We start from the raw sequence: 72089 nt of genomic DNA, 5'->3' as shown, positions 1-72089 counted from the left end.
AGATGAAAAATTACCGCCATCTCCTTAAAATCAAAACGGAAAATTACTTCCCTTTTGAACTCTATCTTACGATCGTTTTCATCAAATTCTATTTTTATTTTCTTTAATAATTTTCTACTTTATCGATTTTTGTAATTTTTTACATCTTAAAAATGCAAGGAATACGTAGAAAAACATTGTTTCCATGTGAAAAATCTTACGATTTCCGAAATTTCGTCCCAATAGTGTAGAAGGCCTAAATAAATATAACAAATGTTACCAACGGCAAGATAAGTTACTCTTCTACCTACCTGGGTAAATTTTTGGTGTCTTAACTTATTTTAAAACGTTTAAGTTAAAACACATGTAACGTCAAGTTAGAACAAGAAAAAAATGTCCTAGACTGTCATCTGGAGTTTCAATAATCGCTCAAAGATCGAAAATTATACAAAATATTGGTATCCACCCAATAAATGTCACCAATCGTGCGAAAATGTAATACTCTACCAGTATTCTGTTTACTTTTCGATTTTTGAGCGATTATCGCGACTAAAATGACTGTCTAATGTCGGCCTTTTTTTTTGTTTTGTTTTGTTTTTTGTTCTGATTTACTGGAATAATTTTGGTATTAGTGTAGATGGACTGCCTCAGTTACTCCCCCACCCCCAAAAAAGATTCTACTTTTTTTCCGGTTACATATGAACACTTGGAGCAAAAACTTTTGCATATAAATTTGAAATTATTAAATTATTAAAAAAAATTATTAATTTTCAGACCATTTATTATTAATTTTCAGACCAATGAAGGCCTTAATATCATACCATAAGAACTACTTGTCTGCGACAATTTTAAATGTGATATTCGTTCAAAACAGACCCGAATACCCCTAAAAATAAACTTTAACTGTAAGACTCAATTTTGTCTGCCATGGCAGTATGGTCCGTAAACTACACAAGTACTCAAATTTATCACTATAAGTCAGAGTGGCAAAATCATAAAACTACACGTAAAAGTAGATCCCCCCCACACACAATAAATAAACACAGAATTTATTTGATAGCAAAAAAAAAAGGTATTTTTTTAGATTAGGTCCATAATTTTCTTTTAAATGATACCTTTTAAAGGTTTTCGACTATGCTGAATACGAAAATCACATTGAAATTTTGCAGAAATAATTAGTTATCGAGATATAAAAAGTTGTATTATGCATTGTATTCTTTGGCGGCCATCTTTTTTACGCGCGTGCAGTCACTGCAGTGTCAGTGATAGATGAGTAGATTTGTTTATGGCGCACACGCGCGTAAAAAGATGGCCGCCAAAGAATACAATGCCTAATACAACATTTTATATCTCGATAACTACTTATTTCTGCAAAATTTCAATGCGATTCTCGTATTCAGCATAGTCGAAAAAAGTCATTTAAAAGAAAATTGTGGAGGTGGACCTAATCTGAAAATTTATTTACAAAAAAAAAAAAAAAAAAGCTTTAACTACCTAAAATGATCCAGAGATGGTGGTGGGGGATCATTTTACGTTAAATATATATGTAAAAATGTCACCATCCCCTCCCCTCACTGCCAAGTTGCTCAGGGTATTCATATTTGCACAAAAAAAAAAATGAAGATTAGGGTAATTGCAGGTACTCCATCTCTTTAATGAGATTCTACTGGTTTAGGCGATTACGTGTAAACACTGAAAAATTGAGGTGGGGGTGGGGGAGAAAAGCAAAATAGTTATTCGTTCTGTTCTATGCCTAAGAATTGAGTGAACAATGTAGAATATTATAGTTATTTTAAGGAGTGTTTCGCATACAAATTCAGTTTCCGAACATTTAAGTAGAAAATTATGAACTCGCGTTGTATCCTCTTGATGAAGATGGTGATTATATTTTTGTCGCTCTAGTTTTCATTTTAGGGTTTCGTGTGTTACTGGTACTTCTATAAAATTTGAACCGAACTGTTTTAATGGTCTGTTTGGTTCTTATACTGTAGAACATGATGAACTCGTGATGTGTACGTTATATAACATCACATAGTTTTTGCCCATCACATATAGGACAATCTTTTTTTATTTATTTATTTTTTTTTTCAAGGTTGCGATCATTTTGGAAATACAGAAAAATAGTTATTCGTTCTGTTCTATGCCTAAGAATTGAGTGAACAATGTAGAATATTATAGTAATCGAGAAAAAGGTGCGATGTAAATCGGTTATTTATTAGAATCCCTCCAGGCGCCAATTGAACAGGGATTGGCACCCAGACTTAGCTTCAATCGGGGTTTTTCAATGCCAAAAAGCCAAAATCGTTTCGAGAAAGCACTAAACTCCATTAAACGAAAATAAATAATCTATATATCTATAAAAGTGAACGTGTGTGTATAAATTTCCCTACGCAATAACTTTGTCAATTTTAAGTCTACAGACTCGAAATTTGATACACAGGGTACTGAGCTTTGGGAAAATCTTTATAATCCATTTTCGGCCAGAAATTTGGCTGTTAAGGGGTCAAAATTCAACGATTTGACCTTTGAGAACTCTACCAAACTCCTCCGCCAATTTTAGGTATAATCACTTGAAATTTTAGATATAGGTTCCTTGCACATGGATCTACCTTAATAACTTGATTTGAGCCCAAAACAATAAATGTTAAGGGGTCATAATAAGGGTCAAAGTTTAAAAAATTGAGCGCTTTTTTTTTTTTTTTTTTTTTTGCTCAACATGCACGGTGGAAATGCTAGTTAAATAAATAAAAATAAGAAAAACGGGACTGATTCTATAACAATAACATTGTCTATACATCTGAGTGTTTTTGTTTTTTTTTTGGGGGGGGGGGTTGTAGGAACCAGACTTTAATTTTGTGCTTTTCTTTTCGCCTGTTGTCGTAATTTGTTATCGGATTTTACCAATAACCATGAGGGCCGATTTATACAAGTACCTAAAATTGTTACATTTCTTAACATCGTAAAATTGTTGACATTATTATCGTCTTTATTCTTTAAACTTCTGCAGTTTAATGACCGTGCTATGTTTTAGATACGATTTCAAGATAAATTTAATTTCTACACTTTGTTTATCTAGGTGGCGAAGTAAGTACAGAATATTTAACAAGCCTCTTCTCCCCCATGTTAAGAATTGTTTTCTAAATAATAACATCATTATTTCAGCAAGGTCAGTAAACTGCAGGAGCATCGTTTTCTTTTTTTCCATAAAATAAACATACAAAACCGATAAATTAAATTAATATACTCACTTTTGTTTTTTCCTCTTTGTAAAGAAACTCAGAGTAAAAACGAAAAAGAGTGGAAATCCCTTGCGACTTCTCAACAGTTGCGTATTTAAAAACAGTCAGTTTTCATTATTTAAGACAATGAAAACATACTTTTTGAATCCACCGAAAGATTTGATTTCGAGATGTAACGACTGTGACTGGCGTACAAAATAAAAAGCTGGGAATTTTACCGATTTTAACAGCAAAATGAACAAAACAACTGCCCAGCAACAAAAAACGGTTCTTCTATTTGCGCATGTGCGACATCCGGTTACGACAGACCGGAAATGATGTTAAAATTGGACTGTCCGGTTTTAACGTCAGTTCCGCTCCATTAACAACAAAACATTCTTCGACTTCTAAAAACTACTGAAAAATCTTTATGATGTATGTAATCGTCACGGAACGGAAATGACATATTCCAAAAATTACGTCAACTGATCAAGTAATTTTATTTTTTATAAAATTATAAAACGATGTTAAGCGATTAATGTGACCTCGGTAGCATTTATAAGGCTTATCTCGTAAGTTTAATTACCGTGGACTTATCTGTTCTTATTTTTATCATGATGGCGACGCGAAGCAGTCCCTTTTTGCGTACTCATAAAATTTGATTTTCTTAGTTTAAAATAAAATTACTTGATCAATTTACATGATTTTTTGAATATGACATCTTTATTTCGTGATAGGTACGTACATAAATATTTTTCTGTAGTTTTTTGTTTTGTTTTTTTTTTTGTTTTTTTTTAATTAGACTGAATTCTAAATAAGAACCAAATCTTTTTTTTTGTCATAAACAAACGAGATAAACAAAATAGAACTAAAAACCGTGCCTAGGAAAATATAACTTGAATTCCTTTACGCTCACAAATAATATACAAATAATTAACACATGTCACAAACTTTGACAAATTTTACAATGATCTAAGAGTACTGTCGAAGATGTACAACTTCTGTGCTCGATGCAGTGACTCACTTCTGCAGGACCAGATTGTAGAAGGTGTCCATGGCCAGTTAACCAAGCAAGATCTTCTAAAAATACAGAACCTCGCTCTACAGAAGAGTGTAGATATATGCAGAGCTGCTGAAATTACTGCAACCCATAGTCAAGGAATGGTATTAGATACAACCTAGGTGATGAGGGTACATGAAGCCAATTGAGTGAAGGAACCAGTCTCCAAAAGAGAATATCTATTTTGTGGCTACACACACGCACCAAAATGCAGCAGATGCCTTGCCCATGACAAATTGTGCCATGCATGCAACAAGAAGGGACACTTTGAGTCCAAGTGTCTCAACAAAGACAGAAAAACAGATGCACAACACATAAATGAATGGAAACAAGATGCGTGTTGCACCTCCACCATGAGTACATCAACTAGACACATCATCAGAGGAGGAAGATGAAGAATACACCCACTGGATGAATGGGATAAAACCTCTAAAGACTAACCGGGCAAAAGAGGCCAAATGCCTTATGCTTCTGGATAAAAAAGAAGTTGTTTTTCAGATTGACACAGGAGCATCTATTAATACCCTCCCTAGAAATTTTGCCAAAAGGATGAACACTTATAAAGCGACCTTATCAATGTGGAATGAATCTCTGATGAATCCGAAGAAAAATTTAAAATAATAACCCAAAAACACAACAAACCTACTCAGTGGAATTTGTAATATTCAAAGATGATGTTGACTGTCAACCAATGCTTAACCCGGGGCGGGCATACAAATGGACCTTGTGGAGATAAAAAAGAAGAATTTCCACCACATCACAGCAGTCAACTGAGAGAAAAACTATAAGGAGGTGTTTGATGACCAACTCTGCAAACTGCCGGGTTTTGCCATTCTCCAGCTCAAACCAGATGCAATACCAGTTGTTATTCCGAATCGGAGAATACCTATAGCCATATGTTCTGAACTGAAAAAAGGAGTTTTGTCGACTGACCAAATTAGGAGTAATTAAACTAGTAGAAAAACCCACTCTTTGAGTTAGCCAACTTGTCATCACAAGAAAGAAAAATCGGAAAATGAGAATATGCCTGGATCCTCACAAGCTCAATAAAGCACTCATGCAAGAGCACTACACCATACCAATTCTCGAGGATGTCCTCCATCGCATAAGAGATGCAAAAATATTCACAAAAGTAAACCTATCATCAGGATATTGGCATGTTGAGCTCGATGTACCATCCAGTGACTTGAAAACCTTTCAGACATGCTTTGATCGATACTGTTGGCGTCAGTTACCATTTGGCCTGAACTTTGTAGCAGAGATCTTCCAAAGAAAGCTGAATGAACAATTTCAAGACATTCGGGAGTTGTCATTATTGTAGATGATCTTATAATTTATGGGCAAGACCAAGAAGAACATTACAGGCGTCTCCACAAACTACTCCAGAAATGACAAACAGTAGGAGTAAAACTTAACCCAATCACTTTCATGGGGCATCACATCACCAAAGATGGCATTGGAGTCGACTCAGAAAAAGTGAGGGCTATCACTGATATGCCAGCACCAGGAAACATTGGAGCTCTCCACAGATTCCTTGGCATGACAAACTATAAATTTACCAAATCTTGCAACAATGACAAAAACCCTCCAGAACCTGACTAAGAAAGATATTCCGTGGACATGGTCAGATTCCCAACAAGTGGCTTTCAACACTGTAAAAGAAGCAATCACAAAGTCACTCATCCTTATATACTACAATTCCCACAAGGAACTGACTCTCAAGAATGATGCATGTGAGTATGGGTTAGAAGCAGCGCTAACACATTTGATGCTGAAAAAAAAGATATGCATAAATTGAGAAGGAGATGCTGGCAGTTGTATATGGCCTAGAAAAATTTCACCACTATAACCATGGAAAAGAAGTGGTAGTTTTGACTGGCCACCAGCCCCTCGTCTTAATCAGCAAAAAGCCCCTATACAAAGGCACCAAAACTGCTACAGAACCTCCTGCTACAGGCCCAGCAATACAACTACACACTCCAATATAAGTCAGGGGAAGATATCCCATTGGCAGATACACTGTCACAAGCACCAACAAACAAGCCAGCATTGGAAGAAGTAATGTCAGTAAATAATCTGACAATGCAACCGATACAAGACTACAGGCTTGCAGAGATTCACCAAAAGACAGTTGAAGACTCCAACATGAGCGCACTGGCAGAAGTAATCGCTAAAGGGTGGCTTGATAATAAGGCCGCCCAATTCAATCAAACTATTCTTCGATTACAGAGATGAACTCACTGTACAAGATGGACTAATATTGTGAGGACAGAGAGTGGTCATACCACATTCTATGCGAACCAAGATGAAACAAAAGACACATGCTGACCACCTACGCATAAATACATGTCTGCGAAAAGTGAGGGACCTTATATTTTGGCCAGGAATGTTTAAAGTAATTAGACGATACATTGAAACCTGTGGCACCTGTGAAACCTATGCAGACAGCCAATCAGCAGAAGCGCAAATCATAGCACTAGTTAGGAAAAGACCTTGACAACAAGTAGCAGCTATCATGGGGAGGGAACAGCTATCTGATCACAATGAACAGACATAGCAATTTCTTTGAAATTGACAAACTGGATACACCCACATCAGAAGTTATGATTGAATGCATGAAAGCGCATTCCATACATCATTGGTCCTCAATTCTCATCATACATGTTGTTACGACCCGGAATGTCTAGGGGTAAAAGTTGTAACACAAAATATAAAAAAAATTATTTAAAAGAAATTAGTTTTCCCGGGTTTTTAGATACGGGAGGGATATATCCATTTTCTCGAAAGACATTTATAAACACAAGACAGGATAAACACAGCCAAGTAACAATACCGAGGCTAATGGAAAAATTAACACAATTTTATTTACATATATAAAAATATATTGTAACGAAAGTAAAAGAGAATGTGTAACTGGATGAACAAACAAACTTGAAATAGATTCGAAAGAGAATTTCCGCACAAAAGAAATAAACAGTTCACATCCTGTCGTCTGCTTTTAACTCCAAAATGGAAGGACGTCCTGTTTGTGTTTTTGTTTTTGTTATTGTTTTCATATATGAGAGAGAGATATAGAGAGAGAAAAGTAAACAATCGACTCACTCAGCGTCGGGTTTTAAATATTTCTATCGCATTCCTTTCTTTTGAGACAATTTCATTCCTTCGTCCATTGGATACATTATCCTTCCTAATTATCGCCTTTTTTTGTTTTCTCTGTCGTCAAAATATATCGTTCATTTCTTCGCCGTCGTTAGCAATACAAACGTCGTCACCATCGCCAACACTGTCGCTTCCCTAACCTTCCTCCTCGGCTGCTATGTCGTCACTGTCTCGCCACCCTGCGCCGCTCCTTTCCCTCTCTCTAATGGTATACCTTTCTCTCTCTCTTTGGCGTCCCCTCTCTCACTGTATGTACCTGCATCTCTCTCGCGTCACTCGCTCAATAATACGCGAGGCGGATGCCTGCGGCTTTCCCTCTCTCTAGTTTCATATCTTCTCTCTCCCCCTCTCTCTTTCTTTACAGTTTATAGGTGTCCCCTCGCTGTATTTTCGTATGTTCTCTCTCTCTCTCTTTTTCTTTTTCCGGATGTTTACAAATTCACTGAGAGCAGACGACAATATAAAACGCGATAAAACAGAATTTTCTCTCTCGACCTTTTTTTTTTTTTTATAATATTAAAAGTGATTATTGTCTCAAATTATATATTTTTTCCACATATTTGTAACAATGTTCAGAAAATTTGCAAGGAAATGGCTATTCAAACAATAAACAATATCACCAGGCAACAGCCAAACAAATGGTGCTGCCAAAGCAGCAGTAAAAATCACCAAATGCCTCTTTCACATATGTAAAGTGTTGGGAGATCTATTGTTAGAGCTGTAAAACCTACGCAACATACTAACTGAAGGACTAAGCACCAGCTGAACACAAAGACTCTTTGGTAGAGGGAAAAGGTCAACAGTGCCAGCTGTTGAATTAAAACTTAAGCCCCTCTATCCAGACTCAACTGATGAAGCATAGAGAAAACAGGAAAGGATGCTTAGACACCATGAGACAGGGAAAGAGCTGAAAAGCCTCAACGTCAGTGACAATGTCTGAGTGCATTCATTCAATCCCTACACAAGAGAGTGGAGGGAAGCAACAGTTTGAAAACCATATGAAGTAGAAGCAAGAGATGAACAACTGTACCATCGAAACAGGCGATTCCTGCGCAAAACGTCCAAGTTAAAACACTCCTTCCCAGGACACCATCAGGCTACATGTGCAGTTGATGCTCACTCCCAGCTCTAAATACAGCCTGACAAACCCATACCACAAAGAAAAAGGATTGTACAGGAAAACGAGTGAGCTGAAGAAATCATTTATGAAAGGCATTAAAGCCAACAGCTGACTACGCAACAAATGAGCAATCCACCTGTACCCACGTTGCCATTCAAAACTTTGTTCTTACTTCTTCCACCTAAGAAAAAAACAAAAGGAACAAACGCCATTCCTGATTGGGGGAGATGTTGCATGTAACCAAACCCTCACTATTGCCCTCCCTGGTCCTCTCCCCTTCCTAGATAAGTCTCCTCAAAAAGAGGAAGATTACTTAATGTAAGATAACCGCTTAATAAAGTTGCTGTTTCATTTAACTCTGTCATTTTCATTCCGATATTTTCCCATGAGTGTAACACATGCGTAGAGATATGGAAACGCAGACTTGCCAATATGTGTAAGAAGCAAGTCAAAAACATAATTGTTATTGGAAGTGTAGCAACTGACCGCATGGATCAAAGGCATTTCAACATAACTATTCTAGTAATAGTGTGGGGATGACCACTTGACTAGAATCCAGTCTGGATAAAACAGAAACAATTAGTAAATGTAGAACAGTTCAGATATCATGGTCAGTTGACAGGAGAAGGCTAAGAAAGACATGTGAGAAAGGGGGGGGATAAGTAAAGACAGGTTAGGGTGCTTGTATAGATTAGTGATGTTTTAAAATAATGCATTACAGGTGAAAACATTATTAGCAAAACACATAGCTTCTCTGTATCTCATTTCCTATCACAGACATTTACGTGTCTGACACGTTTCCCAGATCAGCAAGATCAACATGCCTCAGATCTATTTCTGACCACAGTTCCCGATGATTGTGTAACAAATGTCCACAGACCAATCAGGAATGCTGATCATGCTGTGATAATGGTAGAAATTGCCCTAAATTCTAGACCCAAAACTGAAGAGCCATTCCTCAAAACAACAAGGTATTATAAAAAGGCTGACTGGGAAGCCATCAGGGATCTCATTAGAGATTTCCCATGGGGAAATATCTTTTCTCTTCAAACTGAACAGTGTGCAAATGAGACCACTGAATGGTTCAAAACGGCAATCGAAGCACATTTTCCCATGCAGAAATTCTGTAGCAAACCCTACTCTCGCCAATGGTTTACTTCTACTTGTGCAGCTGCCATTGCTCAAAGGCAGCATGCATATCACAGATTTAACCAACATAAAATTGTCACTATAGAAAAGACATGATTCCATTTTTATTTGATGAAAACTGTTTTTTTGTTTTTTTTAGCTGCAGACCATCTGCTAGTTGGCCAGTTGTGTACAAATCCCCGAAGAGATAGGAACCTTTTATCATGTCTGAAAGTGACACAATGTTCAATGAATGAGATCGGAGATGCGCAGCTGTACAACTTATGCTCTCTACTGATCCAAGCTATGACAACAGGACCATTGCCAACGACCTCAAAATGCATCACTGGATTGCTATGAATAACAGGGATGTGCCCAGGGTGATGAAAACAAAGTTTCCGGCCACAGTTATGATCTTTGGTGTGGTTTAAAGTGAGGGTCACGTCACGCTGCCTCATATCTTGGAAGTCAGCTTAGAAAGTGAACACCTAGATGTGCTGAAAAGTGTTGTGATCCCTCGGTGCAATCAGCGTGGCCCACAAGTTTAAAGGCCTGGCTTCAGAAGGAGTGCTACAACTTGGTACCCTTTTCTCACTAGCCACTCCTCCCCTGACTGGATTCTTTTGTTTGGTCATATACGTCAAGAACATCACCAACATGATGTATTTAAATGAAGTATAAATTATCAGGAATAATTGATCTAACAAAAGAATAAAAGTAAAAAGATGAATTATAAAAAATAATATATGAAAATATAAATGTATAAGATAGAGGGAAAACAAATGATTGAATAAAGGGATAAAAATACAAAGGAATATGGGATAAAATAGTATAAAATTATTTTTAAAAAATAATAAATAATTACAAAATTATTAAATAAAAACGAATAAAAAATAAGTATAAAAAAATAAATATAAATAAGTATAAAAAAATAAGTATAAAAAAGCCAAATTAAATAAATTGAAATAAAATAAAACAAAATACGAGAATAAGGAAAAAAATTACAATGAGAGAAAGTTCTTAAGTAGCAAAAGAGTAAAAAAAACTTACCCCCGCCCCCCAATTATGTTGGAAAATAAAAAAGACCTGAAAGTACATCTTCCGTATCCAATGAAAATAATTACCTGTCAACAAATACTAAAGTGTGCTTATTTTCGAATAAGATTCATACTACATTGACACTAGAGGCTCATTCATACAGCATAATTATGTTGTTCTTGCTAGATCACCAAAATTATTCTATGATGAATCTGGTCAGTACCAGATGGATGACCATTTGAAAATACTAGACACTGTGATGGGTGGTGGGGTAGCACTACTCCGCTAGATTGTAAGAGACCCTTGAGCAAGGTGTAGTACTTACCAACAAAACAAACGCCCACGTGTTTGTGTCTTGTGTAGGCATGCGCGACAACAAAACTTGGGTTTTTATAAACGGAAGTCTTCAGGTTGTCAGGAATCTCCGGGCGCATGCGCAAGAGGAGGGATTGAGAGAGTGGTATAAAAGGCAGGTCGAGTGAGAAGGTTGTCGTTGTTGTCATTGGACGTTACAGTGACGCGTGCGTTAGCAGTTGATTAAGAAGTTGCTTTTTTTTTGTGTCAAGTCGTGCACCTCGGTGAAGGTGAAGGTCATATAAGCCGTGCACCTCGGTGAAGGTGAAGGTCATACAAGGTTGAGAACCCACTTCAACCCTCGATCAGGGTAATGTGAGGTCATGGAAAACAGGTGACTGATGCAATACGGAAGCAATCATAAATAATTCTGTTCATGGTTTCATATCTTGTGCGGAATCTTCACTTTTTGGGTACAATGGTCAGAACAATTGCCCAGTATGAGCCCTGCTCAGACAGAAAGAAACTACAACCTACTGTCTATACAACTGCAAAGAAAGCCATGCCAATGCATCAAAAAAATTTTGAGAAAGAGCATGAATGGGATTCTGAAGGATGACCAACAATTAAGTCATGAATGCCTCGATGGAGAAAGATAGATGGAGAGTTATAGCTGTCAACGCCTGTATCTGGCAGGGCACCACTTGAATGAATAAAGTAGGTGCTTATTATTAAAACCTGTAGAATAGAAAAACTAAGTTTCATTCTAACATTTAAAAACAACTTTACTGAGTAATATTCATTAACGTGTTAATAAAAAAAGAGGAGTGGATGATACTAAGTCCATGTGTATACGGCTATACTAGTATGTTGAGTCCATGGTGCTTTTTTGTCGAACCCCAGGATTAAATGGTCCGGGGAACTTTGATTGCACCCGAAGAGACTGTGGTTGGAAGAAGTACCATGAAAGGGCTCAGCTCACTTTGATTTCATGGCCCAAAGAAAAAGAGTAAACCGTGTGTGAACCTTTTTTATTAACTTTTATTATATACTTCGTTTGCCAGAAAGATGGTCTCTGATTGGGCAGGCCAGAAAGGAAGTTGAATGCATGTACCAATCAGTGGAGAGCTTATAAACCAAATACAAATTCAAAATCGTAAACTGCAAACTGTTGCTGCTGATGTCGTGATCATCTGTAATCGTAACTGCTGCTACAAACCCTATTTTTTAGGTGAAACAAAGATTTTTCATTGCTGAACCAGTCATATGAAAGCAGGAAATAACATACTTATTATGATTGGGTAGCAAATAGAAATGATTCGTTTTAAGTAAAACGATCCAATAAAAAAAATCTGCCTCAGAACGATCCGTTTGTTCAGTTGGACAAATAGACAGAGAAAGAGAGAAAGAAAGGAGTAAAGTTGGCAGCTAATCAAAGACAGAAATTCAAAAGAGTTTTCTAAATTCAACTAATTCCTCTAAGAAACAAAAAACACATGAGCAAATTTCAAAGTACACTTGTTCAAAGCAGCAGTAGCAGTGAATGTTGTATTTATGTATCAACTCTGGATAAAATCTCCAACCAGAAATTTCTTTCAGCCAATCAGAAGCAAGAATATTCAGTGCTGAAAATAGTATAAAAACTTGCACACAGTAAATTTCTGTTTATTTTCATGTTCTCTTTCAACAGAGAACAGATGTGTCTGCACCACAATCCAGCCAGATCGACTTAGGGAGCTGAACGACTCTCAGCAATATCTATGTTTTGTTCCAGTATTTTCATCCTTATATGATGCATTGCACGTGAGTACATCCTTAAAAATGAATTCCAGTCTTTGACATGGGCCTTGACAGACGAACAAGAGGTTTTCATAGACTTCTAAACATAACACCCAGCACACACACACACACACACACACACACACACACACACACACACACACACACGTATATTACAGTTTATAGACACATGTACTGCCTTACAAACAAAACAAATGTTTACAAGTAAGTTTTTACAGTAACGTGTTAACTTAAATTATTTTCAACTAATGAAAATCGTTTTAAAATCCAAAACTAACAAGTCTAAGTGAAAATGGTAAGGCAGAGCAAAATTAAAAACTCCCATACATTCTTACATACTCGCAATAGTCACACAAATAGAAACAAACTTCTATTCACAGCCATATACACACACTAACAAAAAAAGGTAAACTAACACATACACAATTTCATTGTGTGTACAGTCTCTACACTGATATCAAACTGTGCACTTATTGTCTCTATAGACACACAACGGTCCTTATGCATGAAATTCTTTATTTGGCCAATGAACTCTGGTGTTCTGACTTCCTTACTTTTTCCACACCTCTCACCATCCCTCACAGATTCGCTGTCTTCCTTGAATTTCTTATCCCACTTAAAAACTAATGCTCGATTCATGCAATATGGTCCAAAAACAGTCTGAAGCATTCCATACTGTTCGATGGCATTTTTTCTAAATTTAAAACAGAATTTTATTGCATATTGTTCTCCTAAAATATCTTCATTGAATTTTTGAAATTCACCATCTGTGAAAATCAGGCTTTAATAGGATGTATTCCGATTCCTGCTATAGCTGTTCATTTGAACCTGAAATCATAAAAATTGGTCAGTCATCTCATAAGATGTATAGCAATAACATAGTGAATTTTCAAGAGTTTACGACAATTATAAGTGCCTGTACAAAAAAGTATGGAAACTTATTGAAGGCACCTCGTACCTCCTTCTCACTACAAAAAGATGTGACACAAGGTCAGAAGGTGGGCAGAATCAAGCCAGCGCCCTTAAACTAGAAGCATTTTGGCTCTATAAAAAATGCCTTCATAGCCCGTCAGCATTCTCCAGTCAGGGCGTCTCAGGCAGTAAGTAATATACTTACTCCACCTGAAGATGAGATGCAAAGCCTGCGTCTTCTAGGGCTACTCAGAATGAGTGTCTCAGCTTGACAGATAAATGGCTTAGTTTTTGCCAAACTGATTATAGACATTGGAACATCAACTAGCATGTGATTGCGATTGCACTTACCGTCAAATGAATGGTGCAAGCTAGTAAAATTAGTGCGATAGTTTTTTATATGCTCCCCAATACAGCATGATGTGAGGTAAGGTTAGTAGGTGGGAAATGTCAAGTTAGTGTCTCAAAAGAAGAAGCACTATGATCTAGCAAATAATTGCTTGGAAACCCCATTCCCCAGTAGGAGCGCCTCAGGCAGTAAGTAATGAACTTACTCCACCTGAAATGTAGGTGGCAAGGTCTGGAAGGATGGACCACCTTGGTGATATACCTCAGTCTGACAGGTACTCGGTATATGTTGTTTTTTGATCATAATACTAGTTAAAATATCTATTTATTACAGTAATTTTTTATCATAATACTAGTTAATATACTTGTTTCTTACAATTATTTTTTATCATAATACTAATTGATATATTTATTTTTTACAATTATTTTTATCATAATACTAAGTTAAAATATTTATTTCTTACAATTATTTTTATGATAATACTAGTTAAAATATCTATTTATTATAGTAATTTTTTATCATAATACTAATTGATATATTTATTTCTTACAATTATTTTTATAATACTACTAGTTAAAATATTTTTCAGTCTAACTTCTGCTTACTTGTGTCAGCATGTTTGAAGCTAAACTTAGTTCAGATCACTGAATAAAATATAGAAAACAAATCTCAATTTATTTATGAAATTGATATCTGTAGCTTTTAAGATCAATTAGACATTAAAGTTTGCAATTATCATATTTCTAAAAATAACCATATGACATAATAGAGTGGAAGTGAGAGGAGGGGGTTTCCCAAAATTCCTTGAAAAATAAGTATTTACTTACAGGCATTTTTAACACAATTATGATTTTATTTTTCAGAGGCTGCAGTAAACAAGTGTGTATTTAATTTCTCCATATGCACAAACACCTTACTTTCCCTCTGGAATGTTTCATGGGCTCTTTAAACTTAAAACTAAGTCTATACTAAATCTTTATTCTTAGTCTTAACATATGGAATAAAATGAATTGAATTTGTAGGGATTAGTTAAAATATTAGTTAAAATATTTTTCAGTCTAACTTCTGCTTACTTGTGTCAGCATGTTTGAAGCTAAACTTAGTTCAGATCACTGATTAAAATATAGAAAACAAATCTCAATTTATTTATGAAATTGATACCTGTAGCTTTTAAGATCAATTAGACATTAAAGTTTTCAATTATCATATTTCTAAAAATAACCATATGACATAATAGAGTGGAAGTGATTCGTCATTCTTTCTTTTTGTAATGTCCTATCTTCTTCAACACTAGCAGAATTATAAATGGTATGCAGAAGAGTAGACTGAAAGAGGACGGTGGCTTTAAGCATCCAAATTATAAGCTATTCAATCAGAAAGAGAAATAAAATAATGATTTTGAGAATTTATCGGTGATAAATTAATCTTTCGAGTTTGATGCTTATATATATGTTGCGGTTTCAAATCACCGCCTCCACTTTTTTTCTTTCTTTCTTCGCCCCCCCCTCCTTCCCTTACCAGCTAAACACGAGTGAAACGTTCGGCTAAACATGAGTGAAACGCATGAACATATCCGGACTTTGTGAATTCGTTCACCTACCCTTTCCCTTTTTCATCATCAACGTCGCTACGCACATGGGAATTTAAATATATCAACAAAACACCAATAAAACAGGCGATTGACTTTTTACCCTTCAGATGAAATTAATTTAAATGGAATCAACAAACTCACAATCTACCTTTGATTGCATAAATTTCGTTCTAGAATTAGAGTCGTTTGTTTATTTCATTGGGAGCGACCTCACTAACATCACGCTGGCCAAATGAATACAGCTCGTTTTGGCCAAGTCCTGAAACAACCAGAATAACTGAGGCAGTGGCACCAGCAGCCCCTGAAAAGCCATCTGTAGGGGACCCAGAAGAAAGCCAGGGTTGGAGCAAAGTAATATCCAGAAGATCAACAAAAACCCCCGCTAAACTAAAAGAACAGCCCCCACAAGAACAACGTAAGCAGGCTCCCTCAGGGTCGTCACGTGGTTCCTCCACCAAGAGCACAGAGCAGCAATCTCCAAACATGAAAAAGAATCTGCAGTCGTCATCCTTGAAAAGGAAGAATCCGGTCTCCTTATCAGATTCTGAAGGGGAGCAAGTAGTCAGCAACAGCCAGGCAGTTGTTGTGGAATGCCGAAAACAAGACCTGAAAAAAAGCCAAGGATGCTGGATCCCGTTCCCCATCCCCCATGCATCTAGAGAAGACTATCTCTACGGTTCAGCCCTCGAAATCCCAGACTCCCTCTACTGAACCGAAATCCCCACCCCTATTTGATACACCCCCAGCTGGCGCCTGTTCTTTGTTGAGGGAGAGGCCAGCAGCACCAACTAGCCGCAGAGCGGCATCGGTCTCTCCTGTAAGGAGAGAAAAGACCAGGCAGCTCCCCTTCCTCCCCCGAGACTGGATCTGTGAGGTTGATCCTCACCATGTAGCCGATAAGATAACCCCCAGGCAGATGAGACTCCTGAAGCCACTCCAGGAGCTGGAGACAGTGGACGGCCTATCAACTGCGGATCCTACTCGTTTCAAAAACGCTCCTCTACTCATGACCTTTGTGTGTCACACAAGGGTGGGACGCACCAAGGCCATGTGGAACATGATAGAGGCTGCAAAAACAACGATCAAAGATACAAAGTTGGTGGAGGAGGGGCACGACTCCCTCAAACAGTTGGTGAATAGGTGTGAGGGGAGGGTTCCATTATACGTCCACCCTTCGTTCTATAAGGCCATAAAGTTAACTTTCACGCTGGATATCGGGCGAATTGTGTGAGATGGACGGGTCACATCCGAGTTGCTTTTGGGTAACCTCGCCCAATCCTGCGGCATCCTCACTGCAAAAGACTTCAAGCCGCTAGGGTACAGAGGGACCTCATGTCCATGAACATAGATGTGGCTGCGCTGCAAGAAACTCACTTTGTTTCAGTTGACGATCAACGGCTGCTGGAGGGGCATTACGATGTCTTTTCAGCTTTCGGTGACTGTTATAGTAGGGGGGGGCCTTGCTAGTTAGACGCACCCTTTCTGCAGTGGTTAGCGTTGTTCACGCGGATGCTGATGGCAGACTTGTCGTGGCCGATGTTGCCGTTGAAAATAGATCGTTTTGAGTCATCGCAGTTTATGCGCCTAATACCACACGAGAGCGGTTTTCCTTTTTTCGGCAGTTGGAGGTGTTTCTCGGGGGTTTGGAATGGTTAGTCCTAGTGGGTGATTGGAATGCCATCCTTGATCCCAGGGTAGATAAGGTGGGTGGGACTAGCGGGACAGATGGGTGTGACACCAGTCTGTCTGATCTGATGCGATCTGGTCAATAGATTCCGGGTGGATCATCCGGGGAGGGAGACGTGGACGTGGCTCTCCAATAGGCCCTCCGGCCCGAGTACATACTTGGATTGATTGCTAGTCAGAAGAGGCACCCTCGATTATACTACCGGTTTCACGTTTCACTGGTTAGGTCACTCCGACCACAAACTACTTGTGGCTCGGATCAACTTAGATAGGAAGCACAAACTGGCTGGGTACTGGAAGTTGAACACCTCCTTACTGAGGTTGGCCGACTTCCGGGACAAGCTGGTCAAACACATCAAGAAGGGGCTAGTAGCGGCGGTAACCGGGAATAAATGGTGGGTTAGTGCCAAAGCTAGCATTAGGGACTTCTCTGTCAAGTACGGCCACCGCCTCGCACTAAATAAGGCCAAGGCAGAGAAATGTCTAAAAGATAGGTTGTCCCGGGCGGTGGCAGGGGGGGGACACCCTAGAGATAGAATTAGCTAAGGGGAACCTGAACTGTTTGGCTAGCGAGCGGTATCAGGGCCAGGTAACTAGGGCTAGGTTATGTAAGGTGTCCAACGAAGCCGTGAACGTAGATGCTTCAGAGAGTAGAGCTTCATTCGGACGCAAATTACTATTGCTGGTCACAAGCAAGAGGAGCACGACCAAAATGTGCAACGCTTTTTGAAGGTTGTCAGTCAGAGGAACATAACCCTTAATGAGTCAAAAACTATAAAATCTGTGAACTCCATCAATGTTCTTGGGTACTGTGTGGGGGAGGGAGTCATAAGGCCAGATCCTGAGAGACTTTGTCCTTTACAGGAGCTTCCAGCACCACCAAATGCTGGATCTTTAAAAAGGACACTAGGAATGTTTGCCTACAATGCTAAATGGATTCAAAACTTCTCGCAGAAAATACAACCGTTGGTGAAAGTAAGAAAGTTTCCACTTGATGAAAAAGCACTACAAGCATTTAATGAGCTCAAAGGTGAACTAGAGGCGGCCACTCTTCACTCTGTGGATGAAAACCTGCCTTTTGAGGTTGAGTGTGATGCATCTGATGTTGCTGTTTCTGCAGTACTCAACCAGGGAGGCAGACCTGTTGCTTTTATGTCCAGGACACTACAAGGGAGTGAGCTGCATTACCACATAGTCGAAAAGGAGGCTACTGCTATTATTGAAGCAGTAAGGAAATGGAGCCACTTCTTAGCACGTCGTCACTTCAACCTTGTGACTGATCAACGTTCTGTGGCATTCATGTTTGACTGTAGAAAGCGTACCAAGATCAAGAATAGCAAGATCCAAGAATAGAGACTGGAGCTTGCAGCCTTCAGTTATACTATAAGATATCGACCAGGGAAGGAAAATGTGGTGCCAGATACTCTCACTCGAGCATTTTGTTGTTCAGCTTTTACATCATCAACCCTCACAGATCTCCATAATAGACTTTGTCATCCAGGGGTAACCAGACTGCTGCATTTTGTGAGAAGAAAAAATCTCCCCTTTTCCACAGAGGAAGTGAAGAGGACTTGTGCTTCCTGCAGTATCTGTACAGACTTAAAACCTCGGTTTTACAATCCTGCGGAAGGAAGGCAATAAAAGCAACACAACCGATGGAGCGACTCAGCATTGACTTCAAGGGACCCTTACCTACTACTTCACGTATCCCTTATATGCTGATAGTGGTTGATGAGTATTCACGCTTCCCCTTCGCATTCCCTTGTCCTAATATGAACACTTCGACAGTGATAAAATGTCTGGAGCAGATCCTTACTCTTTATGGAATGCCACACTACATTCATTCTGAGCAAGGGACTTCCTTCATATCTAAGGATCTAAAAGACTACCTTTCGCAAAAGGGAGTTGCAACCAGTCACACGACCCCATACCACCCCACAGGCAACTCTCAAGTGGAATGATATAATGGCATAGTTTGGAAATCTGTCAAATTAGCTCTCAAGTCCCGTAACTTGCCTGATATTCACTGGGACCTGGTTCTTCCAGATGTGCTACACTCCTTAAGATCACTCTTATGTACCTCTACCAACACCACGCCATATGAAAAGTTCTTTACATTTCAATGACGTTCGACTCATGGAAACTCTCTGCCCTCTTGGTTAATGACACTTGGTACTGTGTTGCTGCGACGGTTTGTAAGAAGCAGCAAGAATGACCCTCTTGTGGATCAGGTTGAACTTCTTGACTGCAATCCCACCTATGCCACCATCAGGTACTCTGATGGGCAAGAGTCTACGGTATCTGTCCGTGATCTAGCCCGGTGTCCTGACACCTCAACTATTCAAGGAACTTACCTTTAGGAACCTGGACAGACTCATCTAACACCTGTGGTACCTAACGTAGAGGATCAGACAGCCTCAGTGCAGGAGGAGACTGCTGCTGAAGAGGTACAACTCTTGAACTGTGAAAATGACACTCCATGTGAAACAAGGAATTCTACTCGTATCTCAAAACCTCCTATACGCTATAGCTGGGACTAAATCAGGTGTATAGATGTCTTTGGCTGAGAGGAGGGGTGATGTGTACATGTGTTTGTGTATATTATTAATTCTGTTCTAGTTTGTCTAAGGTCTGCTGTGTCAGTGCATACCTACAGTGCTATCATTTTCTTTCTAGGAGGGAAGAATGTTATATTGGTTTTGTAGGTTAACTTTGTTGTTACTGTGACATTTCATACTTCGCTAGCGAGCGTTTTCATATTTGTTTATGTTTTGGAGACTGGCGGGAAACAAGCTCAGCATCGGTGCAGACACATGGGTGTCTCGCTTTCATTACTTACTTTACCTCACTATTTATTTATTGTTGCATATGTACATTGTTCGTGTGTCACTGTCTTTACAATATGTCTCAGGAGCGTTAGGTTCTTTTGTATTGCAGGCTGTACCTTGGGTTTAAGTTGAGTAAAGCTTGGTCTGCACAACCAAGTTTCCTTACCCTACAACACCCGGCCTAGAAGGGCATTTTACAGGGAGTTAGTGGAGGGGACCACGTTGGACCCACTATGGGAGCGACTGCGGCTGTCGGATGGGGAGGTGCGCTCTTTGCGGAATTGGGCGCCAGGCCGGGGTTACCTCAATAACTCCGAGTTTTCCTTGACCTGGTGACTGGTAAGGAACGTGCTTGTCCTTAATGGCAGGTGTCACAGTTACAACGACGAGATCAACCTAAATCGTCCTTGGTGCGAGGAGGAGCACAAGGAAACTGTCGAACTGCCTTTTTCGAGTGCTCCAAGCTACGGGAATACTGGGCGTATATCAGCGAGGTCACGGCTCGCATCGTTCCCGACCAGGTGACATGCCTGGATTTAGCATCCGTGGTCTACAATGCAGATCCACTGTGGCCTAGGGAGGAACGAATGGTGTTCCTAGCGATCTTAGGCGTGGCTAGACTAGTTGTGTGGGCATCACACATAGAGATAGGGGGGGAATCCAATCTCTCATTACTTTCTTATTTCGCATTTTAAACATAAACTTAAGATCAAAATCAGATGTGATAGAAGAGGCTATCCCGCTCGGTATTTAGTCGTAGGTGGACACATACCGCTAGTTTGTGCGTGTTTACGCGAAACAGGCTCGAGTACATGTTCCCTGCCTAGGCATGGCACACGCCGACTATAAGAACAACAAAAAAATCCCACCGTGGTGGATCAGTCCCTTAGCTAGTTGGTATGAATGAATCTCAGGGCCCCATTATTTATTTTTCAGGTGTTAGTATAGCTCCAAGAAGCCCGCACCCAATAATTTATTTTGGACCCTGTCCATCCCCACGGTACACATCTTGGAGGTCACCGAACATCCCCACAAACCCCACCTATTTGTTTTGTCCGTAGACTGCCCACTCCCACTTAGGAAATGACTCCCTTGTTTTCGGTTGTGAACCGGAAAACAGAAAGCATTTCGGAATTAGATTAGGAAGGGAGGATTCCTGCTAACACATCATCATTAGCATTTTATTTGGTTTCTTTATTTTGTATTACTGTTATTTTTCTTTATTTTTGGGTGTTTTAAGGCTTTCATTCCCACCCTTCATCCTCACATATCATACACATCACAACTTCATAATTTCATATTTCATACACATCACAACCTCATATATCATACACATTACCCAATTTTTGTATATAAAAAAAAAAATCCCTAATATATATATACGCTTACATATATATATTAGCATTGTAAATATTGTAAATATGTCATTTTCATCTCATCTGGGAAGATTTTAAATAGCTTAAGTTCATAGAGTGAATGCGGTATTGTGGTGATTGCAACTAGTGTTTGGGAATAGACCAGTGGACGACCCCCGACACCCCTCCCCACCCCATTCCCTTCAGGCTTCATGCCTAATCATAAAATTGTAACATTCTTTTTGTTATATAACGCCTGTCTGATGCTTGTTGTATGCTTTAAAAATGTACACACAATTTTCATGATAAATAAAGCAATTCGCCCAGCCCCCCCCCCCGCGGGGCTGGACACCAAAGTTCAAGCAAAAACCATATGTGGGGTTTCCCCCCACATATAAGACCTTGGTCAATGTAGGGGCAACCCATCATACCAATTGTCACTATCCAGCTCCCCTTCTCCCTGGGGAGTTGGTCCCCATTTCCCCTTCACTCCTCACATTAAAAATCGGCCTTGTGCCTAATTTGCTCGGTGGGGGAGCAAATAAATACTAACTCGCCCCCCCCCCCTGCGGGGCTGGACACCAAAGTTCAAGCAAAGATCATATGTGGGGGAAACTCCACATATAAGACCATTGCTCTTGTAGCAATCAGTTATTGGTCAATGTAGGGGAAACCCTTCATACCAATTATCACTATCCAGCTCCCCTGCTCCCCGGAAAGCTGGTCCCCATTTTCCCCTTCACTCTGCACATTAAAAAACGGCCTTGTGCCTAATTTGCTCAGTGGGGAAGCAAAAAAATACCGGCAACTCCCCCAGAGAGCAACGGCTTTGACCGAATCCACCAGCGCCAAATGATTCCAGCAGCAGTTCAAACCGCCCTTGCCTACTGAGACCCATCAGCAACGAACTTCAATTCCAGTCTCCAGTGCTCCCAGCTCACTCCAGTGCTCCCAGCTCACTCCTACAGTTTTCCAGCCCTTGGTGCCTGCAGCTTTCCTGCACCTCGCTCCTCCGGCCTGCAACCTCGCTTGCACCTGGCTCCCTACCGACCGTCCGTTCCTTAACACTGACCCCTCCGTTCTCAGTGTCGTCCGTTCCTTAACACTGACCCCTCTGTTCTCAGTATCATCCATTCCTTAACACTGACTACTCCGTTCTCAGTGTCGTCTGTTCCTTAACACTGACCACCTCATTCTCAATGTCCACCGTCCGTTCCGGATCGCCTTGACGTCAAGCCGATCATTCCAGACCCAGCGCGCAACCCTGAACCACGTTACATCTAGAGTAACTGTTTCAGACCTCAAGACCTTAGCCTCCAGTGATGTGCGACCTTCCCGGCGACCAGCATCCAGGTCATACGATTTTTGGTTTCCATTGCAAATAAAAGGCGAACACTCGTCTTTAACCAAACAACCTGTGTCTGTCATCCTTCTGTTCCTTTTTGCTGTTTACTTTTTGCCTGTGTCTACCTTATTGGTTGTTGGGTTGATTGTCCTCGGACGACCGGCCCCACAACATATATATATACTAGCAGGCTGCCTGGCATTGACCGGTCATAAAGTACACATAAATATATTTTCAAAATTTATTTTAACTAAAAAATAAACAATGGCTTATTGCATTTAGAATGCCCTCAAAGGGTCAATTTGATTAATGTTTGGTGTTTGTTTTTTTTTATATTGTAAGCGAACTTTGCTGGTTTTTTGGTAGTACTTGAATATTTTGGTATTTTCAGAATTTATTTGAAATAGATCATCTCATTTAAAACAGAAGGGCTCAGCAAAAAAGAAAAGTTTGTAAAATTAATTTTTAAATGGATTTAAGAATTTTTTTCGAGATGTGTGAATTTTGGGCAGTTTTATTGAATTCATCAGACTATCTTTTTGGGCATTCTCATTGGCTGTTTTGGGTTACGTGATATAAACAAGAAAATCAAAGTTTTCTTGTTTAGTAAAATTAATTGTTTAGTAAAACTAATTGTTTAGTAAAATTAACAAATATAATCAGATTGGAAAATATTTCTGAGCTGTTCAGTTCGGCTATTTTCTAATCTCCAGAGAAACATTTCTACCTTTTTTAAAAATGTTTCTTCGTTAAAACCTTTATAAAAATGTAACAAAGTCGAGATGATTGATCTCAAAATTTATTCTTTTGAGCCTTGATATCCTTTTGTAAAGAAAAAAAAACTTTCTACCAGGAAGCTGATCTGAGTAAAGAATTAATATTTTGACAGAGTCAAAATATTAAGAAGAATTGCAATATTGCAATATTTGTTTTAAAATATTTTGAAAGAGATCCAAAACATTAAAAATATTTTCAGTAAACTTTGAATGGAGGTTCCCAGAGGGAACTATCTTTGGATAGAAATCCGAAAATTTGTAGTCTGTGTGACTAAATTGTTAAAAAGAATATTAATTATTTATCAGAATGATAAATAATAACAAAAAAAAAAAATATAAGAAAATGAAACAAGAAGATTGTTTCAGAGTATTCTCTAAAAAGAAAGTTAGCGAATGGGTTCTGGAGCCTAAATGAATTTTAATTCATAATAAAAATTCAAAGAAAAGAATATTAAGAGCTATATTTAGCTATTTAAGCTTTGTTTTCCAGCATATTTCCCTTTCAGATTCTTAATCAATTTATTCCGAGAAAAGGACGCCCCTGAATTGTTTTTTCATAAGATTTCCTCAGTTTGGCAAGATTTCCAAAAAGAAGAAAAGAGAACCCAAAAGAACTATTTTCAATTGACTTTCCGTCAAATTTCAAGAAGAAAAGAAAAAAAAGAACTATTTTATAAAAGAAATTGTTTGCTTGTTTGTTGGAATTTTTTTTTGTACCAATAATAGTGCATCCCCCCTGTTTACATTTATTATTTTTTATCTGGTATTTGATTTTTTGTATTACGTATCCTTTATGATTCTTAGTTTCGTACATTTTGGGTTTGTACGGAACTCCCTTTAATTTAAAGAAAAGGGAAATGCTAGCTCCTCGATGACGTCACGAGCCCAGCGCGAATTTCGGTCTCTTTTTTGGTTCCAGCAGCGTGGAGAGTGGATGCGTGTTCATTGCCCGGCGCAGACAAGGAATTTTGGAGCCTCCTTCAAAGAAGAAAACCCAGCAAGAATACCCTGGACATGCGACGAGGCATACTTCTGAAAACTATCTACGTTGTTACGTTTTGCATGTATTTGGAAGGAGTGTCATTTTTTTAAAAAAGACTTTATTTTACGTGATAAAGAATTTTGGAACCTCCTTCAAAGAAGAAAACACGGCAAAGATACCCCGGACATGCGATTCGGCATGCTTCTGAAATCCATCTGCGTGGTGACGGTTTGCTCGCAAATGAAGGAGAGAAAATTCTAAAATGACTTTAAACGAGAAAAGAAAAAAGAAAAAGGCATGTTCCTGACTGGCTTTCAATTTGTGAGTACGCTCCTAAAATTTATTACATATGAGAGTGTTATTAGGAACTACTATTTTGCATCATATTATTGTATTCGTTCATGGATACAACATCTTCATTAGAAGAACCAGTGTTATTTTTTTCATTATATGTTACCTTGGCATTTTTTTTAATTTAATGCCCGCAAAGGGAAAAATTTGCAACTAATTTTATTGTGAATAAAATATCTTCTTCGTTTTGAAACAAGACCTTTATATTTCATTCTTTACCCCCTTTTTATTCCATGCTTTTATTTTTTTTTCAGGCTAGTTACTTTCGCGTCGAATTTATCTGGAAACAAGATAAATTTCCGACATTTATTGTAAAGTTTTGTTTTAAAGCCCAAAAAGATCTTTATGCTAAAAAAAAATGTCGTCTGCTTCTTAAAAAAAGAGAAAAACAAAGAAAATACACAAATATTCGCTGAATTGATGTAAAACTGCTTTTTTTTTTTCTCTAAAAAGCTTAAACTGTGAATAGTTTCTTTTTTTTTTATGTTAAAAAGTTTTTTTTTTTTTTTTTATCGCATATGGACTTGTATGCATTGTCTTATTTATTTTTTGTCTTATTTATTTTTTTGTCTTAAAATAAATTTCTTTTTCAACTTTTGCACGGATTACGTAATTATTTAAGTGATTATTTTTTAAAATTCTAATACAGAGAAACAATAAACGGACTTGTTTATTGCATAAAAATAATAAAAATTATCTTTTATTATTTTTATAGTTTTCTCAATATTTTAATTCATGCAGATTTCTTATTTCTTATTATAGAGTCAAATCTCTATCGATTATTATATTGTATTTAATATATAATAGTAATTTCGAAAAAAAAAAGAACGATCTGGGTACCATTGGCTAGAATTGAACTTAGAACATATAACTCTCCAGCCTTAATTCTTAGCCTCTGAGCTTGCCCAAACCACATTAGAATAGTTAAAAAAAAAATAACGTTATTTAACCTATGATTGTAGATTTGTGTATATAAACAGGTTTAGTTGACTACTGCTGCTAATGCCGAATGTTTTGTTTTCAATTTTGATCCCTTATTGAATTGAAAATGAGCCATATGTCCAAATATCTTGTAGACCAAATATTTACAGAAGAGTTTATTAGAGACTTTTTGCACACACCGACAAGATCACGTTTATATATATATATAAATATATATAAAAACTTTTCCATGTATTAGAACGTTTTTATCTTAAATTCTATATAGAAACTATGCATAAATAGAATTTAGCGTAACAGTTAAATGAAATCAATCATCTAAGAAAACATAAAATATTAATAATTAATTAATGAGCATTTGTTTTCCAAAGGAATATGAAAATTACTTAACCTCCATGTAGTCGCTCACATAGCCATAACTGAGTATATTAAGAAATGCATTTTTAATAATTTTTAAATAGAGAAAGCAGGCCAAGCTTTAATTATCAATGGCAAAGCGAGAAAAAACTCAACTTGTATATATATATATATATATATATATATATATATATATATATATATATATATATATATATATATTTACCAGTGGTGAAAAAACCGGATTAGAGTGCTCAATGTGTAGCCAGAGCAGTATATAAGAAATTTATTACTGTGAGTCCAGAATGAGTTTACATATTGTTTCAACTAGAGGAAGATCCTCAAAGAGAGGAAATATCCAACTAGCATCGTCAGAATTCATGAATATATATATATATATCTCAATGCTCTCATTCATTCTCAAAAGACAATGGACACCCCTGTAAGGGTAGCTACATGTGTAATTATGAGGTCAGGGTTGTGCAATCCACAACCGCACCTCCTGAATCCGCATTGCTTGGGTCCAGTGGCAAGGAGAGAGTGAAGACTGACTGAAAACAATGCTGATATAAGTGAAAAGTACATACAGCACCTGGAATTCCAAAACGGTCATCCATCTAGTAATGACCAGGCTTAACAAACCTTAATATTCTGACAAGAACCGGTGTTTTAATGCGATTATGTTATATATATGCAGGGTGCAATGATAAAATCGTCCTAGAAAAGACGACATGATTCCATTTTCATTTGATGAAAACCAGCTTTCTTTTTTTGTTGCAGACCCTCTACTCGTTGGCCAATTATGTACACATCCCAAGAGTGATAGAGCTATCTATCATGTCTGAAAGCGAGATCCGAGATGCACTTCTGTACAACTCATGCTCTACCTATCCAATTTATGACAACAGGACCATTGCCAGCATCCTCAAAATGCAAATCTGAATGGTTCAATGCTTGAGGGCACAGCTCAATGCATCAGACGACCCTTTGGAGGTGATGGAGTAGAAGCCCAAGGCCGAGGACGCCACCAGGAAGATCCGAACCAAACAGTTCATCAAAAAGGTTCAGGCAATCATTGATAAAACTCCTCAGCAGCCTATTCGGCAGATTGATAGAGATTTAGGCGTCTCTCACATGACTGTGAATGTATGTTCGAAGGAGGACTTGAAATGTAGGTTCTATAGGCAGATTGAGAAGACAAAGAACTTCAAGTTAATCAAGTCTGTCAGGTTGCTCAACAAACGAAAGCATCCCAAGAAGCCAAACATGCTCTGGTTCTTTTCAGACTTTTTTAGACTTCTGCCAGGACCAGGTGCATAACAGCCAGAACCATTGCTGGATTGTCATGAATAACAAGGACATGCCCAGGGTGATGAAAACAAAGATTCCAGCCATGGTTATGGTCTTTGATGTGGTTTCAAGTGAGAGCCACATCTTGTCACCTCACATCTTCTAAGTCAGCTTAAAAGTCAACACCAAAGTGTACCTAGATGTGCTGAAGAGTGTAGTGATTCTCTAGTGCAATCAGGTGGCTGCTGGCAGACCCTGGGTGTGGCAGCAGGACTCAGCGCCGGCCCACAAGTCCAAAGAGACCCAGGCTTGACTTCAGAAGGAGTGCTATGACTTTATACCCTTTTTTCACTGCCCCTCTCCTCCCCCGACCTGAACACACTGGACTACTTCGTTTGGTCATATATCGAGAACATCAACAACATGACCTCCCACAACACAAAAGCCAGCCTGATCGCTGCCATTTGCCAAGCTCCTACCAGTACTTGTGGAAAAGGCATGCTCCCAGTTCTGGACCTGTATCAAGCCGGTGATTGAGGCTGAAGGCAGCTACATTGAATAGATGTCAGCTCTACTACATAATCAAGTTACCTGAATTGATTTTTTCAATAAAATTTTTTAAATAAATCTGTAGTTTGTAGGGGAAAAGAACTTTAATGAAATTAAATCTCTTTGCCCCAAACAAAATAATGAAAAAAGGAATAAAACAAAATGACACCTCCTTCTGGTTTAAAATGCACCGCATTTATTTTTTAACAAAAACAACAAGATGAATAAGTAAAGGTCCGATCGGTGAAAGTTCTTGCAAAGTCATTAAAATGTTAGATGTAAGTCCTTTGTGAAATTAATAAAATTAGAAGGTAAAAGCCTTGTGTGAAAATAATGTCCTTATTTTAAGGTTGGTGTTTTAAACGTTCGAACATGCTTTTCTTCACATATACACACCCACATGTACGCACGCACATACGCACACACACATGCACGCATATACACATCCTCATACACACACTCACATTCATGCGCATACACACATACATGCTAACGTGCACACACACACACACACACACACATCCGAGCTGTGACGTCACTTCCTTTAAAGTGAAAGCCAGACATGCACAGTCAGAACACTAACTCCAGTATAAAAGTCAACAAAACCTGTCAACTTCCCTTTTTCGTCCGGACCAGCATTCGACCTGTTGAGTTGACGAACCAACCGCGCACCCTAACATCATTTTTCCTGCTACTGTAATGTGGGATAAGCACACACACTTTATACACTTCCTCTCTCCATGAACTGGATTGACTTTCTTACTCTATCTCCCCTTTGGTTTTGGTTCATCAACACAGACATGTGCGCGACTCTCTACTGAGCTTAACCCTCTCTTTCTACAGGCTGGCTTGCCACTTCGCGTTTCTCTATTGCATTCCCCTTTCCTTCCACGCGCGTAGTCGTCAACGGCCGAATGAACACTTTTACACCCAAGACTTTCATTTCTCAACAGAAAATGAACGACATGTTTATTTTATTCCAGCATTTAAGTTCTTTGTTTCCTTCATTCAATTCGTTTCATTATTTTTTCTTGTAGCGAGTTAGGGTATTTATATCCTGGTCCGCAACATAACTGGCGAAGTTCGTCTTATTTAAAAGTCCTATGAAGAAAGTAATTTGTGAGGAAAGTAATTCGGTGTTATTAATTAGAAAATGTGCGGAATGGGTGCGTGTGTGCATAAGTATTATTTTTGAGTGCCCGTGTGGTGTGTGTAATCATGGTTTTGATGGCTTTGACAGCGACGATGTTATGAAAATGAGAGGCATGTTCTCGTATGATGTCGAAGCGAGAAGAAAGAAAACAAGAGGGGAAGAAAGAATGTTTGATGCGTTTTTATACATTTTGGACCGGCTCCAAAACAAGATTGCTACTGCTGATAGTTTGGTTTTTGAAAAATCGTTAAAAAGACAATCTTCTAAATTTTCTCATTGGTTGCTTGTGTCACGTGATACTGTCGTCAACTACGTCCGGCAGAAATATGTTCATTTTACTGTTGTTGTTGTTGTAATAAAAAGTGTGGTGGCGTATACTGTTGCTAAAAGAACTTATTTTTGTGCAAAATGCGTGGGGAAATTAAAATGAATAAACGCTTGTTTACTTGCGCACGCGCGTGTGAGTGAGTGACTACAGAAGTTTTGTCTTGTTTTCTTTATGATGACAAATTTATCGTTCCACCCTATATGAGAAAAAACTGATGACAAGTCAAAATTAAATAAACTTTATTTGATCATCAAATCAATAAAGAAAACGGGTTTGTATTACTGTACACATAGATTCGAAAAAGTGGTCAAAAAATAAAATATACAACAAAGAAATATTAACAGTAGCTATAAAAGTTACTTTGCAACCTACCTGAATCATTTATTAGTGTTTTTAAGTAGTTTTAAATGCTCTTTATTTCATACCAAATATTAACTTTTTACGAGTCGTAAGAATTCAAGATGGCCAAAATTACTACCCCCTTTCTTCTTCGAAGAGAGAAGCCTCGTTTTCAAATTATACTTCGCGCATATTTTTGGGGGAGGAGCTTGCCTCGTTTTCAGCACGTGTCTCTGCGGACATATGTCTCTGCGGACATATGTCTCTGCGGACATTTTTTGTTTACATTTTTTAGAAGTTCCGTCCTCATAATGAAAGTATTTGTAAACATTACATTTAATTTAGATATTTATGCGCACAAATACTTTTTAGTTTTTTTCGGGGGGGGGGGAATAACATATAAAGTGGTCAAAACGGTAAATATGTTTTTAAGTTTATATTTTTAAGAAATTTTGGTACTAGTGCAGAGAGTGATCTGGACGTAAATAATAACGTTATTATTTAAAAAGCCATTCTTAACATGGCGAGGGGAGGGTGTTTTGTACCTATTCTATGCTTTAACCTTACAATTGAATAAAAAAAAAAACACACCATAAAACTTTAAACTTGGAAATACGATTTGACACGGTAAGTTTGGGAAAAGGAATTATAAATAAAAAACTAGACAAAATACGGTTAAAAACTCGCTCAATATATGTTTCCGTGACATAGTTTGACATGTATTCAGTGGGTTTTTAACAGTATTTTGCATATTTTTTTTATTTTCAACTCCTTTTCCCAAACTTACCGTGTTAAAGAGAGAGTCGGTCGCCATTCTTAATTTTCCAATACATCGATAAACATTGTATGTTTTTCGAGCTGAATAAACATGTTACATTAAATAAAAACACTAAAAACAAATCCAGTTAGGTAGAAAAGTAACTTATCTTGGCTTTGATAACATTTATTTAAAAACAATTTGCGCTTGAGCCATTTTTTTTTTTCAGAAATTTTCAGCACATCAGGGATTTTCGGGTGTGCTGAAAACGAATATCACATTTTCACGATATTGCAAACATACTTTTCTGCATGTTTCATCCAGTAATATACGCTTTTCGGAAACTTAAATTTTAAATCATACACTTTTCGGAAAATTAAATTTATATCATACACTTTTCCGAAACTTCTTTTAAATTTATATCCATCGATTCCTGAAACTGTATTTTTCTGAAACGACTTCCAATTTCTGAGGAAAAAAAAAAAAAAAATGGCTCAAGCGCAAATTGTTTTTAAATAAATGTTATCAAAGCCAAGATAAGTTACTTTTCTACCTAACTGGATTTGTTTTTAGTGTTTTTATTTAATGTAACATGTTTATTCAGCTCGAAAAACATACAATGTTTATCGATGTATTGGAAAATTAAGAATGGCGACCGACTCTCTCTTTAACACGGTAAGTTTGGGAAAAGGAGTTGAAAAAAAAAAATATGCAAAATACTGTTAAAAACCCACTGAATACATGTCAAACTATGTCACGGAAACATATATTGAGCGAGTTTTTAACCGTATTTTGTCTAGTTTTTTATTTATAATTCCTTTTCCCAAACTTACCGTGTCAAATCGTATTTCCAAGTTTAAAGTTTTATGGTGTGTTTTTTTTTTATTCAATTGTAAGGTTAAAGCATAGAATAGGTACAAAACACCCTCCCCTCGCCATGTTAAGAATGGCTTTTTAAATAATAACGTTATTATTTACGTCCAGATCACTCTCTGCACTAGTACCAAAATTTCTTAAAAATATAAACTTAAAAACATATTTACCGTTTTGACCACTTTATATGTTATTCCCCCCCCCCAAGAAAAAAACTAAAAAGTATTTGTGCGCAATAAATATCTAAATTAAATGTAATGTTTACAAATACTTTCATTATGAGGACGGAACTTCTAAAAAATGTAAACAAAAAATGTCCGCAGAGACATGTAAACGCAAAATGTCCGCAGAGACATATGTCCGCAGAGACACGTGCTGAAAACGAGGCAAGCTCCTCCCCCAAAAATATGCGCGAAGTATAATTTGAAAACGAGGCTTCTCTCTTCGAAGAAGAAAGGGGGTAGTAATTTTGGCCATCTTGAATTCTTACGACTCGTAAAAAGTTAATATTTGGTATGAAATAAAGAGCATTTAAAACTACTTAAAAACACTAATAAATGATTCAGGTAGGTTGCAAAGTAACTTTTATAGCTACTGTTAATATTTCTTTGTTGTATATTTTATTTTTTGACCACTTTTTCGAATCTATGTGTACAGTAATACAAACCCAAAAAACAAACAATATTTCTTTAAAAGTGCTCCAGACGTTAGTAGACACACACAAATTAATTTTTTAAGAAACTATTTATGCATTGAATCACTAATTTTTTTTTTTTTTTTTTTTTCAGGGACTCGGGTTTAATTTCGTGCTGTCGGCTTTCAGTTACGATATGAACAACGGGGGATAATCAATGGAAGCACCGGTTCCGAATTATCTCCCTTTATTTTTTGAAAATTCTGATTAACTTTATTTAAAATGTATTCAATTAAATTAATTGCTTTTAATATAAATCCCCCCTCCCCAAAATAGAACTAAGGCGTTGGCAATCAAAATGCAACGAATACCCGCTTTTACTTTTTATGGCAGTTTTCTGTAAACTTATAAGAATAACGAGATACATTAGTTTGTTGTTAAAACACCGAACAAGTTGAAGTTGTTAAAAGTTGACTTTTGCGCTCTCGGGATGGCAATAAATGACGATTCTAAGCCGAACTTGGTACATTTTTGTCTGCCTTTTCTTCTGGCCGTCTTCCTCAGTTTTTGTTTTTGGATCATCGACAATATAATATCAGGTAAATAACAATCGATTATATATGCATACAATGTGTGTGTGTGTGTGTGGTGGTATTTATGCGGAATACGGACCATGCTATTTTGGTATGCACTTATTGTACCGTGCTGGCTGAAATAATAACGTTATTATTTAGAAACCCATTCTTAACATGGGAGGATGTTTTGTAACTATTCTGTACTTTCACCTAACAATTTAATAATAATAAAAAAAGATATCGTAAAACTTGAATTCAACTTGCAAATACTATTTAAAAAAAAAAAATAATAGCGCGGTACAGTAAATGCATAAGCAGCATATTTTTTTTTAAAATCCACCAAAAGACAAACACACAAAAATGAATTTCCGAGTTTCCGAAATGAAAAACAAAAGAAAAAAATTACTGATATATTTACAATCTTGCTTTGTAGATTTTGGCACTTGATGACGAGTGTGGGGTGGGGTGCCCCCCCCCCTGCACAAACATTGGTCTATTTAGCCATGAAAAACTTTTTCAGACCCCCCCCTCCAATTTTTTTTAAAAGCCAAAGAAAATACCAAATTCATTTTAAACTCCAAATTATTACACGTACTAAATGATAAAACTTAGTATTTTTCCACCTATTTGATACGGGTTCGACACCATATGATGGCTCGTGACGTCTCTGAGGTATTGCTACCATTGATAAATGGTAGTCACATTTAATTCGCATATCAACAATGATAACACCAGTGATCTGTCTAGACCAGACATACACAATTTGGTATTATTATACAAACACCGTGACAGCGTTAGGGTTAGGATTAGGGTTAGGGTTGGGGTTAGGTTTAGGGTTAGGGTTAGGGGTAGGGGTAATTCGCTGTCACGGTGTTTGTATAGTTTTACCCACAATTTTTATAAATTCTTGTAAAGTTAACTTAGAGTTTTCTAAAAAAAAAAAAAAAAAAAAAAATCCCTTTTTTATGGATGTCTTCTTACTCTTAATTTTGCACCGAAAAATGTTCGTATTGTTCGTGTCACGATATTTTATGAGTCATCTCCTGATGAAAACCCCTACATTGCATGCATCGTAGATGCAAGTATTTTTCGTTCTTTGAGGAAATTATGAGAAGAATCAAAGTCCTTTGTCTACTCAAATAGTTGCGTAAGCATTTTTTTTTTTTTTATATATAAATGTACAAAAAATATTTAGTGGAGAAAATAAAATAAAAATGAATTTAAAATAAAATAACAAATTTAGAATGAAATAAAAATAAATAAATTTAAAATAAAAACAAACACAAAATACAAGTATGAATGAAATTTACTCAAAAAAAAAAAAAAAGTCAAAACAGAAAACACGCTGGATTAATTTGGAGTTTAAAATCAATTTGGCATTTTTTTTTTTTTTTTTTTTTTAGCTTAAAAAACATTTCTTTTTGGCCTGAAAGTTTTTCATGGCTAAATAGACCAATGTTTGTGCAGGCTTCACACTCGTCATCAAGTAACTTGGGTGGTCATCGCTACGAAAAATAGATAAAACTTTATATTCCGGCGCCTTGAAGGGACATAATTTGTCTTTTTAATGCGTGCTGTAAACCAAATTTAGTATTTCGGTCCTCCGTACTTAAAAACCGAACATATTCACTTATAAGTTTTTATTGTTAAACAAAAAAACCAGTTGACCGAGTTAAAAAAAAAAATTTTTTATTATCTTAATGAAATACATAAGTTTTTGATTGATATTGTAATACTTCTTTATCAACTGAATTCTTTTTTTATATCTAAAAAAAACATTGAATGAAATAGAAAAAATTGTAATCATCCCGTATTTACTTGACATTCTAAGCATAACATAAGTTTCCACTTAAAAAAAAAAATTCAACGTGATTTTTAAATAAAAAAAAAAGGTTTTACACTGTGGACTTTACAGGTAAATTTCCAAAAACTCTTCTTTTTTTATTTTTAAATTAGAATATTTTATTTATTGATCTTTTATCTTCAATTTGTGATATATAAAACTTTGGTACATAAATTAATTATTAAAATTTTAACAGACATTTCAAAATAGGGAGGGGTGAATTAAAAAAATAAGTTTGTCCAAAATATTATATTTGATTTATTGGAAAGAACATAAAATTTCACGTTGACCTTGAAAATATCGTAAAAATTGAACCAACAAAAAAATTTTGATAGATTTTTAAAGTTTAAAAATTGAAAAATATTTAACTCGTAAAATTCAATTGATTTCATTACGTAAAAAAATGGCAGCATGAAGGTGCGCCAGCACGTTGTAAACACTGTTTTTTAACAAATAAAAAAATGTTTCTATTTTTTAAACAACTTTAATAGTTTATTTAAACAACTTTAATAGTTTATTTTGGAAGTATATTCCATAAAGAAAATAAACAACCCACTTTAAAAAGAAAAATTAAAAAGTTTTTATATTTTATTCAGTTTTGTGTGAGGGGTGTCAAAAATTCCCTCAAAATTCTGATACACCTAGTACATTATATAGACTTTCTTTTAATTGCCGCTATAAGTGTAATTCTGAATATATAGCAAATTGACTTTTCACAGTCCTGTTTCAGTAATTGTAAAGATCGACAGTATAAAGAATTTCTTGAAAAAATTCGAAAGATTTGTACATAGGCGATAACAACCAACAAACAAAAAAGGTGAAAAAAAAAAAAATACAGTAAATAAATATTACCAAAAGCAAGATAAATTACGCTTCTACCTACCTGGATAATTTGTTTGTGTTTTAACTAAAATATTTACTCTGCACTAAAAGTAGTGCGGAATTTTTTTTTTTTTTTTAATTAGGTCCACCCACCTCCACAATTTTCTTTAAAATGACTTTTGCAGGTTTTCGTCTATGCTGAATAAGAAAATCTCATTTAAATTTTGCAGAGACAAGTAGTTTTTGAGATATAAAGACCTGTATTATAGACTAATTCACTAGCCGCCATGTTTGTGCACGTGTGATAAAACTACTTTTCTGTGATGAACACTGCTACCTAGCGGAAAGAAATAAATTGAAAAAAAAAAAAATTTTTTTTTTTAGTGCTACTTATTAATCCACGCTATTTTTAAAAATAGTATTTTCAAGTTTAAAGTTTAGCAATATCATTTTATTTTTAAATTTTTAGGTGGAAGTACAGAATAGGTACACCCCCACCCTGTCCCCATGTTAAGAATGGCTTTCTAAATAATAAGCCTTATTATTTCAGCACGGATCAATAAGTGCATGAGTAGCAGTGTCAGAAATCGCCATTAAAAATGCATGTTAAAAACTTGAATAATTTGACCTATCTTTTGAAGCTTATAACTACTTGAAAAATGTAATTCAAACTAGTGTTGGGACGATTCCTAATTTTTATACGATTCCGATTCCGATTTCAGGAAAATATTGATTAACGATTCCGATACCAAGTACGATTCCGATTCCTAGGGAATTATTGTTTTGAAATATACTAGGTAGTTTTATACTTATGGTCGGTAGTTCCCAAATATGTTCCCTAACTTTGGAAGAGATATTTTATGTCTACACCGTCGTGTTTTTTTTCTTTTTTTTTTTTTTTTTTTTACAAAGGCATCACCACATTATCAAGGCCCAGAGGCCACTCAAGGATAAGGGTTAAAGAGTGTACAGTAGAAATTGGTCAATATAGTAATCATTAGTAATGAAAATTTGGTAAATTTAATAACTTATATGGAACGGCTCATCAAGAACTTATTTACTTTAGACTTGAACACAACCATATTGTAGTCAGCCGGAAAGCAGGAAAACGGAAGACAATTCCACAGGCGTGCAGTTCTAAGAAAGAAGCTTTGTTCATGGAATCTACGTTTAGGTTTAGGCACAGATAAAGAGTGGGGGAAATTATTGATAGTGTTTACAGCTAGACGAGTGTTTCTTGTGAAAGTTTGGCGAGGGGGGACCATAGATTGAAGCTCAGTTGAACACTTTCCATGAAAATAACGATACATCAGAGACAAACTCGCAACATCTCTTCTGTGAGATAGAGGTTGCAAGGAGGAGAAAAGGACATCTCCTATGAGGCTACGAAGTCTATTTTGAACTCTATCAAGGCAGAACAAACCTTTCTAGCAGCTCCTGCCCAGATGTGGCAACAGTATTCCATCTTTGGATGTACCTGGCTCTTATATAGATAGAGAATAGCATCAGCAGTGAGATATCTACTGGATCGATAGAAATATCCCACCATTTTTCCAGCGGCCTTGGCAACAGATTTGATATACGTGTTCCATTTAAGATCAGGAGTAATGGTTTAAATAAAATTATTATATAGTAAACTAAACGGAAAAATTAGCAAAATTTATTTTAGAGAAAATTTATTTTTTATTATTATTTGGAATACAGAAAAAAAACTCAAAGAAAATAGAATTTATCCTTCAGAGCAAAAACAAATAAAATAGAATTTATATAACAGAACAAAAACAAGAATATTAGAGAATAAATAAACACGATTCATTATTTTGGTCCTCATAATTAACAGATTTAATGAATTAAATAAAAAAAATATAGCGGAAGAGAAAGAAAATATATACTAATTAAATATAAAAAAGATAAATATTTAATTTAATAATTTATAAATGAACGTGCGTAATGAAAAAAAAACAATATACCACGTGACATGGTGCCGTAGATACAAAATAACCTTTCCAAAGTTAACGACCATATATGAGAAATACCATTAATCAAAAGTTTTTTTGTTTTATACCAAAAGGTAGGTATAGCGAAAAGTTACAATTAAAGGAATTTCAAAAACGATTTTTTGTTTGGCTATTGATAGTTGTATTTGTGACGGCAGTTCTTCAGACCTCCATAATTCACAAGGAGTAGTTAACACCTATTATTTTTTCTTACTTTTTCATTGCTTTTACACGTTGTTTCTAACGTGAAGAATAAGTTTAGCCAAACTAATTTTGAAATAGGGTATATCAAAGGAACACATATAAAAATGATACCACTATAAAAAACAAATGAAATACTAGATAAAATTGAGCAAACATAATTACCAAAATTACAGAAAAAGATAAAAAAAAAAAATTAAAAAAATGGTGAAGTTTGTTGAGTGAAATGAATTATTGAAAGAAAATTAATTGAACTAATAGAAATGTTAAATAAAAAAATGTCACATTTCAATATTTTTTTAATAATTAAATTCTCAGGGTTGTCGAAATTAAAAATTAAGTGATTTTTTTTTATTAGACTTCTTTCGAAGCTTGTTACCTTGAAAAATACATTTAAAACCCTGTTTTTTTTTAAATAAATTGAAAAATAAACGCAATTAAAAAAATTTGATTGATAATTGAAACTTTAAAAACATATTAAACATTGAAAAATTACTTATCTCACAAATTAACGTCCAATAAAGTAGATCCAGTCTTCATACAGGAATTCGGTTATAAAAAATTAAATCTTTTCTTTTTTTGAGAGAGAGAGAGAGTGCTTTAAAATCGCCGGGGAGTGCCGCCTAAAATTTTAAAGAAGTAAATTTTAGGAGTTTAGTGCCTTTCAAAGACGGCTATCATAAGTTATTATCATCATTTAATTTCCTTTTTTTTCCTCTCCCTCCCCCACACCTTTCCACGTGGTTCAGTAGTTAACCAGTGCTCCTGTTGCTGTCAGTCAGCTATCTTTACCTAAGTTTTAATTTCTAGTTAAAAGAATTTTTCATGAATAGAATCAGCATTTTAAAAAATTATTTTTTTAGTTGTATATATTGTATTTACTCTTTGAAGTTAAAGAGGGTTAAAAAAATTGGTGACACCTAGATGGTGACGTAGGCAAAAAAAAAAAAAGACACTGCGATTTCGACCCTCACTAATAAAACTGCTCTGAGTGACTAGTTGGTAATTTTTTGTTCCTTTTCTTTTTTATTTTGCTCCTCTAATTTATTTGGATGCTTCATAGTTAAATGTTTTAACATGTTGGTTGTGGTCATGTTAGATGGTTTTATTCCTTGCGATATTTTAATTTGACAGACTTTGCAAATGGCTTTCAACTCATCATCTTCATCAACTTCAAAAAGTTTCCATGCAAGACTTTTTTTGGACTTTGGGCCATATTAGAAAATTCAGTTTATCTGTAAACAAATAATTTACTATTAAATTTTGTTTTAAAGCTAGTCACTTATTTGGATAATTAATTGAAAATAATCCGCTAAAAAAGACAAAAAGAAAAAAATATAAAGGGATGGGGCGGTAAATTGTACCAACCGGTAGTTAACAAAAAAAACTTATAGAATTTAATTTTTGAAACCAATGTATAAAAGTTTACATAATGAAATGCAAATATGCATTTTCTTTTGAATTTTTTTTTGGTTGACTGTGTTCAATTCACACATGGTTGATGCGGTTCAATATTGCTAAACTATAAGTCTTAAGTAAAATTCTATTTATAAATACTTTTTAAAATGAAATTATTTAATTAATCGTAAATATTATTTAGACATAAAAATTGATTACAAAACCTTTTAAAAATATATATATTAATTTCTTTTTCATTCGTCAAAAAACTGCGCAAAACACTTTTAAGTTTCAATTTAAAATTCTAGAAAAAAGATTATAGTATTCTGCTTTTAATATAATCAAATTCAGGGGTTTATCTTTCTGGAGAAAAAAAAAAAAAATAATGGATTTTATTTCAATGAAATTAAAAAAAAAAAACTTTACTGAATTGAATAAATTACCCTTAAATTAACGAAGGGGTTATTTAATAACTTTAGGTTTGGAAGAGATAGGTATGGGGTCGATTTTTTTTAAACTTCAAAAGAAGCCGACTACTGTCAAAACTTTGCGAAATAATACGTGATCAATTTCATTTTAGAAATATTTCTTTCAAAAGCCTTCTTTTAAAAAAAGAAAAAAGTATATTATTCTATTAAACCTTTTACTGTTTAAATAATTTGACTTTGCTCGTTTTATTTTAAGAAAATATAAGTTGAAAAAGCATTTTCATTCACTATTAGAAGATTTGTTAGTAAAAAAAAAAACAGTCGCCAAAAAGATAAGCGTTTTTTTATTTTTACTCGCAATGTAGAGCCCTGCATACTTCTTTTCAAGTTAACTCTTTTGTAGTTTTGATTACAATAGATCTGAATGAATGAACCTTGTAAGGGAGGGGCACTAAGCATTGCCCTGTTAATAATGAATTTCTTTGGTTTCTTTTTATAACATGCTACATTTCTCTCTTGCGGTTAGAAATATCAGGAAATTTTTTTTCTTTTTTTCAACATCAGACTAAAAGAATCGTAATGAAGGAATCGGAAAATTAAGGTATTTTTTAACGATGCGATTCCGATACCTCTGAAAATACACGATTCTTACGATTAACGATTCCGATTCCTCATCCCACCACTAATTCAAACCCTTTTTTTTTCAATTAAAGGAGTTAAGACCAAATTAAAAAAAAAAAATAACAGGTTTAATAGCAAATTATGCAATATTTATTTATTTAATTTTTTTAAATCGGTTTTATTTAAAATAGATTTAAAGAAAATCAATGAATTTTAACTTACTTCGAATATAAAATATATATAAATTCCAAAAATTCGCTTACTTATAAAAAAAAATACTCTTCAATGGGTACTTCCATTCTTCATTGTTAAGAATTTATCCATCTTTATATTTTATATTCCATGTCCTTTTTAAATAAAATACTTTTTTAAGCGAGTATAAAAAAATACCGCGGCATGAGATGTTTCACAACTGGAATAAAGGGAGACAAACGCTGCCTTTTCTTCCAGTCGAGAACTTCAGTGGCCTTAAGCGCCAGAATTAATCTCCCTTTCTATTGCTGGCTGTAAACAGAAGTTAGTCAAATGGGCCACCGTTATTGAAAAATAGTCACATTTTACTTATCAGTTTTTGCCTGTAAAAAAATAAAGACTCAAGGAATTTTTTTTTTTCTTTTCTCAAAGAAATACATGAGTTTTTGATTTAATATATTTTATTTCTTTGTGGAGTGAATTTTTTTTTTTTTTTTTTTAAATATTTAAAAAAATAAACATTGAATGAAATAGAAAAAGATTGTCGTAATTCTACGAAATTTTCTGAACAATATAACAAAATTATAAGGTTTTGCTTAAAAAAAAAAAAATTCAACCTGTTTTTTTTTAAAAAAAAAAAAGGGGTTTAAACTTTGGACTTTACAGGTAAATTTGCAAATAACTGTATTTTTGTTTTAAATTAGCTTATTTCATTTATTGATCTTTTATCTTCAATTTGTGATATATAAATTTGAGATGAAATTTAATTATTTTCATTTGAATAGACATTTCAAAATGGGGAGGGTGAATTTAAAAAAAAAAAACGCTTGTCTAGAATATTATATTCGATCTATTGGAAAGAGCATAAAATTTCACATTGAACCTGAAAATATCGTAAAAATTGAACCATTAGAAAAATTTTGATAGATTTTTTTTTAAAGTTTAAAAATTGAAAAAAATTAAACTTGTAAAAAACATGGCTGCATGAACGCGCGCAGGCACTTTGTAAACACTGTTTTTTAAAAAATAATGTTTCTAGTGCATGAGTACGTTTTTTTTCTTTTTCTTTTTTTTTATTATACAACCGAGAAATTAGTAATGTGCATGCATGTAAAACAAAATAATTACGACTTTTTTCACTTCCTTGAGTACTTTCATGTTAAGAACAGTTTTCGGAATATACCCCCCCCCCCCATAGGGCAGGTTAATTTGCAACTTTTTTCAGAAAATCAACATGGCACTGGTGATGATAGTTGGAACTTGATGTGATAAGAACAGATACCAAAAATTAGATTTTTATCTTGAACAGAAAATTGAGCATTTAATTTTAAAAATCGTGTGGAAAAATGCTGAAAGATCTTTCATTTTCATAGCATTTTACACTGACTTTGAAGTTTCACTATTTTTATAAAAATAAATTCAATCAATATACATTTAAAGAATAATAAATACATGGATTATAATTTTAATTATGAATCACAACTAGCAAAATATTTCAACTTTTACTGTATTGATTAAACAAAAATTGTAAAAAAAAAAGGCTAATTAGCAACTAAGTTATAAATTTCACGATTCAAAAAGATATGTGGAGATGTATTACACAATATAACAACTTGATACATGTTACATAACCATGTATTTTAATTTTTTTATTAAACACAATAATAAAAACTTACTAAAACTAAATTTTCTGTGTAATTTCCTTTCCAGGAAAATGAAGGCCTAATTTGGTGGCACAATGACTTTAATAAAGTGTGTATATCTTGCTTCCTGCCCATATAAAACTTGTGAAGCTTCTGTTAAGTTCACAGCCTTTATCACTCCTTGTAAGTAGGCAGGTAATTTAGGAAGTTCTAGTTGAGTTCTTGTTTTTCAAGTGTTTGAGAAAAATCAATCAAATTTGACCAGTGTGTGGTTGCAAAATTGATAGCAATCTTTTTCAGTTTTTTTGCTTGGTTGTTCTTTTTCAGTCTTTTGTTTTGTGTTTTTGTGGAAAAAAAAACAACACAAAAAAAACAACAATTATTTGAAAATACTTATTTTTTAAAATATTTTTGTGGTGTAATATGAATAAAACCGACTATTGTTTGGATAAATTGAGAAAACTAACAAAATTTAATGGATAAATATTTATTTACCTAATGGACATAATCGTTTGAATGCCCCCTTCTCTCACATCCAATTCATCTGAGTTTATCATCGATATTATGATATTTTCTGGAAGTAGTGAAAAAGTACTATATTTTAAATTGTTTAAAACAGTAATTTGGATTTCAGTTAACTGTTTTGTTCTCTAAATCATAATTAAAATATACTATTGTTGGTTAAAAAAATTATTGCTGGTTTTGATCTCAAACCAACTAACTGCATACACTTGGATGATAAATTTAACCAGAATGTTTAATTTATCATAGTGTTTGAGAATAGACACCCCTGGTCTATAAACACATTAACCTTGTGGCTAATATTAGCCATCTTGCTTGATTCAAGTGTCTAATTTTATATGTTGCATATCTTAGGTTAACTTCTCAAGAAATACCAACAGCATAATCAAAAAAAAAAGCCTCTGGTCTTCACTTAAATTGTTTGTTTCTTCTGCTATCAGATAATGATGATCGAGAGGGCCACTAATTTTTTAGAATTCTACTTGAGGCAAATCTTGATAATTATTGATACAAAGTTTCCCCAAAGGACTAGTAAATCTTGTTAGACTTCTTGTTGTTCCATCAATTAATTTAAAAATTGCTTTAAATGGCAGTTATTCTAGTGGAATCTGAAAATTGCAAAATTTTCATGTTTAATAATATACATAATAAGAATACATAATAAATACCAATATATTATTTTATTTTCCACAAAAAGGACCATAATTGTAGGTGATTCTATAGAATTAATTTTACCTCCTTGTTAGAAGGACAAGTGCAGACTGTGCCTTGTTTGACAATTTTCTCTCTTGCACTTTACTGCAAAGTCATCACATCTCAAGACAGGAAGTTTACAGCTAATAAGAAAATATGTCAGTCTGTCTAGCTATTCTTTCATTCTTTTCACTTTGGTTGTTGCAAGAGATTTCCTGTCAATCTGTTTGGCCTTCTTATAGCAAAATATATATACCTTCTGTCCTTTATAACGTTCCCTTAACAAGTGGATTGACTGTTTGCCAAATACTTATGATTTCCTTGATAATTAACTTAGAAATCTCACTATTTTTTAAGTGGAGATAACTGTTTGAGGAAATAACTAAACTGGATGACTTTTCATGAAGTTGGGAGTGCTATTTCATCCAAACGAGAAGAGGGACCAGTAAATATTTGTGAACTATGGGTTAAAACTGAACATTGTGTTTTTACTGACATTTTAATCTGAAAAGTAAAATAAATCAATGGATGATAACTGAAGGAAACTAATTGGCTATATTCCAGTTTATATGTAAAAGAATAAGTGCTAGTTATGATAAGAAATAATGAAAAACTTTGTAGAGTTGAATTAAATGAATTGAAGAGAGAGGACTAGACCAAATCAGAGGCATAGTTGTTTAGTTTAGAATTTTCTTTTGGTAGACTTTAGCTCATCCTTTGATAACATCAATTTATCCGTAGTGAAATTCATTCTTGCTATGCCATTTTAAACGAGTGTTTAGTATTTAGAGTTTGAAAAACCAGTGCTTGTGCATCTGTTACCATGCTATTTTTAATTGTATTTTCAAGTTAAATTTAATTTTTATGCGATTATTTATATATATATTTTTTTATTAATTTGTTAGGTGAAAGTACATTGCACATTGCATAAGTACCGAAAAACCTTTAAAGCAGTTTCCTTATTTACTTGTATTGTTGGAATTTCTTTTGTACCAATAATGGTGCATTCCACCCTGGTTACATTTATTATTTTTTATTTGGTTCTTATATATGATTTTCTGTATTTTGTATCCTTTATGATTTTTAGTTTCATATATTTTGGGTTTGTATGAAACTCCCTTTAATTTGGAGAAAAGGGAAATGCTAGCTCTGTGATGACGTCACGAGCCCAGCGTGTATTTCGTCCTCTTTTGAAATTCTGCTGATGTGGAGAGTGAATGTGTTGTTCATTGCCCGGCGCTGAAAATGGAATTTTGATGAGCCTCCTTCAAAGAAGAAAACTCGGCAAGAAATTAATACCTGACTGTGACGAGACAGACTTCTGAAAATTAACTATGTGGCTACGGTTTTGCGCATATTTTAGGAGGAGTGAAATTAAAGAAAATACCTTTTTACGTGACAAGGAATTTTGGAATTTCCTATCTGGACAAGCGACGAGGTCTTGCTCCTGAAATTCATCTGTGTGTCTACGGTTTGCACGCAACATGGAGGGAAAGAAAATGCTAAAAGAACTTTAAACAAAAAAAAAGAAAAAGGCTTTCAATTGTGAGTACGCTCCTAAAATTAATTTCATATGCGAGTGTGATTGGGAGATACTATTTTGAATATTATTATTGTATTCGTTAATGGATACACACAGCTTCTTTATAAGAACCAGTGTTGTTGTTTTTTTCATTACATGTTACCTTGGCGTTTCATAAGTTAATTGCCCGCAAAGGGAAAAGTTTGCAACTTATTGTAAATAAAATTTCTTCTTTGTTTCAAAGCAAGACATTTATATTTTATTCTTTACCCCCTCCCCCTCTTATTCCATGCTGTCATTTTTTTTTTCAGCTTAGTTACTTTAGCATCGAATTTATCTGGAAGCAGGATAAATTCCGACAGTATTAACCTTTGTGGATTATCTGATTTTAAGACTATAATTGTAGAAGAAAAATCCTGCTTAAAAACAACTACTCCCTAAAAATAAAAGAAATAAAAATTTGCCACTAATTTTCTGCAAAGTATTTTTTTATTAAATAGAAATACTTGAAAATTTACATGGTTATGTTTTGTAAAGAATGTGTAGAATAAAATTGTATGGACTATTTAAAAAAATTTTTTTTTTTTTTATATAAAACTGGTGCATTACCATATTTTAATAAAAAAAATTTGAATAGAATTTGATGTGAAATATTAGATTGGTGCAAAAATGTGTTTTGACGTTTGTTTGAATGTCAAAAAATGATATTATGTTTGCACCAACCTAATAGAAAAACAAATTAAAAAAGAAAACAAATGTTTAAATTCACCGCAGACACTTGAAATATAATAATATATATTTTAAACAAGTCTTTTTCGTTTCTCCTTTCGAAATAATTAAGCTTAAAAATCATATTTTTAAATTAAATAATAAACAAACGTTAATTTTCAATATCAATAATGAGCGTGTTTACAACGGTGAACTCTAAAATGTTCCCACCCCCAAAAAGTTCCTGAAATGAAAAAGCAAACCTTGGTCGCTATTATTTTAAAAACATAATTTTGTCTTTACAGTTAATATTTATTTTATTAATTCATTATCCTCACTCATTTTATATAAAAATGTAGTTTAAAATATGTTCTAAATAATGTTTAGGAGAAGGAAAGTAAGTACATTACTCTCCTAATAATTATTTAATTAATAATTATTTAATTAATAATCACAAAAACAACTCCTTGAAACAAATAACAACAAAAGGGGTTTATTGCAGGAGAAAGCCGAGATTGTTTCTCGAACTGAAAAGAAAGAAAGGGCAAAGGAATCTGCCTGGCTGGGTGTCGTCTGCTGATGGTTAGGTAGGTGAGCGGCGGATGGCAGTAGCCAGTGAGTAGCGGTGTTAGGAGTGCTGTGAAAGAGATCTGTTCTGGTCGCTGGCTGGTGTCTCTCTGCCCAAATCAGCTGAGTTTTACAAAGGGCTAAAAATAGTCCTTTAGAGGACAGCTAAAATCAGTGCGCTCTGCCAACCGATTGCTCAGTCTTGCCGAATCACATCAAGGGCATTGATCCGCATATATAAAATAGTTCGTTAACCGCTACAAATGATTCCATTTTCTTAATGGTACGGATTGTTTTGACGACGGGACATTCTTGACAATTCACCGAAAAACTTTTAATAGTTGCAAATTTTATTTTATTTTATTTTTTTTTATTACATTTTCACCCCAAACAAGGCACATTGCCACTTTGATGTAGGGGGCTACTATCAGGGACATAAGCATCAGGGGTACTATGTGGGGAGTTGGGCAGTAAGATGTCGGTTCACGTTACATTTGAACTTCTGCATGTCAGTACAGTTAGGGAAGCAGGAACCCGGAAGGGAATTCCAAAATCTAGCGGTTCTGGGGAAGAAACTATTGGAGTAGAAGACTCTCTTACATCTATGGATCTCAACTGTCAAGGGATGGGATTTTGCTGCTTGTAGGGTTTGTAGGGGGTATTTATGTCGAGGGGGGGTATAAGTGCTTGCAGTTAGTCAGAGCATTCACCGTTAAGTACTTGTAGAACAGGCAGGAGGATGCTACATTTCGTCGATGGGACAGAGGCTGAAGCTTAGATGACAGTTCAGGACCTATTAGGTTGGCGACTCTCTTTTGAACCTTGTCTAGGAGTGAGAGACTAGTAGCAGATGCACCAGCCCAAATATGACAACAATACTCCATACATGGGCGAATGGTGGCCTTATAGAGGATACTTTCAATGTTAGTAGCTTTCTAGCACGGTAGAGAGAACCTACCTTTTTCGCAGCAGTCCTGGCAATGCTCTCAATGTAATTGTTCCAACTCTTGTTTCCTGTGAACGTTAGGCCGAGGAGTTTAAAAGATGTACTTTCAGATAAAGTCTTTGGCCATTGCTATTGGTGGTAAGAAAGGTGTCTTGTAGTGATTGAAGGAAACAAGTTTAGTCTTGGCAGCATTGAATGGACCATCCATTTTTGTCCCCATTCCACTGCAGATTGGAGGTCATCCTCTAGTGTTTTTGCCATTTCTTTAGTTATGTGTTCATTTGTTTTCCTGTTGTGTCTGTTATAGAGCGTGGTATCATCAGCATATATACCCATCTCACAGACAATTTTGTCAGGGAGGTCATTTATGAATATTAAGAATAAGAGAAGTCCAAGGATAGACCCCTGAGGCACTCCCACATTTATATCATATTGTTTAGATGTACGACCATCGAGGACAACCTGGATTTTTTTCTTATCTAAGAAGGATTTAATTATGTTAAGTATTCTTCCAGTGATACCGTATGATCTGATTTTCCTGAGAAGACCTTCATGCTATACCCTGTCAAAAGCCTTAGATATATCTAGAGCTACCGCTCTACCTTCCCCTGCTTTGTCAAGTGAATGGTAAATGCACTCCAAGATTACAGTTAGGATGTCTGCTGTGGAACGGGCTTGCCTAAATCCATATTGTTGGTCGGACAGAAGTTTAGCATCTGTAAGACTAGAGCTTCGTTAATTATAGACTCAAATATTTTGGCGAAAAGTGGGAGGAGGCTAATGGGGCGGTAATTTACTGGGTCAGTTCTTTCGCCAGAATTCTTGATAATTGCTGTTTGATTACCCTGAAATTTGAGTCAATAAGTCTCTTTCAATGTTCTCTACATATTTCCAGTTGAGGTATAGATGGAGCTCCCTTCTTCATTTTTTTCATTCTCCTAGACCTAGACCAGTGGTTCTTAACCTTTTTTTACTCATGGACCCCTTTTCCCTTCTTTTTATCTTGGTGGATCCCTTCATAATTATTGGTCATAAGACAATCTTCTATTGTTCACTCATATAAATTTTGAGGTTTTAATAATCAAAGAAATATAATTAAGCTTTATTTTTAAATGAAAACTAATTTAATGCAAATAAAGTATTCTACAACAACTATAATAATAATGATAATAAGTTTTATGTTTTGCCTGTGGACCCCCAGAAATATTCCATGGACCCCTAGGGTCCATGTGGACCCCGGATGAGAACCCCTGTCCTAGACTCTTCATGTTCATTTTGTGTAACACCAACCTGATGCCACCCATGTTTTTTTTTTTTTTTAGTTGGAGGGAAGGGAATATGAGATTTTTCCATACTTATCTGTTCTGGTAGATTCGATTTCTTTGGATTTGTGCAATACTTTCTTTTTTCTTTTTTTTTTTTTTTTTTTTTTTTTTAAACTTGTGTTTACACAATATCATTCCATTTCAACATACCTGTGGTTGGTTAGTGTCACCTGGTTATGTAGGTTAGCTTCAGCACTCGAGGATTTAAAAAAAAATATTTTAACAGTTTTCATTAGTATCATCCTTTGTATGAGTGTCTATCCTTCCTTTTGATTCTAATTTTTCCTAGTCTAAAACTGAGTTTCTGTCTTGTCACCCTGGATAAATTATCCAGATGGTATCAATCTACAAGCATTTTTAATTCAGTATGTTTGACTTGGTTAAAACATTCTTTGTCTCAGCATTAACTGTAACCCTTAGTTCAGTTGTGATTGAATAACCCTCTCCCCACTGAGACCATCATAAATTAATACTAGATGGGAAGCATAAGGATAAGTTTAATTTCATTAGAAGTGATTATTCCTTGTAGCTAAATCTTATTAATAGCTTTTCATTTAAACATAACTAGAAAGATGTATTCAAAATTTACTTATCTATATATCTGTAAAGGCGAAATTGTGTGTGTATGTGTACATTCCCTACCAAACTACTCTGTCAATTTTCAATCTACAGACTCGAGATTTGACATAAGGAGTATTAGGATTTGGGAAAATCTTTTTAATCAAGTTTTGGCCAGAAATTTCTCTGTGAAGGGGCCAAAACTCAACGATTTGACCTTTGAAAACTCTACCAAACTCCTCCGCCAATTTTGGATTTATACTCTTGAAATTTTAGATGTTGTAGGTTACTTGGACATGGATCATATTCTTTAATTTGAGTCCAAAACGAATGTTAAGGAGTTAAATTGGGGTCAAAGTTTTTAAAAATTTGACCTCTGCGGTCTCTACCAAATTAGTCAGCCAATTTTTGGTCTAAACATTTGAAATTTTACATAAAGTGTATTCAGACATAGGGCAAGTTTTAGTCGGTTTTTGGCCCAAAATTCAGCTGCCAAGGGGTCAAAATTCGAAAGATTTGACCTTTGCGGTCTCTAGCAAACTATTCAATCAATTTTGGGTCTAAACATTTGAAATTTGACATAAAGAGTATTCAGACATTAAGCAAGCTTTTTAATCAGTTTTTGGGTGAAAAATTGGCTGCCAAGAGGTCAAAGTTTACAGAGTTGACCTTTGCAGACTCTACCAAACTCTTCTGGCAATTTTGGGTCTAAACACTTAAAATTTTAGATGTAGGTTACCTGGACATGAGTCAACTTTTTGATATATACATATGCACATAAAGTTATCACCAGTACATAGAGCCCGAGCAAAGCCGGGCTGAACTGCTAGGGCTTAAATAAAAAGCTAGAGATAATTATATTTAGCGATAGAAAAAAAAAAAATTATTTAATAAATAAGAAATTTTGATAAACGGCAAAGAAAAATGACACTAGAGTATAACTAGAATGTTTTTAGAATTATTGAAACTCTCACAAAAAAATGAAAGTTGACATGAATCTCACTTTCTAATAATAATACCTCTTGAATTGGATGTATGCATAGGTATGTGTGTTGGTACAGGCAGAAGTGTCTAAATACTTATGTCCACCTCAGTTTTATTTGCTATGAATTGAAAATATTTCTCAATAACCCTTCAAATCTAAGCTGTTGTAGTTATATAATGTGAAAACGTATATGCTTGTTTGTGTTGTTGGGTGTGAAAATTATGGAGAAGAAGGTGAGGTTCATTTTATGAGTAATTAAGGCGACTTTATTCTCTAATGATCAATGTTAACACCAGCCCACACACACTTTGACGAAATGGCTTGTCATGACAGGTCTCTTGTTGAAGATCAAATCTGTGACCTTCAAAATTTCCAAACTATAAAATGATAATCATCATAGTGGGTTAATATATCTTTTACATGCGTGCATGTGTTGGACGGATATGCAATAATAAAAAACGAAAGAGAGACTGAGATAATGAAAATCAAGCATTAATTTTTTTTAAATAATTCCAATTATGTGATCACTTTTTAGATTTTTCAAGTATTATGTTAGAATCCTTCTCCTTTTGGTTGTTATCTTAACAACCTAGTTTAAAGGAGCTTAACATAAGCTAAAGTTGAAACGTATGCACATATTTAGCCAAAATTTTTGTATGAATAAAAAAAAAAAAAAATTGTACTACTAGCAGGATCTGTGTCCTGACATTGCCTGGGTGAAATATAAAAGAATGAAAAAGAAACTATTAGAGTATCACTTCTGAGAAAGAAGAATAAGAAAAGGAATCTGGTAATTTATGTGGCTTAAATAGAGTGTAAATTGATGTAAAGAAATTGATGATCAATCTTTAGTTTCGTTTGTATTGTGCACAGGCATCAGAACTTGAGTTGACTTTTTCCAGAAAGTTGGAACTGCAGTGATACAGAGAAATAAGCAACACAAAGTTAGCAGCAAACAGTGTCTGTTAAAAAATTTGCATTATATTTATTTTTTGTATTAAAAAAATAAATAAAATGTTAATGTTTCATTGTTTTGAATGTGTTTTAGTATCATAAAAAATATTACTTTATATGAAATATTTATTAGTTTCTTTTATATTCTGTTTTTTTTTTTTTTTTTTTTTTTTTTTTTTAGGAAAACAAAATAATTTTTTATCTGCCATTGATCGCTGTGAACTTTGTGTCACCTATTCTTTGCATTCCCCAGAACGGCTCACATTTTCCTAAAAGGCACCTCAAAACTTAACCCTCTGCCTTCCCTGTTCACACATCAAAAAAACATTTGGGTGGGTAACATTAACTATGGTTTATACACTTCATTTTATTGTAAGAAAAATGATTCCTCTACTCCCCCCAAAAGAAGTAAAATAAAGATATAAACTTACACATACATTAAACAAACACATACATACCTCCATCTAGCACAAATTTTGATTTTCTTAAAATTCTTATTGGAGAAAAACAATTTTTTCAGGTTTACATATTATGGCTCGGAAGTGGGTGCACATTTTAGATTAGATTTATATAGGAAAGTGATTCCACATTTTAAAAGCTAAATATTTATTTTTTTAATTCTCTTTTTTTGTAGTTATTTTTGACAGTGTTTCAGCATTGTCTGGGAGCGGAGTGGTAAAATATAGAAGAATGATTTAATGTCCAAAAAAACAAAACAAAAAACAACTATTAGAGCAGCTGCATTTTTTTTATGTCTGCCTCTGATTGCTATTGCTATTTTTGACCAATCACAATCAAGGATTTATTTCATGTGGCTGAAATTAACCAATCAATTATAACCATTTAAAAATAAAGAAAACTATCTGCCTTCAATATTAAAAAAAATATATATAATTTGGTGCTTATTTTTACACCCTTTTCATTTTATGGGCTTCTTTGCTTATCTTCAGCCCTGTGGATTAATTTAAATATTTATTTTATGATATTACCCATGCAAGCATTAGTTATATGTAAAATTAAACAAAGAAAACCACAAAGTTAAAAATGAAATTCATACAGGATTCGAATCTGTGCCTCAGGAAGGGAACCACCTAGTGCGTGTGTGATAATAATGTGGGATTTGTGTTAACGCCAGACTTTGCTTGAAGCAATATTCACCCAAGATGTGTTATCTCCTCCCATAGAACATACAGCATTTGAAGACCATCCACGATGGTCTGCAGTCTTCAAGATAGTTACGGACAGCCAGTACCAGGACCAGTGTTGAACACTGGACTGGTGGTAGATTCGATGTCAGCTTTGATGATGTCTAACTATCTTTTCAGTTGGCCTCCGAGGTATCTTTGTTAATCTTGGAGTGGTTCTGGAGTTATTGCTTTGTGGATGAACTCTCCTGTATTTTAGTGTGCAGCATAGCCAAACCAACAAAGTCTCCTTTTTAAAAGAGCTTGGCTAAATGGGATTATCCTGCATCGTGTTCAGATTTAGGTATTGGAGACAAAATAGTGTCATTGGACTTGAAGAATTGAGTGAGGACAATATAGGTCAAACATTACCAATTTTTTTTAAATCCACAGCTCTCATTGGCCAGATTTCGCAGCTGTAGAGAAGGAGACCTGGCCAATGAGAGTTGCAGATTTCAAAAGATGTCAGGCAACCATCCATTAACAATGTTTTAGTTTTTATTTAATGACTTGAAAATTACAGTAAAATAAATACAGAATTGTAATATGGGATTGCAGGGATCATAACATGAGTGAACAAGTGTCCTCTTTTATTCCCTGACAATACCAGATATCCCTGCTCATTACTATTAAAGAACACTTATTTCTCTTTATTTTTTTTTTCAGAAAATACTGGATCTCCTATGAGGTATGGAATCGCAATTTTCTTGCCATTAATTTTTGCAGGCATGGGTTACCGGAAGAAGTCTTTGGATTATTCTGGCCTTTTTGCAGGTTTGTCTCCAAATCTGAAGTACTTAACTCTTAATGTCCAAAAATGCATTGACCGGAAGTGATATGTGTATCGTATTCCCCATCTGTCAATAATGCATGAAATTAAGTCCTTTGTTTTAATCTATTTTTAGAATATGTTTCAAAGTTTTCACTGAAAGGGAAATAATTCTTACATCCGGGTACTGATGTTTATTTCAGTATCTCCTCATTTTCATAAATATCAGACTATTTTTCCTTGTGTGTGTGTTTATTTTTATTTTTTTATTCAAAAGTTCCAAAATGTCTGCTTTTAATAAAAGCTCAATTTTTATTATTTAGATTCTTCAGACTACTGCTCTCATCTTGAGTGTTATTTTCAGTGTTTTGGTCAATGTAATCTCCGATCTTCTTCAGATTTATCTTGTTGAACTCGGAAATCTGTATGGAGCTATGGCATAATAAATAAAGCACTTGGTACAATCCAGTTGTAAGTTACACTCTTCTAGAAATTAAAGTTTCAATTCTCAGTGTGGGCAACACTACAAATAAAATTTCATGCAGATTCCGAAGTTTGACGGAAAGATTCCGAAGTTTGACGGAAAGATTCCGAAGTTTGACGGAAAGATTCCGAAGTTTGACGGAAAGATTCCGAAGTTTGACGGAAAGATTCCCAAGTTTGACGGAAAGATTCCCAAGTTTGACGGAAAGATTCCCAAGTTTGACGGAAAGATTCCCAAGTTTGACGGAAAGATTCCCAAGTTCGACAAGATACATCTGAACAAGGTTATAGGTTCCATGAAAATAACACTCAAGATGAGAACAGTAGTCCAAATAATCAGAATAATCAATCCTCATCTCAAAAATTCAGAACCTCAAATTTATTTGTTGACTGAAATAAAGTGGAATTTTGTGAGTGGTAAGACCTGAATGTGTAGAAATAATTTGAATGAAAACGATTCTGTGTAGATCAACAATAAGTATTTATTATGAATACGGCTGAAAAGATATTTTGAAATGAGGATATATGTAATTGTCTGTCACTGAGTGAATGTTTATTCATTATTTGGTCCATGTCTAAAAGTCAGATAACTCTGCTTTTAAAACTGCTGTGCAAGGAAGATAACTTAAGGGTAATGAGTTACTTCCCTTGTTAATAGAAGGTGGAACAATAGAATTGTACCGCTAGAAAAGACGACATAATTCCATTTCCGTTTGATAAAGACCAGTTTCCTTTTTTTTGTTGCAGACCATCTACTAGTTGGCCAGTTATGTACAAATCCAGTTATAGGAACCTTCTATCCTGGCTAAATGTGACACAATGTTCAACAAGTGAGATCAGAGATGTGCCACTGTATCATTCATGCTTTCTACTAATCCAAGTTATGACAACAGGACCATTGCCAACATCCTCAAAGTGCAAATCCAGACAGTTCAGCATTTGAGGGCACAGCTCAGTGAGGTTTCAGGCCACGGTTATGGTCTTTGGTGTGGTTTCAAGTGAAGGCCACATCATGCCACCTCACATCTTTAAAGTCGGATTGAAAGTCAAAGTGTATCTGGATGTGCTGAAGAGTGTGATGATTCCTTGGTGTAATCAGGTGGCCGCTGGCAGACTCTAGGTGTGGAAGGAAGACTCTGCGCTAGCCCACAAGTTCAAAGGGACCCAGGCTTGACTTTAGGGGTGCTATGACTTGGTGCCCTTCTCTAACAACCCTTAGACGTGAACCCGCTACTTTGTTTGGTCACACGTAAGAACATCACCAGCCTGATCGCCACCATCTGCCAAGTATTCGCCAATCTCCCAATGGCACTTGTGGAAAAGCATGCTCCCAATTTCAGACCCGTACCAAGGTGGTGATTAAGGCTAAAGGCAGTTATATTGAATAGATATCAGCTCTACTACATAATCAAGTTAACTAAATTGATTTTTTTTTTCAATAAAAATTTAAAAATAAATCTGTAGTGTTGTTTTCTTTAGGGCGACAAATTTATCATTCCACCCTGTAGGTAAAAGTATTATTTTCTAGATAGACTTGTTACCCAATTAGCAATGATAAAATTATTATTAGTATCGAATGATATCATAGTCTTTGATAGTCCAATTGTTAAAAAAGGATACCAATGCACTAAATAACCTGCCTCTTTCGCTCTTATTCTTTTTCAGCTGTTGTTGTTGGCTTCATGCTGACAATTAGCAATTACTGTTTTTCAACATCCTTGATTGCGTTCTTCTTCACTGCTTCATCAGCAACAAAGTTCCGCAGCCACAAGAAACGGCTTCTTGAGGACGATTTCAAAGAAGGTCAGTGACTTTATCTGTTTAATTCAAAAGTGTTTGGTGAGTTCCAAGGAGTGTGGATTATGTATGTTATAATATGACTTACAATTCAAGAGATTATATCTCTAATCAGAGCTCTATTATGTAAAAGTAACTTTCTGTGTGTGAGTTCGTTCCCTATGGACTCTAAAATGGCTGGGTTTATTTTTATAACATTTCACATGAAGGTACTGTATGTGCTTGGCCGTGTTCTTAAACAGGTTTTGTATCAGAATGTCTTCAATAAGTATCAATAATCAAAAAAATCCGATGAAAAAGGAAGAGGCGATTTTGACTAAAGCTTACACCTTACACAGCCTAACACCACAAGAGCATTTGAGAAGTTTTTTTGCCAAAAGGCGTGACATATAAAATAAACATTACGTTCTTTGATATAATAGGGGCGCGTTTGAAATGAATATTTCTATTCAAGGCACAAGTGCCGCATGATACTTGACTTAGGTCGCTTAAGCAACTTAGAGGAATTGTATTTTTTATTTTAAAAAAATTGTCGAAAATGCAAGAATAGTTGCAGAGGAATTGGAATTTTTATTGAACGAAACTGTGACGACTTTGATTTGTATACAAACATACAAAATAACAAAAATGTGGATAACAAAAACGTTAAGGTATATAACATTAAAGTAGACATAAAAGCTCTGACAATTCATTTTTTTTTAGATGTCACATTAATAAAAATTTTTTGACATCTTTAACATTAAAACAAAAAAGAAAGCTTAAGTAATTGTTTTTTTTTTTAATATTTCAGTTTATCACGGTAACAAAAAATTATTAAGGTCTTTAAAAATAAAAAAGTGAGATGAATGAAAAATATAGTTTCTTTTTTAAATGATTTCTTAGTGTCTGATTGGCTCCATGCATAATATTTCATTTTGAATGTGAACAGGGACTTTAATTGTACTAGGTGCCAGCAGACCCTTAGAATTCAGTAGAGGCAATATAAATTGAATACTGCCAGCCTCTTCAGACCCACAACTCTTATATCTTATTGCTAACATGTAAGGCACTTCTCGGATGATTCAGTAGCACAGTTGTTGACTACTCTGTCTTTCCTTTTTTTTTTTTTTTTCATTTTTCTTCCTTTGAAGATTGTAATGCTGGGTATGGGGCAGCCAAACCAGCTGCCAACATTGCTCCGCTTTTTTATTGAAACCAACCGAGAGCTCTTTTTAGTATCATGGCTGTTCCCTTAAGTGCAATTGTCTGGATCTCTTTTGCACTTGGTTCACCAGGAACATTAGTTAGGTAGGACTTCAGGTTCTTCTTCATAAGCCCTGTAGCTTATATGATAACTGGTATGATTGATATCTCCCTAAGATTCCAGTTTCTTTTCATATCGTACATGAGACCTTGGTATTTGGTCTATTTCTCTCTTGCAGCTCTGTTCAGGCCGCCATCATTTCAAATAATGTTTCCTCTTGTGTTCCTCAATGTGCACAGATTCAGCAATTGCGGAAGGAGTTTCTTTTCTCAAACATTTTATAGATAAAAATTCTATTCTCAATAAATATAGCTTGTATTTCTGTTCTTTTTTGTTTACATGGGGCGGGGGTCACCGCTTATCAAGACCCAGGAGCCACTCGGGGATAAGGGTTATTGTGTGTACACTAATTAGTGGGATAGTATCGTAGTAATAGTTAGTATTGGAGATTCGATAGGTGTCATTACTTAAGGGGGCGGTTCATCAGGAATTTGTTTGTGTTGGACTTGAAGACATCCAAGTTGAATTCGGGGGGGGGGGAACAGGCAAGCGGCAGAGAGTTCCACAGCCATGCAGTTCTGAGAAAGAAGCTTTGTTCATGGAATCTACGTTTTGATTTAGGCACGGATAAGGAGTGGGGAAAATTATTGATAGTGGTTTCAGCTAGTCGGGTGTTTTTCGTGAAAAATTGGCGGGGGGGGGGGGCAGAGAATGGAGCTCAGATGAGCACTTGCCATGGAAATAACTTAAATAATTTAATTCTAGCTCCTTTGGATATATCAGATGTTTATTTTATTTTTTTTTTACTCCTCATTATCATTTATACATATAAGGTTGTTGATAAATCTTTTTTTGACTCCTCATTATCATTTATACATATAAGGTTGTTGATAAATCTCCTACAGCAATAATAATTATGTTTCAGATGTATCCTTTTTTATTAATGATGACATATGTATATATATATATATATGTGTGTGTATATATATATATATATATATATATATATATATATATATATATATTCAAATCTATGTAAATAAAGATTTGTCCAGAAAGATGCAGGATGTAAACTCATTTAAATGCCTATAGTTTGAAGTAATATTATGTTACCTATTTTAAAATAGTTCTCTTTAATATATATAATTTATATTATATGAATAAATGGTAAGTGGTAAAAAAACCTGAAAAAAGTGCTCAATACTAACGTAGAGCAATATAAATATTTTTTTTTTATTACCGTTTTTAATCTGCTTAGTTACACGTTTCCACTACTGGAGTCGAATTAACAATCCGATAATTTTGTCAGACCTTACAGATTTACAAGTTTATTATGAGAAGGAAGAAATAAAAAAAAGTATGAATTCAAAATCAGTAGCACCAACTGTAAAATCATGACAAGTAAAAGAAAATAAAAAGAAGTTTTTTTTTTATTGTTAGTTTTATTTGTTTATTGCTTATTTATTTATCTATCATTATTTTTAATTTAATTATTTTTTATATCCTTTATAACCCATATTGTGACCTTCATATTAGTTACCGGATCATATCCAGCTCCGCCCATCTATTTGTTGCTTGTTTCTTTCTTTCAGTCTTTCCTTCTCCATTAGTAACTTACCCCTCTCCCGCTTCTCCTTTCATCCTCTTTCTCTCCCCTTCTTTCTCTTCTTCTCGGCCTCTGGTTTTGTGATTGAATCCTCTTTTGTCATTTACCACATTTTTTTTTTCTATTTTTTTTTACTTTTCATGATTTTACAGTTGGCGCTATTGATTTTGAATTTGTACTTTTTTATTTCTTCTTCCTCATAATAAACTTTTAAATCTGTAAGGTCCAACGAAACTATCGGATTGTTAATTTGACTCCGGTAGTGGAAACATGTGTAACTAAGCAGACTAAAAACAGTAATAAAATATATATATATATATATCATATAATTATGTTGACACAACCGTTCCTGGAAGAGAGAAAGAAAAACTCAAATGTAAAATCTGAGATCTACTTGTGACGTGACCGTCCCAGGGAGCGATTGGTCTTTTGTCATTTGCCACATTTTTTTTTCATTTTTTTTCTATTTATTTAAATTTTCATGATTTTACAGTTGGCGCTACTGGTTTTGAATTTGTACTTTTAAAAACGGTAAAAAAAAAATATATATATATGGCATAGTCATGTTGATGCACCGGTTCCTGGAAGAGAGAAGGAAAAACTCAAATGAAAAATCTGAGGTCTATTGTCTTGTGGCAGCTGTTGCACCAACGAAGATTAGCAGTTGTACCAAAAAGTATGGTTGGTTCGCACATAGCCGTCACCATAAAGAAATTGTGTGGATTACCAAACAACTTAGTTGTTGTGGCGGAGCTCATATGTCAAAATTGATGGGAGGGTCCATCATATATATATATATATATATATAGATAAATGTACATACTTACACATCCCTGAGTTAAAAAGAAACTACTCCATGCTATAAATTAATAACGAGGATTGATTCTTATGTGAAAAAGGGATCCCCTATGAAGGGATCGCTTCATGGCTTCACATACTGTCTGCTCTATCTTGTGGCAGCCATTGCACCAACGAAGATTAGTAGTTGTGCCAAAAAGTATGGTTGGTTCGCACAAAGCCATCACCACTATAAACAAATCATCTGTGTATTTCCAAACAACTTAGTTGTTGTGGCAGAGTTCATGTCGAAATTGACGGGAGGGTCCATCATATATATATATATATATATAGATCAATGTACATACTCACACATCCCTGAATTAAAGAGAAACACTACTCCATGCTATAAATTAATGTTTTTTTTGTATTTTTTTTTTGATTTCAGGTGGACAAAGAACATGGATTCAGGTGATCTGCAATGGTGGTATAGCGGCTCAAATTGGCATGATTTATGCATTTGATGTTGGATTAAAAGAAGTTCCTGTGAATTTTATGAACAACTATAATGCGTCTTGGCTTTCGATGTCTGTTCTGGGTGCTTTGGCATGTTCGTGTGGTGATACATTTGCATCGGAACTGGGTCCTGTCCTCTGCTGTAGCCAACCAAGGCTTATCACAACCTTCAAGAAAGTTGAAAAAGGTTAGTTAATTCTTGCACAACATTTAACATAACATTTTAATAACCAAGACACGTGTGTACGCAGTGTAATGATGTATTGAAGTGCAACCTTGCCAATAAAGGTTGAGGACATGCATTGCATGGAGAGTAGAAATGGAACTCTACATTCAGTCTCAAAAAACAATGAATGGATACCCCTTGTTAGGGTAGCTGTGTGTGTGTAATTATATGGCAAGGGTTGGACAATCTTATACCACACTTCTTCTTAATCGGCACTGATTGAGTCCGGTGGTAAGGAGAGGTCTAGGACGACTGGAAACCGTGCCAAGATAAGACGATGGATACCCCTTGTTAGGTTAGCTGTGTGTAATTATGAGGCAAGGGTTGTATTTAAAAAAAAAAACTAAATAATTTTTTGTCAGCATACTATTTCCCCATTTTAAATTATGAAATATGTAAACTTTTATACGCATTGTTTTAAAGCAACAAAAATGTTTTGTCTAAAGTAAATAAAAAGCATGTAATCTTTTTCGAAAAGGTGTTTAGTCTGTTTGTGGGGGAAAATAGAAACGGACATACACATGACCTACGTGTCTCCTTGTCATGCACGTTGGACAGGAAAAAGAAAAAGCAAGATGGCGTCTGTGATATTTAACAGAAACAATTTCGTGTAATCTCGCGAGATTCACGTGGATGATTGTAATATAAAGCAGGTCGCTTGGAAGGGTGAGGGGAGAGCTTTGACTGTTCAGATGCTAAACAGGTGACGTTACAAGACAGTTGGTTACTCAGTGCATTGGGACGAGTGAAGGAGGTTCCAGTTCTACACTGTTCGAATGAAAACAAAACAGATCTAAGTTTCTCTCTCGTTTGTTTGTTTGTGACCTTGCTCTGTCTCTCTATCTATCTATCTATCTATCTATCTATCTGTGTATTTGTCTGTGTATCACTAGGTTCAGTAGTGTGGTTGATTATAAACAAAACAGATATAATTCTTGCGCTGTTGGATGTCTGACTCTCTCCCTCTATCTCGCTCTCTCTCTAACTATCTATCTCTCTCTCTCTCTCTCTCTCTCTCTCTCTCTATATATATATATATATATATATATATATATATATATATATATAATCTGTCTATCTCTCTTTCTGTAAATGTGACGTTTGAGTGTCCATCTTGAATCGGGGTTCTAGTGTTCATTTTTTTATATTCTTGTCTAAATCGGAATAATAGAATTTCGTGATCATAGCCAATGAGAATCGGCAAAAATTTACTGAGGAGAAATCATATTTTGAATAGTGACTTGTAGTTGTATGTTCAATCCAATTAATAAGGGTGCCAGATCCAAATAGTTATGTTAGCTATATGGTTACCTGGTCTTTACTGGGACATCGGGTCGACCTATCAGGAGAAGGGGAAAATACAAACTACTTCCTCTGTAGATCTGGGCAATAGTGATGATTCTCCTCAGATGTGATATAAGATTTAACTTTAATGAATAAATGTGTATAAAATGATGTAGGAAAGTTACATAAGACTGGTGTTGGAGGTTTAGACATCTATTATTGAAAATCTACGGTATTTTGTCCAGAGGGGAAAAACTGTACTTCTTTTCTTATATACAAGATGAGCAACCCAGAAAAGTATTTAACAGTCAAAAGCAAACAATGCTCGATCAGATTTACTTCCTGCCAAATTGTACTTTCAAGTCGCATTCCAAAAAACATCTGTATAGGAAATATTTCTTACTCTTATGGCTGGTCTTCAAAGCACAGATCTGCGCACTGTTCAACAATTGAATGAGGGGTTTGTGTTCGTGCATCACGTATGGATTTCATGATTAAAAAATTTATTTATTGCATGAAAAATGTGGTAAAACTTCATCTACAATAAGTTCTCAGTTTCCCAAATTTGTCAATTTATTTATTAAATTGTTAGGTGAAAGTACAGAATAGTTAACAAATCCCCCTCCCCATGTTAAGAATGACATTCTAAGTAATATTATTTTAGAATGGTCTGTAAACTGTAGAACATTATTTAAAAAGCTATTCTTTACATTAAGGGTGGGTTGTTAACTATTTAGATATATTAAATAAAAATTAGTACAAAACTTGCCAAACCGGAAGAGTAAGCGACCCAAAATAGGAAGCTTTTAATATCAGGAACTAAATCTGATCAAACACTGTTTGCTGCTGACTTTGAGTAAAGTATTCTTTCAATTTGTCAGAAAGAAAGAAAAAAAAAAAAAAAGCTAAAAATTAATATTTTTCTTCGAATAATCATCCCATTCCATGATATTTGAAAAAAAAAAAAAATTTAATAGAGAAAGCATTTGTGTACTTGTGTAATAATTGTTTTTTTTTTTTTTTCCTCCAGGAACGAATGGTGGAGTTTCTGTAGCTGGCCTTGTTGCAAGTGCCCTTGGTGGTTTTGTTGTAGGTGTCACATACTATTTAACATTATTGCTGACAATAAACCATAGACTCTTATATAAAAGCCCCCCACAATGGCCGATTGTCTTGCAAGGGATTTCCTGTGGCTTTATCGGATCACTCATTGACTCTTTCCTCGGAGCAACTGTCCAGTTTTCAGGTAAGCCAATTGATATCCGACTGATAAATAAGCCTAGTTTGCATCACCACTTTTCTCTGTATATTCTTTCTTTTTCAGTATATCTTTAAACTTTTACCATGTTCTGAGTTGTCCTTTTGGGTCCAAATCAACTGGTGAATGATATAAAAAGTAATCTCAGTTGATTCATACACTGATGACCATCAAAGATTCAAGACAACACACATAGCCCAGTTGATTCACATCAATGGACTAAAAAAAATTTGATGCAAAATTTCAGTGGATTTATACATCAAATAGAAAAACAAAAACTTCAAATCTAGAAAAACTTAGTTGCTCTCAAATCAACACCTAACCAGGAACCTTGTGCATAAAAATTACTACTCCTTGAAATTACTGAACGTGATCTTCAAAAACAAAAAAATGCAAGTCCTTTCAACTTATTGGAGTATTTCAAGATTGATTCTTATGAACTAAATGATAACTAGGACTATAACAACAGAATATTCTTTTCATTGTTTTGACTCTCGAGTATATATCCGACACAGAAACAGTTAATCAACCGAAAAGCATATCACTCTATATAAAAGCATATAAGATATTAACTGATAGACACTTGAGAGTCAAAACAATGAAAAGAATATGCTGTTGTCCTAGCCCTAGTGATAACTATCCCACATTTCCGTTTGCTGACAAATTTCAGTCTTCTAGAAATAGCTGTCATGTCGACAGGTTATCCCGATTTGTTCTAAAGAACACCGACGAATTCAAGGATTCAATCATCGCAACATTAAGGACTAACTGCGAAATAAAGAATATGATGTCGGATACTATAAGAGAGCTCCCTGCTACACTTGCAGACATAAAGTCAGGTTTTGAAAGATGACTTTTTCCAGACCACAAAGAATAAAATCTATAATAAAGATCCTTATGTGCTGGAGGTTTTTTTACTTTTTTACATCTATTGGCCAAACATGGACAAGGATATAGCAGACATGTTTGATGTGCACTTGCAGCAAAAGCACCAGCAAACACGTTTAAACCAAAAAATGATTCACGTCGACTTCACAAATCCTTTGAATGACCAGTACTATCTCATTATTGTTGACAGCCACACTAAATGGCCGGAAGTCCTTGAATATAAAAAGACCTATCACAAGTTGCATGATAGGGTTCCTACACAAACTCTTTGCACACTTCAGCATGGTTGATTGTGTAGTTATTTATAATTCTGCAATACGTATCAGGTGAAACCCATCATGACCCCACAATACCATCCAGGGTCAAATAGTCAAGCAGAGAGGTTCATGAACATCTTGAAGAGGACCCTGAGAAAGGCACAAAGCACACCAACAGAGGGCACTACAACATGAAGTTTTTCTGTGGTTATGTATTATAAAGAGTAGAATGCAGACCTTGTATTTACTTTCGGCAAACTTGTAACTCACTTTCTTCTATTTTGCCCTTTAATCTCACATTTCATGAGTGATGCTTCTGACAAAGAGAAAAGAATTGCTGTTTTCTAGGTCAGCTGTTGTGTTGAGTTAGTTTGTAAGTGAAGATTTTCATTCATCATTATTTAACTATGAATCTATTCATCTCATAAACTTTTATCCCTGATTGTTTTCTAGTCTTGATAATTATTTATTCATTAATAAAAATAAAACAAAATGGAAGTTCTTGGAAAGAAATTTTGTTTATGGAAATTCTGCTTGATGTTTTGCACATGAAAGAAGTAAAGTTCTATTCAGTTGTGGTAAAAAGAGTTCTTGCTGTGAATGTCTTACAAAGAAAATAAAGAATTAGAACTCAATCGGACATCACATAAGATTGAATATTGATTCTATATAGCCATATTTGTTCAAGGGAATATAACTCTTCCTGCCTTATTGAATTATAGAAGTCTCTTTCCTTCATTCCTGTGATTTTAAATATACAGGGTGCCCACAAAGTCTGGCTGCATAATCTACACGGTGCCCACAAAGTCTGACTGCATAATCTACACGGTGCCCCTAAAGTCTGGCTGCATAATCTACACGGTGCCCCCAAAGTCTGGCTGCATAATCTACATGGTGCCCCCCAAAGTCTAGCTGCATAATCTACACGGTGCCCCCCAAAGTCTGGCTGCATAATCTACACGGTGCCCCCCAAAGTCTGGCTGCATAATCTACACGGTGCCCCCCAAAGTCTGGCTGCATAATCTACACGGTGCCCCCCAAAGTCTGGCTGCATAATCTACACGGTGCCCCCCAAAGTCTGGCTGCATAATCTACACGGTGCCCCCAAAGTCTGGCTGCATAATCTACACGGTGCCCTCAAAGTCTGGCTGCATAATCTACACGGTGCCCCCAAAGTCTGGCTGCATAATCTACACGGTGCCCCCAAAGTCTGGCTGCATAATCTACACGGTGCCCCCAAAGTCTGGCTGCATAATCTACACGGTGCCCCCAAAATCTGGCTGCATAATCTACACGGTGCCCCCCAAAGTCTGGCTGCATAATCTACACGGTGCCCCCAAAGTCTGGCTGCATAATCTACACGGTGCCCCCAAAGTCTGGCTGCATAATCTACACGGTGCCCCCCAAAGTCTGGCTGCATAATCTACACGGTGCCCCCCAAAGTCTGGCTGCATAATCTACACGGTGCCCCCAAAGTCTGGCTGCATAATCTACACGGTGCCCCCAAAGTCTGGCTGCATAATCTACACGGTGCCCCCAAAGTCTAGCTGCATAATCTACACGGTGCCCCCAAAGTCTGGCTGCATAATCTACACGGTGCCCCCAAAGTCTGGCTGCATAATCTACACGGTGCCCCCAAAGTCTGGCTGCATAATCTACACGGTGCCCCCAAAGTCTGGCTGCATAATCTACACGGTGCCCCCAAAGTCTGGCTGCATAATCTACACGGTGCCCCCAAAGTCTGGCTGCATAATCTACACGGTGCCCCCAAAGTCTGGCTGCATAATCTACACGGTGCCCCCAAAGTCTGGCTGCATAATCTACACGGTGCCCCCAAAGTCTGGCTGCATAATCTACACGGTGCCCCCAAAGTCTGGCTGCATAATCTACACGGTGCCCCCAAAGTCTGGCTGCATAATCTACACGGTGCCCCAAAAGTCTGGCTGCATAATCTACACGGTGCCCCCAAAGTCTGGCTGCATAATCTACACGGTGCCCCCAAAGTCTGGCTGCATAATCTACACGGTGCCCCCAAAGTCTGGCTGCATAATCTACACGGTGCCCCCAAAGTCTGGCTGCATAATCTACACGGTGCCCCCAAAGTCTGGCTGCATAATCTACACGGTGCCCCTAAAGTCTGGCTGCATAATCTACACGGTGCCCCCAAAGTCTGGCTGCATAATCTACACGGTGCCCCCAAAGTCTGGCTGCATAATCTACACGGTGCCCACAAAGTCTGACTGCATAATCTACACGGTGCCCCTAAAGTCTGGCTGCATAATCTACACGGTGCCCCCAAAGTCTGGCTGCATAATCTACATGGTGCCCCCCAAAGTCTAGCTGCATAATCTACACGGTGCCCCCCAAAGTCTGGCTGCATAATCTACACGGTGCCCCCCAAAGTCTGGCTGCATAATCTACACGGTGCCCCCCAAAGTCTGGCTGCATAATCTACACGGTGCCCCCCAAAGTCTGGCTGCATAATCTACACGGTGCCCCCCAAAGTCTGGCTGCATAATCTACACGGTGCCCCCAAAGTCTGGCTGCATAATCTACACGGTGCCCTCAAAGTCTGGCTGCATAATCTACACGGTGCCCCCAAAGTCTGGCTGCATAATCTACACGGTGCCCCCAAAGTCTGGCTGCATAATCTACACGGTGCCCCCAAAGTCTGGCTGCATAATCTACACGGTGCCCCCAAAATCTGGCTGCATAATCTACACGGTGCCCCCCAAAGTCTGGCTGCATAATCTACACGGTGCCCCCAAAGTCTGGCTGCATAATCTACACGGTGCCCCCAAAGTCTGGCTGCATAATCTACACGGTGCCCCCCAAAGTCTGGCTGCATAATCTACACGGTGCCCCCCAAAGTCTGGCTGCATAATCTACACGGTGCCCCCAAAGTCTGGCTGCATAATCTACACGGTGCCCCCAAAGTCTGGCTGCATAATCTACACGGTGCCCCCAAAGTCTAGCTGCATAATCTACACGGTGCCCCCAAAGTCTGGCTGCATAATCTACACGGTGCCCCCAAAGTCTGGCTGCATAATCTACACGGTGCCCCCAAAGTCTGGCTGCATAATCTACACGGTGCCCCCAAAGTCTGGCTGCATAATCTACACGGTGCCCCCAAAGTCTGGCTGCATAATCTACACGGTGCCCCCAAAGTCTGGCTGCATAATCTACACGGTGCCCCCAAAGTCTGGCTGCATAATCTACACGGTGCCCCCAAAGTCTGGCTGCATAATCTACACGGTGCCCCCAAAGTCTGGCTGCATAATCTACACGGTGCCCCCAAAGTCTGGCTGCATAATCTACACGGTGCCCCCAAAGTCTGGCTGCATAATCTACACGGTGCCCCAAAAGTCTGGCTGCATAATCTACACGGTGCCCCCAAAGTCTGGCTGCATAATCTACACGGTGCCCCCAAAGTCTGGCTGCATAATCTACACGGTGCCCCCAAAGTCTGGCTGCATAATCTACACGGTGCCCCCAAAGTCTGGCTGCATAATCTACACGGTGCCCCCAAAGTCTGACTACATAATCTACAGCAGAAAAGATGATTTACTAGTCTAATTTACTGTTAGAAAAATATTTTTCCAATTTTAATGTGAAAATAAAATCGATGCTTTTTATAAGTGGATCTGAAATATAACAAAATTAAATTTAAAATAGCAGATGATTAATTTGATACAGAGCAAGGACGTGCATATGACAGTAGCAGCAGCCAACGTATGCAAATATTTGCAAATGACAGGGCTGCATGCAAGGAAGAAGGAAAGAAAAAGATTCTAAAAAAGAAAGACGTGGACCTTTGATGTTAGAGAAGGATAGAGCTAGATGTGTTACATGCGTAAGCTGAGAGCGTCAGGAAAAGACGTGTCCTAAACATGGCTGTCAAAAGACAGAATACCAAGTGTTATGTTGGAAGTACCTGTAAATAGTCTGTTATTTAATCTTGAAAAAAGTGAGTCAAGTTCTTTTCTTGTCTTTCTTTTCTTGCAACTGTTTGTATACAACACATGGATCCTGAAAGTTAACACAAGTGTTGACATGTAACAACTACGTTACAAATTGACGTCACAGTCATCCACCATTTTGGATTAGAAACTATAAAATTACCTGGAAAAGAAGGACTAGTGTTTATAATTAGATTTTTTATAGGTATTCTTTTGTATATAAGGAGAAAAACTATTTTTAAGAAAGATGAATCAAAGAAGACGCAATTGAAATTTTTGATGACCGAGAGAGAACTATTGAGATGAGAGAACGACGAAATAGAATATATTACCATCTATGGTAGCACATCTAAGACGGTAAACGACCAAGTTCTCTCCGATTCTCTCTCCTCTGATTTTGAGCACGTGGTACAATGGGGAAAGGAGTGGCTGGTTACTTTTAATGCATCTAAAACCAAGCTTCTATCTTTAAATCATCAATGTTCTGATCCCCATCTGGCATCAATTGAAATGAATGGCTCTCGTCTTCAGGAGGCCTCAAGTTTTGACAAGCTTCTGGGCTTGACCATTACTCCTGATCTTAAATGGAACACGTACATCAAATATGTTGTCAAGGCCGCTGGAAAAATGGTGGGAGCCTTCTATCAATCCAGTAGATATCTCACTGCTGATGCAATTCTCTATCTATATAAGAGCCAGGTACATCCAAGGATGGAGTACTGTTGCCACATCTGGGCAGGAACTGCTAGAAAGGACTTATCCTGCCTTGATAGAGTTCAAAATAGACTTCGTAGCCTTGTAGGAGATATCCTTTTCTCTTCCCTGCAACTTCTATCTCACAGAAGAGATGTTGCGAGTTTGTCTCTGCTTTATCGTTATTTTCATGGCAAGTGCTCGACTGAGCTTCAATCTATGGTCCCCCCCTCGCCAAACTTTCACAAGAAACACTCGTCTAGCTGAAAACACTATCAATAATTCCCCCCACTCTTTATCTGTGCCTAAACCTAAACGTAGATTCCATGAACAAAGCTTCTTTCTTGAAAGTGCACACCTATGGAATTGTCTTCCGTTTTCCTGATTTCCAGCTGGCTACAATATGGTTGTCTTCAAGTCTAACATAAAGTTCTTGATGAGCCGTTCCACTTAAGTTAACAAATTTACCGAATTTCCATTACTAATGATTACTATATTGTCCAATTGACTACTGTACTCTCTTAACCCTTATCCTTGAGTGGTCTCTGGGCTTTGATAAGTGGTTACGCCTATGTAAAAAAAAAAAAAAAATCAATAAACAAACTTTATTTGTTATCTTCGTTAGTAGAGTGTAGATGCATACAAGAGAGAAATGGGTGAGTAGGTTGAAGTGTTCTTGTGTAAAGATAGAATAAATCCGTTTACACATGTTTATAAGTAGTGACCGTAAGTATGAAGGAAACCGGTTAAAAGACAAAGAAAGGGCAAAGTCTTCAGTGTGTTGACGTGTTGTCGTGCGTGAGTGTGAGTTGTGTGTTCTTTAGCATGACGAAGAATGTTCGTTTGGGTAGTCCTGTAGAAGAATAATGTTCGTGTGGGTACAACACATGGAAATAAATGGTAGTTGGAAGAGAGCCCGTGCTAGCTCGTAGTACTCACGTTCTGTTGGGAGCCAAAGTCCCCGGCGATGTTTGCAGTTGGGAAGAACAGCTAGAAAGAGAATTAATGGTTACAGATTTCGTCTTTTATATACTCTGTCATGTGATAGAGAGCTTGCTTGTGATTGGACAAGCTTGGGATAAATGGATTTCAAATCTCAAAGTCGTGAGAAGTAGTCTCCGCCTGTGATGTAGCAGGTGTCAGCTGCTACAGAACATTGCAGTTGGATTTTTTATTGTTTCTTGCTATGTTGTAGAAAAGACGTTTGATTTCATTATTGGATTACGATCCTTTCCTACTTTCAAGTCATCCAATAAAGGTCATCAGTAAAATATTCAAGCATAATGTAATTTGTTAGCCTTAAGAAATACTGACTCATTAATAAAACAAAATGACTATTTTTTTGGAAAGAAACTCTATGGAAACTCTGCTTGATGTTTGTTCTTTTCGCTTGTGACTCTTGCTGTAAATGTCTTTCAAGGAGAACCTGTAGAAATTTTATTTTCCACCTTCTGTCTTTCCTTCTCTCTCCCTCCCCTGTTTTATTCCCCCCCTTTCTTGGTGTATCATGTGCTGCTACTGCTTGTTATATCACATGTTGAATGCGTGCCTTTCGATTGATAAAAGGAGATGTGTGCGCCATTTTGTTGGAAGTTTTGAACACTAGAAAAAGAAGTTGGCTTGCTATCCCACGTCAAGAGAAAAGACGTTAAAAATCGCAAGTTTAAACAGGAGAAACCAGTGGTTTGATTTATTTTTTTTCAATCGAGATTCGTCAAGGAAGACGACACAGAATTAGTCAGAAAAGACTGTTTAAAAAATCAGTTGTAAACGAAATTACAATGACCTCTTCACCGAGGAACAAAGAACTATTTTAAGGCCTAGAATTGGTCTTGTAAAAAAAGAATACTAACTCCAGTGAGGCGTTAGAATTCACGTCAAAACAAACCAAGAAATCTTCTATAGAAATGCATTTCACCACAGAAGATTTGGATTATTTTCTTGGATTACAGAACCAAAAGGATTGAAATTTTCTCGAATGAACATTTAAGTTAATGGCGCAAGGGAGGTAATTTACATACACCCTCTTTTAGAAATATTAAGTGTTGACATGTTTTATTTAAGTTCTTTGACACGCAGTAAGCCCTGACTACACCTATATTCTTAACCCTACTATCCCTTACAATATTGTTAATGGAGTTCTTTGTGAACCGCCAGAGGAACTAATTTGGCAGACATTGTTATTGGTGAACATAAAACTTATTATATCTATCTTTCCCTATTTACCTTTCCATTTATTTAAAAAAAAAAAAAAAAATTTGTTTATCGTAGTATTCTTTCGGGTTTTCTTTTTTTTTCCTTCTTGTTATGCAATGGGATAACCTTCATTGGATGTCATGTTAAACCAGAGATTGGAACTTAAGCGAACATTTATTATATAAATCTCACCTGTCTGGTTAAATGTATGCATGTATGTATGTCTGCCTAAAACTTTTGACAGAGGCAACGGATTTACACAAGATTGGTATTGTTTTGAAGCTTGACTCTTCGGACGACAAATATTGAAAAATTGGCCAAAAACATTAATTTCTTCATCCTTAACTGGGCACTTTTCTACAAGGAGGGGTCGCTTTTTCCGACAATATTTTCGAAAGTCATCCCTTTTTTTCGATTGACTAGCCTTAATTTAAACCTTTGCCACTTCCGGTTTGACGATGGATGCAACGACAAACACAGCACTTTTTTTTATGTTCTTTTCCTCCTTACCAATACACATTTAAGCCTGCCTGCTACCACATCTTCTTTGTTTTTTTTTTTTTTTGCTCAACACACACCTCCAAACACCCGGGCAATGCCGGGCATCCAGGCTAGCCTTACAAAATTAAAGAATGTATTGATTGTATATATAACAATATTTGTTTAAAGGGAAGTAACTCTTCTTGCCTTATTGAATTATAAAGCTCTCCTTTCGTTCATTCTGTTCTACTTTTCAGTCGTTTATGACAATTAAAACCCATAAATTCAAATATTCAAAATATTCAAGGAAAATTTAATTTTGCACTTCTTTTATAACGGTTTAATTTGTAATCTTTGATATAATTTTTTTTTTTCCAGGTTATGATGTCGAGCGTCATATGATTGTTGAATCTCCAGGTCCTTCAGTAAAGCCCGTCTGTGGACGTCCATTGCTCAGTAATCATTCCGTTAACTTTGCCTCTGCATTCTTCACTGCAGTATTGTCACCTTTTATGGCCTATTATTTATGGCAGTTTTTTAATTAAATCTATATTTCCATTAAGATCCGTTCATCTTCAATCTATTCTTTTGTTTTCCATCTCGTGGAAAAAAAAAAAAAAAAAAAATAGGCACTGTTTTAAAGTTTGTCACTTTGCAAAGGAAGACAACTCTTATTTACGAAAAGATTTGTTCATTTTTTCATCTCATAATTTAGGACGTGATATTTTTTATTAAATTAAAACCATAAAAAAAGAAAGCTGTGATGATTTTGTTGTGCATTTGATGCATGGAAAAATAATGTACTTGAATTTTGTAATAAATGGTTGAACATTTTAAACAAATTTAAACACCCTAAAAACACTAATCCTTAGAAATTATATACATTTATTGTTAGTAGGAATTATATTTTTCAGATCTGGCCTCTAGTGACTACTTGATGTTTGCAGATCCCTAAAGAATACTTTAGGGAAATGAATGTTGCTCTAATGAAGAATGATGTTGAAAACTGAGGTATATTTTGAGGTCTAACCCAAATCGTTCTATAAAAAGGACATTGAATTGTTTAAGAGAAAAATTGGAATCAGTTTGTTACCCTAGAAAGTTACTATACTGATGAATAAAGTCAAATTTTGGTTGAAAGTTGATGTTTTATTAGTTTGTCTTACAATTTATTTAGTAATGTGTTAATAAGGGATCAGACGTTTTGGTATTTTAGAAAATAAAATAGCGGAGCACACTGAAAAGAAAATGACTAAGACAAAAGTGGGTTTCTTGATATGACATTTATTTTAGTCCCTTTAAATCCATTACCTTACTTCTTCTATTTGACCTTATTATTTTACTCACTACCAATATTTACAGTAAAAACGTGCTTACATCGTCTAGTAAATATTAATATTTAAAAAAAAAAAAATTGAAATACGTCACAAATAAGTAGGCAAAGTAAAATAAATTGTTTTGACTAATTTCCTAACTGTATTGCTTTTGAAATAATTTGTCTCCAACAGTAATATTTATTGTAGAATTTATAAGTGATTCATGTCAAGACCCTGTGAAATAATGGTTAATGGTCAAAAAACAATCACCATTAAAAATGTCTGAAACATGAAGTGTTCATTTACTACTGAGATTTAAAAAAATATTATTCATAATTTGCCCCCCCCCCATTAGCCAATTTCATTATCCTTTGCAAAGTAATCTATCCTCATAGGCATTTTTACATAAATTTTTTTCACTTTTTCTTAATAACGCTGTTATAAACACATGGATTTAATAAATATCA

The 72089-nt window shown here is 35.7% G+C and overlaps 2 protein-coding genes across 2 annotated transcripts in view; one reads left to right on the top strand and one right to left on the bottom strand.

Annotated features, from left to right (window-relative positions):
• LOC145291453 (FUN14 domain-containing protein 1-like) overlaps positions 1-3534 on the bottom strand; it is a 48568-nt gene extending 45034 nt beyond the window's left edge. Inside the window, exon 1 of the mRNA XM_080137312.1 lies at positions 3228-3534. The gene's annotated coding sequence lies outside the window, so the exon portion shown is untranslated. The remainder of the gene's footprint in view (positions 1-3227) is intronic.
• A 28449-nt stretch (positions 3535-31983) lies between these two features.
• Positions 31984-71148, top strand: LOC145291452 (transmembrane protein 19-like). Its single transcript, XM_080137311.1, has 7 exons — positions 31984-32122; positions 32345-32789; positions 52541-52648; positions 54792-54929; positions 58998-59252; positions 61606-61821; positions 70685-71148. The coding sequence occupies exons 2-7, from the start codon at positions 32681-32683 to the stop codon at positions 70849-70851; spliced, it is 993 nt and encodes a 330-aa protein (XP_079993437.1). The 5' UTR covers positions 31984-32122; positions 32345-32680; the 3' UTR covers positions 70852-71148.
• The last annotated feature ends 941 nt before the right edge of the window (positions 71149-72089 follow it).

Source organism: Euprymna scolopes, chromosome 12 (genome assembly GCF_053919585.1).
Source record: "Euprymna scolopes isolate OS-2025 chromosome 12, ASM5391958v1, whole genome shotgun sequence".
Classification (NCBI taxonomy): domain Eukaryota; kingdom Metazoa; phylum Mollusca; class Cephalopoda; order Sepiida; family Sepiolidae; genus Euprymna; species Euprymna scolopes.
This window is presented reverse-complemented; position numbering and strand designations above follow the sequence as displayed.

Bases quoted from the DNA above. Each gene is read 5' to 3' on its own strand.
- LOC145291452 (XM_080137311.1), top strand. From the start codon at position 32,681: ATGGCAATAAATGACGATTCTAAGCCGAACTTGGTACATTTTTGTCTG. The intron at 32,790-52,540 runs GTAAATAACAAT...TTTTTTTTTCAG, and splicing joins CATCGACAATATAATATCAG to AAAATACTGGATCTCCTATG. The intron at 61,822-70,684 runs GTAAGCCAATTG...TTTTTTTTCCAG, and splicing joins AGCAACTGTCCAGTTTTCAG to GTTATGATGTCGAGCGTCAT.